Source organism: Pinus tabuliformis, chromosome 1_2 (genome assembly GCF_031772625.1).
Source record: "Pinus tabuliformis cultivar Carrire ecotype Pingquan chromosome 1_2, CPIR1, whole genome shotgun sequence".
In the NCBI taxonomy this organism is placed as follows: domain Eukaryota; kingdom Viridiplantae; phylum Streptophyta; class Pinopsida; order Pinales; family Pinaceae; genus Pinus; species Pinus tabuliformis.
In genome coordinates, this window is record NC_142298.1 from 182,386,365 (window position 1) to 182,458,453 (window position 72,089).

The following is a 72,089-nucleotide window of genomic DNA, read 5'->3' on the forward strand; positions in this document are numbered from 1 at the left end:
GTGTGTGCAGGTATCTATTCGCGGAGATCGCGGAGGATTGTGACCAGCCAGAGCGAAGGAGCGAAGGTGGCATCTCTTCATCAAACAACAGCGTTGGAATCCAAGTAGGTGTTCTTTGCCTACCTTTTAATTGCAATTAGGAACTTGCATAGTAGCATTGACTGATTGTTGCTAGACCCACTCTGGGCTAGTAGGGATCGCCTCTATCCGTAGAGGGGATTTGCCTCTCCAACAATTTGGCGACCATACTGGGGAGTTCAGCCTTTTGTCTCTTGTGTTCATTCTTGTGTTAAGTTTGATTGTTCTCTCTTTTCGAGTTTGGGGATTAGTTCTCTGTGTTCAGACTTCCTGGGTTAGTCTGGAAGGTGTATGAATTGTTTAAAGAGTTCTGGCCTTGGTTTGGGAGTTCTTGGCTTGTTTTTGCCTCTTTTTTAAACTCAGCGCGGTTTATATCAAAACAGTTGCGCTGACAGCGCTTAACTGTTTCTTTAAACCTGTTGTCATCGCGCTTGTACGTAAAACAGTCGCGACGGTTCTGAAATCGAACCAGCGCGCTTAATCCGTGTCCTTCCGCGCTGACAGTGCCAAGTTGCTACGCGTGACCTAGTTTCAGCGCACAGTTGCTGAAGGCTACCCGCGCTGATTCTGTAAAATTGAAATTGTCTCAGTTTTACCTCCTGGATCTGTTGGTTTGGCCATCTCCAGCTCTTTCCACTTGGTTTGTGACTTGATATTCATTGTTTGAACTGTTGCACACTTGCTTACAAAGCCTTGTCGAACGAATCTCATTTTTGCGCCCCGTGACCTAGTGCCATCATCCAGTTTTCACTGGACCAACCTTGTTTTGTTCGCTTGTTCACTTGTTCGCAAAAGTTCGTTGCTGCTTGCCTTTGCTGCTGCGTAAACCTTCCTTTTCGCTTTCTTTGCTTGGTTGTTTAGGTGATTGTCCTCGAACCAGTCCTTCGGTTGTTTCAGCTACTCTTCGCCACCCAGACATAGATTACAATTGCTTGGGTTCAACCAGCTTTTTTCACGCTTGTTGTGTGTTCCATTGAGTGATTTTTGTTTTCTTTACTCAGTGTTACTTGTCTCTCAAAATTCATTGTAAGTGCATTATGTCATTGAAAAGAAAATCGAACTAATATCTTTTGCATTCAATAGTTAATCAAAGGAAAGAGCATTTTTGTTGATTTGCATTATCAAAAGAAAAGTCTCATTTCTTTGTCATTAGCTGCATTAGATCGTTTGATTGATTGATTTCGTTTTGTTTGATTGAAAGCTCTTAACCTTCTCATAGTTAGAATTCATCGAACGAAATGATGTTATTTGGCATATAGCTTGCATCTAGGTAATTGTGAGAGATCATACGGTAGGACCTGAAATCGAAACTTAATTTCAAGATCAACCATAAAATAAACCGAACGAATCTAAAAACGCATTGGAACTAAACGCAAACATCTAGAGGTCTAGGTTAGAGACGTGTTCTGGCGTCTTTAAACATAGTCACTATTGTTTCACATTACGGTTGGGTGATTCCTCCTTCTATGACTCGATAGTGGTCTAACACGGACTGTGCTCCCACGTATCGTCGCGTATATAGGGAGACCCCACTAGGCTTTTATCCTTGATCCATAGGAAGCCGAGTCTGCCGCCTTGTGAACCGTAACGCACCGAACACAGCATTCGGGAAGATTGACTGCAGTACGGAAAGTCCTTGGCTCTCATACGAGTGCTAAGGTGTATAAGCAGTTTTACGGGTCGCTTGGTAAACCCTTTACCTAGAGTCTCCAGAGCAGTCACTTTTGATCCTTTTCGGACTCCCTAAATGAAAAGGTGCCTATGAGCGTCTTGTCACTTCGTGCTCATTAAACATTCGAAGGAGACTGGAGTCATCTTTTCGTCCTTTTCTCGACTCTTGAAACATGAAAAGGTCAAGTTTGGTTCCTGTGTCTTAAAAATTTATTCGGCCACGATAACATCACCTGGTTAGATCTTGTGTGCGTTAGCTTGAGTAGGGTCTTTATCGTTAGTTTTCTTTAGGTTTTCTAAGGGGTCTTGTCATCCTGGCTGACCCGTCAACTCCCGGTCCGAGTGATCAAGGTTCTCCATCTTCTGTTGCTCCAGAGGTACCAGTTGTAAGCGATACTCTTCCCATTATTCTGAGTATCCAGCCTATCAACGTACGTGCCCCGGGCGACGAAGATTACATAGAAGATTGGAATCCTATCTGGGAGCCTGACAGCGACTATACCCCTCGTACTCCTCTCGGTATGTCGTCTCCGATGTCTACTTCCCCCATGGATGAGACATCTTCCAACACAGGTGAGACACCCGTGGTGACAGACATTGAAACCCCGATCCCAGCTACCTCTCCACTCCCTCCACGATATCAGTCAGTGAGGGATAGGATAGCTGCTAGAGCTACTTCTACGACTATATGGGATCCTAGTCTTATTGCCACCATGGGGCCCTTTATTTCGCGACCTCTTAATACGCCTGTTACCTCAGTTCCTACCAATCAAACCGTTTGTGTAGCGCACTCGACTACGGTCGTTAGTGCTGTGACAGCATCCTCATCTACAAACCCTGGGGCTGGTCCCTCTTACAGTCAGGGCCAGCCAGGGGTTTCGTCTGGAGTCATCGATCCTACACAAAGTGCTCAGCCCTCTTCTGGTGGTGTTCCAGGAGCAGGGCCGTATGATGCCCATGGGCAGCCCATTGTGGATCCAGATTACCAAGGTCCACTCTTTTATTATGATGCTAACGGTCAATACCTCGAGAACGTTTCATCCCTGCCTCGTCAACCTTTCGTTGAAAACTCGGCACCGTTGGACATTACGTATGATCCCGTTACTCATACTTTCCGAGGGCACCGGAATCCTCCTGGACAGCCCCAAGGACCGCCAAATCAAGGCCAGCCACCTTATGTACAAACCCCTCAAGGGCAACCACTTTATGGCCCGCCTTACCCAGGACAATCTGGGGGCCCGCAGGGACAACCCTACCCGGGACAACCCTCGGCCGTTGGTGGTCCGGCATTTTCATATCAGAGTCAACCTTCTGGATATCCAGGGCAACCTGGTACCCAGCAAGGTTACCCAACTGGACAACCAGGGCAGCCTTACATTCAACAAGGCCAACCCGGTTTTCAGCAGGGGTATCCATCTGGACAAGCTGGGCAAGTTTACACTCCTCAAGGTCAACCAGTAGTCCAGCAGGGATATCCTCTTGGGCAGGGGGGGCAACCCTACTTACAACAGGGCCAACCTACTGCCCAGTCTGGTCATCTTTCTGGGCAAGGTGGACAACCCTACGTTCAGCAGGGTCAACCCACTGCTCAACCCATGCATCCCTCTGGGCAAGGGGGGCAGCCTGCTATACAGCAAGGCCAACCCACTGCTCAGCCTATGCACCAAGGGGGGCAGCCTGCTATACAACAAAGCCAGCCCTCTGCTTAGTCTGTGCACCCTGGGGGGCAGACGGGCCAACCTTCTATGCAGCAAGGTCAACCCGTTGTCCGGCCTAATCATCCATCTGGACAAGCTGGCCAACCGCAGGGTCAACCAGCTGTTCAGCCGGCTCAGTCATCTGTACCGCAAGGACAACCCTTGGTGGTCCACGGACAACCTGGCACCCAGCAAGTTCATCCTGCTGGCCAGCCAGGTCCATCCCAAATCCAACCAAGTCAACCTTCGGGCCAGATGATCCAAGCCCAACTCGTTCAAGGACATTATTCCGGGCCTCAAACTCAGATGGGTTATCAAATGCAAGGTGGGCCACAGCCTCAACCTTCTTACCAGATGGAGCCTCCTTATCAGGCTCAGTATGGGGCCCAGCAGTCATATGGCTACCAGCAACCCCAGGGGCAAACTCAGTTTGCTCCTTATCAAAATTATCAACAGCCACAGGTCACTCCTTACCAAAATTATCAGTATGCTGCACCTGTAGGGCAAGTTGCTAATACATGGGGAGCTGGGGGGCAGACACAGGGACAACTGTCCGCATATGGCCAGAATCCGTATGGACAGAACTCCTATGGGCAAGGTCCCTATGCGCCAGGCCCTTTCGGGCCGGGTCCATCTGGACAGAGCCCATGGGGGCAACCACCACCTGGTTGGAACCCTAATGTTGCCTCGAATCCGCAGCCACAAATGTCCTTTAACCCTCAGTTACCGTTCTTAGCAACGTTGGAACTGCCTGATGTGTCCAAGTTAACAAATGATCCTATTTTGCATAATCCATATTGGCCACCGGTTCCAACCAAAATACCAGGTGATTGTCCAAAGTTTGATGGCAAAGCTGGTGAATACCCTCAGGCCCATGTAATGACTTATCACCTTTGGTGTTCATCGAACTCATGGCTTGATGATTCTATCCGGCTCCGCCTCTTTCAGAGAACTCTCACTGGTTCAGCCGCTAAGTGGTACATCGAGCTGAATCGCGACATGTTTCAAGATTTCAACTCGTTGTCTATGGCCTTCTTGACTCATTTTCAGTTACCTATTTGGTACGAGACTGGGACACATCTCCTCACGTCTCTCAAACAGGATACGGCTACGCACATCTCTGATCATATACATGAATGGAGAAGGCGTCGTCGCCTGATCAAATTTTGGATTCCCGATCAACTCTTGACCGATTGGTTCACGACTTCCTTTGTCCCCAAGATTGCAAAAGACATCGCAATGGGAGCGTGTGTAACTGAAGAGCAAGCAATCGCGTGAGCTCAGTACCTCGACTTAGTGTACTCTCAGTCGGGTACTTTGTATGAGTATTTGCCAGATGCCCCGAGGCCTGGACAACCCAAGGCTCCACCAAAGCCTTCTGTTGATGGAGTCATTGGTTCTGTGAATTCGTCATCAAAGAAATCGGTCGCGAACCCTGGGAAGCAGAAACAGAGCACCTCTAACGAAAATGCTTCTCAGGGCCAATCAATTTCTGGAAGTACCTCCGAGGTAAACGCCGTTCAGTCCACCGCGGCGGACAAATCCTCAAAAGGGAAAAAGAAAGGGAAAGCTAAAGATTAATCTGGACAGCCCAAGCAGGATCCCCCTAAGCCTCCCTCCGAGGAAGGAGCTAAGCGAAAACCTAAGTATCCTTGTCTCATCTGCGATGAGGATCACTATACCAAGGATTGCCCAAGGCGGTCCGAAGTTAGTCGACTTTTGAAAGGTGCTCCGGGGCCTCCTGCTGTGCTTAAAGAGCCTTTCCCTTCCCAGCAGACCCAAATGGTGGCAGATCCCTCTCAATCCTCTTCCTCGTTCGGTTCTCAAGTGTTCATGGCTGGAACGATCCCCATCCATGTTTCAACTCGAGCGAAAGATTATCCATCTCAAGCCGGGAAAGAGCCGGAGGTTCCCTCCAGCGCTCCTCCGTCCAGTTCTGGTCCCCTTCACATCGAACGGCCCAGCACTGAGACGATCCCCCGACCCCCTCCCAAAGGTGTACTCAGGAAGTCATCTTATAACCCCAATGCTCGTGCTGCCCAGCACTATAGCATTGTCGAGGACTTAGCTCAGGCTCCGTCTGCTATGTCCGCGTTAGAAGTCCTCCAGAGCTGCCCCTCCCAGAGGAAGTCCTTGCTATCAGCCATTGGTGGCATCGACCCGGCAGATTCGGATTTAATTTCTTTTGATCTCGAGGGTTTCACACAGAGACTGCCTCACCAAGTGGCTTTCCTTATACAGGTCCTCATCAATGGCAAAACGATCCATCGTACAGTCATTGATGAGGGTGCCTCGACCTGCATCATGTCTGTTGCTTGCTGGAAGGCTATTGGTTCTCCTGCTTTGAGCCAGTCTCCTACGACCCTGGAAGCCTTCGATGGAAGAGAATCTCGTCCATATGGTATCCTCCCACGATTGCCTATCTCTTTAGAAGGGAAAACCGTAGAGGTAGAGGTTGAAGTTGTTGATGCTAATCTCACTTACAACCTCCTCCTTGGACGAAGCTGGACATACGCCATGCAAGCCGTGGCTTCCTCCTTGTTCCGTGTCGTTCGCTTCCCTCATCAAGGGAGAATCGTCACGGTGGACCAGCTGTCCTTTTTTGCTTCTTCTTCTGAAGGTAATGTGTCGTTCGTGGAGCATACCTCCAAGTCATTAGTGAGTGTGGGTGCCGGATTGTTCAAAGATCCCTCCTTAATGGGAGTCTTTCCCCTCCCACCTCCGAATCTCGCCCCTGTTAACATGATTTCAGTACGTTCTGATCCATGGGTTCTTCCTCCCTTGAATCAGGAAGACTCTTGGGGTGATATGATGCCGTTGAGTCCTGCCGAGCTCAACTACATCGAGATTGTCGCTGCATCGGCTCCCCCTCCTGAACCTGCTTTTCTAAGCAGTGTTCCCGATTCATATGATCATTTCCCTTGGCTCGGTGATGAGGCCACTTCGGATCCCCTGAAGGAAACATTTCCCTCCGATGAGGCCATCATAGAGACTATGTCTCTCGAAGAGCTCCCTTGGTCAGGTCACCACCATCGCTCTTCGTTTCTCCCTCCACATTCGGAAATGGTCGCATGTCTCGAGCGGTTTGCTTCATGTGTCCCATCTCCGCCCCTCCAAGCACCTGTTCAGCTATATCAAGTGTCTTCGGAGGGAAATATGGGTAACATCACGCAAACCCAGCCTATCGACATCTCTGTCAAACCAGGGATTGTCGAGAATATTTTCATTGGAGTCACATGCACTCCTGAGGAAGTTCAACTCTATACTGCCTTATTTCGTGAATTCCGTGATGTCTTCGCATGGTCTTACGAGGAAATGCCCGGCATTGACCCTAGTATTGTGGTGCACGAAATACCTACTTATCCAGATGCTAAGCCTGTTCGTCAGCGCTTACGCCCAGTGCACCCTCGAAAGGCTGCAGCCATCAAGGCCGAAGTCGAAAAACTTCTTCGAGTTGGTTTCATCTATGCCATTCCCCTCACGGAGTGGGTATCCAATATAGTCCCTGTGAATAAAAAGTAGGGCACTATCCGGGTCTATGTTGACTACCGCGATATCAATCGTGCATGTCCAAAAGATAACTTTCCTACGCCTTTCATTGATCAGCTTATTGATGACTGCGCGGGAAGTGAGATTTATTCGTTTATGGACGGCTTCTCTGGCTATAACCAGATCAACATAGCCCCTGCAGACCAGCATAAGACAGCTTTCATTTGTCCTTGGGGCACCTTCGCCTATAAGAAGCTTCCTTTCGGTCTCAAAAATGCCGGTGCCACTTTCCAGCGTGCGATGTCATATGCGTTTCATGATATTCGACACATCGTACAGCCTTACCTGGATGACCTCCCAGCTCATTCAGCTAAGCGTCAGGACCATCCATCTCATCTACGCGAAATTTTTCTCCGCTGTCGACACTACCGTATTCGACTCAATCCGCATAAGTGTGTCTTCTGCATAGAATCTGGCCGAGTACTCGGGTTCATCGTCTCCCGGGAAGGCATCCGTCTGGATCCCCTCAAAGTCGAAGCCATCTTGAATCTTCCTCCCCCTGCCTCTTTGCAGCAATTGCAGAGCTTGAAGGGTAAAGCCAATTTTCTTAGACGATTCATTCCGAATTATGCCGAGGTGGCTAAGGGTTTCACACGGTTATTAAAGCGAGATACACCCTTTCGTTGGGATGCTATCGCCCAGGAATCTTTCGAGCGCCTTAAATACCTTCTTGTCTCAGCTCCGCTCTTAAGACCGCCGAACTACCACCGTGATTACACTCTCTATCTAGCTGCCGCTGACACTACCATCGGCATGGTTCTAGTGCAGCATGATGATGCCGGCACCGAGCACGTTATCTATTATCTTAGTCGCAACCTTCTGGATACGGAAACTCGCTACGCACATGTCGAGAAGTTGGCATTGGCAGCTGTCTGCGTCGTCCAACGATTCCGGCATTATATCCTGTTGCGCACAACGACCGTGATCTCTGACTGCAACCCCATGACCTACATTTTGTCGCGTCAACTGCTAGGGGGCAAATACTCGAAGTGGATTGTAATCCTCCAAGAGTTCGACTTGGAATTCACTGCGGCCAAGTCTGAGAAATCTCTGGTCTTTGCTGAACTGCTCTGTTCCTTACCATCTCATTCTGCACCATCTCGTTTAGAGGAGCATATCCCGGATGAAACATTGTTTCTCATCAGCACCCTCGACCCGTGGTACGGGGACATTATCGTATATTTGCAGACGTCTTCCTTCCGTCCCAATGTATCGAAAGATGCTCGACGGCGAATTCATCACCAATCTCAACCCTATCGCATTTTGGGCGATACCCTGTACCGCCTCGGCATTGATTCTGTTCTCCGCCGATGTTTGACTCTCGAGGAGGCTGAGCGGGTGTTGAATGACTGCCACTCTGGTGCTTGTGGCGGTCACATGTCCGGATATGCTACCGCCCAGAAAATTCTCCGTGCTGGTTACTTTTGGCCTTCTATCTTCAAAGATTGCATTCTTGTCGTTCGCGCATGCCATGAATGCCAAGTATACCACCGGAAAATGTGTGCTCCTCCTGCACCACTGCACCCTGTTGTCACCGTAGGTCCATTTGCCAAATGGGGCATCGATTATACATCCTGTAACCCTCGTTCGGCCGGGGGGCATGGGTATATCATCGTTGTCGTGGATTATTTCACCAAGTGGGCCGAAGCGATGCCTACATTGAACGAAGACGGTTACACAGCGGCGTAGTTTTTATTTAATCATGTCATTACTCGTTTCGGAGTCCCTCAGGCTATCATCACGGAAAGCATTTCCGTAATCACATGATGACGGAACTAACGACCCAACTAGGCTTGCGTCAAGATAGTTCGACACCGTACTATCCACAATCCAACGGTCAGGTCGAGGCCGTGAACAAAGTTTTGATCACTATGCTTCAACGCACCGTCAATACGCATAAGTCTAATTGGCATCTGATGTTGTTCCCAACCTTGTGGGCCTACCGAACTTCTGTGAAGGACGCCACCGGTTTCACCCCGTTTCAGTTGGTTTACGGACTGGAGGCCACCCTTCCCGTTGAGTGTGAGATTCCTTCGCTGAAATTAGCTGTCGAGTTGCTTCCCAACACCACTCCGGTGGAGGAACGGCTTCTTTACCTAGAACGGTTAGACGAGACTCGTCGTTTAGCTTCTCTGGCTATCGAAGCGCAAAAGAAGAGAGTCAAGGCTCACTTTGACCAGAATATTCATCCTCGTTCCTTCGTTGAGGGAGATCTAGTACTGCTCTATGATCAAGCTAAAGATAAGCTGGGGGCAGGAAAACTCGAATCCATGTGGCTAGGTCCCTATATCGTGAAAAGAGTTTTACAAAAGGGCGCATATGAGTTGATTGATTACGAAGGAAATCCTCTTGACAAGCCCCGCAACGGGCTTTATTTGAAGAAATATTATGCATGACTTCGTGCACTCAGTTTGAACATACACGTGTTTAGTGTGTTTTGTGTGCATGATTTCGTGTTTCGCTTTGGTGTGAAGGCGTGTTTGCCTCTTATTGTGTTTTCTCTTTCTTGTGCAGATGTCTAGTGCACCTTATGTTGGTTTCGCTAATGGCGCCTGCCGTAGTACTTGCAATTTGTCCTCTGCGGCGTGGGCAATCTATGATCCTCACGGAGAGTTGCTAGATCTTCAAGGAGTCTGCCTCGGTCGTACCACTAATAATGTTGCCGAATACAGTGCCGTAATTGAGCTACTAGCCGAAGCAGTTGATCTCGGCATTCGCGCAATGATGGTAAACCTGGACTCCCAGCTTGTCATTCATCAACTCAATGGGCGATATTCCGTCAGAGACCAACGTATCCTAAGGTTGTATCTACGTGTCAGATTGTTAGAAAGGAATTTTGACTATATCACATATCAACATATCCCGAGACGATTAAACACGTTGACTGATGCATTGGCAAATCATGTGTTAGACAGACATTTGCGAAATAGATAAACATCATACAAGAAAACATAGAAAGCATAATAAGACCTTAGAGTAAAGCATATGTAAATAAGATATTTCCCAAGCATAGTTTGCATGCGTGCCGTGTGTGCTTTTAAGCTTGCATTTAAAACATTAAAATACATGGGTCATGTGTTGTGCAATTCATACATAAGATTACATTTGTACTGAACATTTGCATAGCATAAACAAAACATCATCATATGTAACAAGATCCATCCAAAAATCGGTATGTATATATATATATATATATATCGTGTGGCGCACTAAGGCGCTCAAAAATAAGTGTATATGACAAAAATAGAGTCACTGTCCTCAATACATCCGAGACATATGTCTCTCAAAACATCAGTGGAAGTAAACCTAGGCGACTACTGTGTTGGGTTATGCCCTCTGTAGCATACAGCTGCTCGTGCCACCCGCCTCAAAAGGCGGTGCATCCTGGGTGCCACCCCCACTGTGTGGATCTGATGCTCTATAGGGACCTCCTCGACCCCCTGGTAATCCGGCACTCCCTCCAGCAAACCCTCAAGGTTGCGAGCCACAGTCTCCAACGTATCCACTCCTGGAGGAACCAAGGCCAGGGCCCCAGCTCCTTGCCCCTCTCTCCGTGCAGTTGGGGCTAGGCCAATGGGTCTCACAGGTCCCACATCTGCATACAGTGACATTTATTAAGACATGTACATGAAAAATCAAAAAATATTAAAAAATATTGAAAAGAGATCAAGTATCATACCTCCGTCGTCCCAATGCTCTCCTACGGGCAGTGGCATGTCAGGATCGTTGCGGAAGTCCATGCCAGCATATGGCCAGTCCTCCACAATGACAACCTGGCGGTCCAGCCACTCTCTGAAATACACTCCCCAAGATACTGGGCGGCCTCCACCTCCACGTGGCATGACACGGGCCCATCAGCTGGCCCTCGTCTCTCGCGGACCTCTAGGTGGATCCACGGCCATGGTCTATAACTGTAAAGCTAGCACCCGCTCCAGCATGAGCGGAAGAAGAAGCGACCCGTACGCAAACTGCTTCGTCTCTCCGCGACGGCAGTTGTTTAGTTGCCTCTTCATGCTGTTAGTCACAGCTGTCGCCCAGTTGAAAATAGTGGGTTGTAGGCACTCCAAAGCTAACAATAGTTGGTTCTTCGAGGCCTCATGATTGGCCAAAGAACCCGCTGCTCATGTCACTAGGAAGAGTATAGTGCGAAGAGGCATGTCTCGCACTGTCGGGATACCAACCTTCCCGCTCCGTGTTTTCGCGGCTCCCGGGCATACTCGAGCCATCAGCTGGTCCAGTGTCTCACCGCTGGGTCGCTGCCCCTCCAGAATGGGCATCTGACCCCGGCGTGACAATCCAGTCAAAAAGTAAATGTCCGTGGAGTCAAACTCAATATCCTCACCACGGATTCTGAATTTCCCATCTATGGGGTTCCAAGCTCTGATTAGGAACTCCAGTAAGTCAGGTTGCGCCCTCAGGCGCGGAGTCAGGAAGAATTTCAGGAAACCGCATGCCCGCATTGCATTTCGGCATTCGGGAAGTGCATAAGCCGCTATATCCTCGTCATCATGGGATCTCTCTTGCCACACAAAAGACATTTTGCCCTGCAAGACCATGAAAAAACATTAGAGTGCTAATTGTGGAAGTTTGAACGTTCATTTTATTAAAAATCAAATTTTTCCGCGCCAGCGCGACTGTTTTTAAAACAGTCGCGCTGAAAATGGCGCCCCTTTGTTTTTTCCTTGGGTCAGCGCGGAAGCACACGTGTTTTCCGCGCTGACCCAAGAGGTGGTACGTGTAAAAATAAGTCGATCAGCGCGGTCCCGCGCGGGAAACCCGCGCTGACCGAGAGCGCACCAACGCTCAAAGAATTTGCCCAAATGGCCACATTCCACCATGGAATTGCTTAAAAAAATGCTCAAAATGAAACGCAGGGAGAGGAGAACCTACCTGGAAGAAGCTACCGGATGAATGGTGTCCGCACGGGCTGGAAATCGCTCCGTCAACTTTGCAGCTCCTCAACGTTCTTCACAATCCAAAATGGTAACAATGGTAAAAAATGACTTTTACCCCCCTATTTATGGTAAAAAATTCATAATTTGCTATAATTTCTTATCAATGTGGGTTTTGGTCGTATTTTTACCATGGATTTGGCTCTAATGTCGCTTAATTATGCCTTTATGCATGTTTTACTATGTTTTTATGCATATCGAACGGATTTATGCGGGTGGTGTTCTTGTGCAGGTTCAGGTAACCGGCATGGTCGTAGGCAGTCTTTCGTATACTTGGTCCCAAAAAATGTCGTCTTTGAGCTCTTTTCCGACATAAATCGAGAAAAGATTGCCGAGCTTCCTTTCGGCTCGTTAAAGGGAATGAGAGGCAGTCGTTTTAAGCTCTTTTTCCGACCGTGTAACTTAAAAATATTGTCGGGTGTTTGTCGTTTCGCACTCGTTATTGGCTCTAAAATGACGTGTTTCCGACCGCTTTTTTACTTTTTTGGGTCGAAGGCACTATTTACGAAAAGTACTCCTCGATCGTAATGGTCGGGCGGTTCTTTCGAGCATTGTTTTATACTTTTTCGGGCTCGAGAGACACAACTTTACGAAAAAGGACCCCCCTGGAGTTTCCTTTTCCGCTGTCTTTTCAGACTCTCTAAACAAGAAAAGGCACCAAGTTTTTCCTTTGTCAGGCTCGTTAAACACTTGATGACATCGGGCATCGTCGAAATGACACTCTTCAAGCACATGCTATCCCCGTCAAGCTTGTCATCCAAAAATAACCGGGGTACCTGCCAGAAATGGTGGGGAAAATGGAACTGTAATTGTCGTATCGGCAATATGTCGCTCTTGAACATGGCACTGGTCTGCATTTGTTTCGGGTGGGGATTCTCATTTTTGTTTCACAACTGACCTCCGTGGGTACGGGTTATCCTATTTGACCTCTCATTTGCTCATTGCCTCGTCATCATACCCTCTGTTCATTTGATGTCAAATACTGCCAAATCCACTGTCGTGCCGCCGATATGTTCAAGAGAAGTTGACCTCTGCAATAATACAACCTCGTCTGCTATCTCACACAAATCATTTTACCTCTGTCTCATGTCGATGATGTGGGAAACATTATGGCCCACCTTCGATCAAGGTCCCTTCCTGTCGACTTCAACTTATTATCCGGGAAGGTGACTTAGAGACTCCCTTCAGGTGCCTTAGAGCCTGCATGCCTCAATGGCAGGTTCTTCCTGTTCGACGCGAGGTTTTCATCATTGGCCTCCGATCGGATGATTCTGCGGGTGTTCGACACCAACTCATTGATTCACACACCTCAGATTGTACCTATAGTACCTTGAGGACCATTGTCATTACTGGTGGTACCTCTCGCGTCTGTTAACAGTTCCCATCATTGACTGGTAATCAGACGATGTCCATGCATGTTCGACTTCAGCTCATGTATTCACATGTTTGGACTTGTACCTTGTTCGGGTCGGGACGGAGCACAAGACCCTGGATCTCTGACTGCTATGGTCCGGGTTGCGATTTTGTGGATGATCTTTACATGACTCATTGATGGATGGCTGCGCCCATACCTGATTCTGCATGGATGGCTGCGACCATACCTTATCATTATTTTGGTCTCTTTAGCTGGGTGGCTGCGTCCATTCCACGGACCTTTTCGCACGTCTTTCGGATGGCTGCGCCCATGCCTAGACTGCATGTACTTGATTATCAGAGATATTCGGTCCTTCCTGGTGGTGTTCCAGTTCGGCAACGTTTTGTAAAGCATTTCACCCCTCCCACTCTCTCAGTATTCATGCTTTAGGGGGCATCTGTTACACAGTAATTTGTCACTGTCTCCCTGTCAGTCACCCTACTGTGTCAGGAGTTCACAATAATCAAGTTCATGCCTTCTGAACTGGCCAAAAAACCCACTTTTCCAAAGTTTTCCTCATCAGCGCGTCTGTTTCTAAAATACCCGCGCTGACTGGCGCTTCATAACAGACCGCGTGCGCTGCCAGCGCGGAAGCACACGACTTTCCCGCGCTGATCGAATTTCATGACCAGAGCAGCCTCTGTTTGTATTTACCCGCACTGACATGGCCCTTTCCATTATGTCTTTGCGACGTCAGCGCGCCAGACCAGTTATGCACCCGCGCTGATCCAGTTTGGGCGAATTTGTTCCAACAGCCAACCTTCCAGATAACTCCAGACCTGGTTGTTGGCTTTGTGAGTATCGCCTCCCTTCTTTGGCATGTCTGTTCGACCCTTTGCAACTACTTCCCTTGAAGATAAGCTCATCCTTCCACCATTCAAGGAGACTCCTTCTCCTATATAAACCTCTACCATTGCCATGAGCAGCTAGTTTGGAATAGCTTGGATTGTGTGGAGCTCATAGTGCTCAGATTGCTGCTACTATAGGTAGTTGGTGTGATAAGTGTGGAAGTGTTTGATTGCTTAGGGAAGGTTGTGTTGTGTTGCTTGTGTGAGAGAGAGAGTTTCTTGTCTTGGGAGAATCATTTCCAAAGGTGAATGCTTAAGAGACTTGCTGACTGGCCCCTCCTGAGAAGGATACCGACGTCAGAACATTTGGTTGTACTCTTCTCTGCTTGATTAATAATAGATGACTATTATTATTGTTCCATTCTCATTTGTCTATGCAATGGTTAATGTGAATTACATCCTTTCTGACTGATGTATAGTTGCTTTTATTAGATTTCACGCTTGTGTTTGTTTCCTCTTCGTGTGTGCAGGTATCTATTCGCGGAGATCGCAGAGGATTGTGACCAGCCAGAGCGAAGGAGCGAAGGTGGCATCTCTTCATCAAACAACAGCGCTGGAATCCAAGTAGGTGTTCTTTGCCTACCTTTTAATTGCAATTAGGAACTTGCATAGTAGCATTGACTGATTGTTGCTAGACCCACTCTGGGCTAGTAGGGATCGCCTCTATTCGTAGAGGGGATTTGCCTCTCCAACAGGAAGGTTGTTAGATGATTTGTAGATCCATATTTGTGTGAATGGTTTCTAGGGTTTGCTATATGTTGTAGTAAGGTATGTCATACCTTTGGAAGACATATTGAAACCCTAGATGGAATGAGTGTTGTTATGAAGTAGTCTAGGGTGTATGACAAAGTCCCTAGCAAGATGTTGAAGAGTATATGTCTCTTGTTTATAATTAAGTCTGGGTATTTGATATGAATAAAGTTGAAATGCTTCCATGTTTTTGATATGGCTAACATCATGCTTCTATAGTTTTGGTTGTACTTTCTATCTAAGTTATGCAGGTACACAATCTTCAACTTGGTGAAGATGCTCAATGTAACAAGCAAGTTGTGAGGCACACAATATTCAACTTGGTGAAGATGCTCGATGAGACAAGAAAGTTGTGCTGGCACACAATCTTCAACTTGGTGAAGATGTTTGATGTGACAAGCATGATGGGGTTGATGATAACTCTAATGAAATGGTTGGAAGCCACAAAAAGATTCTCCTATGTCGAAAAAGAAGAATTTGATCTCCCGGAGGAAGCATGAATGGAAGAGATCTCCCTAAGATTAAGAGGGAGTATATATAAAGAGGTGCTTCCTGGTTGAGAGGGAGTGTTAGATATGGCATGTTGCTTCATGTATCATGCACTAAACCAGGACTAACAGTCGTAAGCCTGAGTGAAGGCCATGAACAGGAAAAGGAAATTAGAGAATGCATTTTGAAGTGCTATAGAAAGAAGGAAAGCAGGATCTAACTGAAGAATATGTTATTTCATATGAAGTAGGAAGAAAAATGTATGATTGAGGAATCTTCTGTCAAAGATTCAGTTGATAGTCCTACTATGGAAAGTTAAGAAGCAACATCTATTGCTTGGAAGACCCCGGATTTTTGTATTTGGTTATGTACATGCAAAAGTATATTATTGATTGGGGTTGTGTTTGTACAGGTGAATCTCTTGAAGGAAAGCATGTTGGTTACCAATCAGTTTGATTAGGAGAGATTGGTCATTCTTGATATGTTGGATCAAGGGGTGTTGAGGCTTTTTTAGTGAAGCATTCCCTCGGAGGACATATGGTTGGCACATTGTGTTGATGTTTAGAAGTTGGAAAGATGGTGTTGATCATTGAGCTATGTTTTGGATACACACCTGGATTTTTGGGTTGATGGTTAGCAAATAAGCCTGATGGTACCTAGAGGAGCTGAAAACTTGAGTCCATCTTAATCCCACCTGGATAGATTGCCTTGGTCAAGAATCTAACCCATGGCATTGTGGCACCTAAACTATTGAGTGACTGGTTGGATAAATTGCCTCGGTTAAGAATCTTGTCCATGGTATTGCGGTGCCTAAAGTTCTTCATCGTTCATATAGTTTGAGATCTTCCATTGTATATGTACATTATGAATACCTCCCTAGTTAAAAGAGAGTGTTGGAAAAAGTAACTATGTTCAGTCTTCAATAATGTACTTGAGTCATTATGTAATATACTTGTCAAAAGAATAAAGAAAATAATTTTTATTATTGTTGTTGTGACTTATTAAAGCATGTTTTCATGCTTGGGTCACCATGTTTTAGGTCAAAGTCCCCATTAAGGACTTCTAGGATTTATTCTGATTCTATATAATTATTATACATTTAAAGAGACCCTTCTTGGGCTATTGAATCATGTTAAAAGGTTAAGTATTGAGTCAAATACGAATTATGTAACCTCCACACTATGCTGACCTAAGGACCCATTCGACCCCATAAGAAGCCTATAAAAGGAAGGACTTCGAATTCATTTATAGCATCACTTCTCATCTTCTCATCTACTAGGCAGATGTCCGAAAATCCTATTGTTGCGCAGAAGTGCGAAGTGAATAAATGGGAAAGTTTGTTGCCGAGAAGCCGAAGTGAATGCAAGTTTGGGGGAGTCTAAGGAGGAGAAAAATTGAAATTTTGGTGGTGGTCCTCTATTTCGTGCTCTGGATTGGGAGAACGAATTCTTCGAAGTTGGACTGCTACCGGAAGCTGTTGGTTGCTGCAAGTTGCTACATAGTCCAAGTTGCTGGGAAGAGGTCAATCTTTTGGACGTTGTCTTGGTGCGAAGGGAAGATTTGGTCAAGGTCTAGGGTCAAGAGTCTCAAAGAATATTATTGAAATGAAGAAATACTTTAACTAGGTTTTCCCCTCAATGGGGGTTTTTCCTTGGCATGTGCCTACATATTGTGTTCATTGTTTTATGTATTGTTGCTTTTGGTAATTGCTTGATGAACTAAAGAAAGGAGATATAAAGAATTGTAATAATAAGAAACATCACAAGTAATTATCAAGATCGATAAAATCTTTACCGCCTTTCTTATTTTCCAACATCCACAACCATAAACCTCCATGGGGAGAGTTGAAAAATCATATGTCAAGTAAAGGTATACACATAAATTGAGAAAGAGAAGACTTTTGCATGCAAACTAAGAGCTAGGTCATAAGCTAAGCCATGGTGTCAGATAAACCAATCAAAAATTTCTTGGTTCAAACCCTAAAATCCTATGGGAAACTTCCTAAGAGTGCTAGAACTTGGGACCAGAAACTAGGGCCACACTAGACCCATGGAAAACATTAAGCTAAGTTTCCCTATGGCACTATCAAGCAAAGAAAATGGGATTGCTCGTGTTGTGAAAAGCTAATAAAGTGGCACATAAACTTCATGGAATTCCCAATAAATAGCAAAGAACTTTTTATGAGGTTATCCCTTGAGGGATTTGCCATTTACCCATAATTTGCTATGAATTGTCTAAATTCACCCTTGTGGTTCCATGGTCTATGAAATAGTTAATTACAAAAAAGACAAGATGCAATTGTGCCTACAATTACATGAAAAAATTCTCCCAACTAATTAATGTGCTATGTATCTCTTCAAATAAATTATATATATATATATATAATCAAATGTAAGCTCTCAAGGGTGTGGCTTGTTGGCCAGCAAACACACTAGTAAGGCATTCGTGCCACTGTGCAAATCACAGGTTCAAACCTCAATTTAACCAGGTGTTGTGCTTGGGGGCAATTCCAGTGCACCTAGAGGTTATAATGGAAACCGTCAAGGATCAACCCCGTGTATGTGAGTACAAGAGTCGAGATGTTACCAATTCCGCGAGATAGTATATATATAATGTAACTTACAAATTAAAACATGTATAATAATAATAATAAATTGCAAGCTTTGTAACTAGTGTTGCATTCTATGCACCATGCCTCAACAATGCATGCACAATTGTCAAGGGGGAGGAGGCCATGGACCTCAAGGCAAAACTCAAGTCCATAGTCAAGCTCAAGAGGCTATAGTCATTTACCATTCAACCACCCCCCATTATTCAAGATGAGAATTACTACCTCGAAACTCTCACAACCAATGGCTATCAAGTTTTCTCAAACTTTGATATCCTTGAAAAAGTAATCCACTAGGTTCCTTACCTTGATCATACCAAGAGAAGACAAAAACAATACCTTAACTCCATTACCCTTCATTGAGAATTAAGTTTTGAAAGAAAAACAAAAACAATATGACATTTTCTCTACACCAAATAGCATTAAGAACACAAACAATAGCAACATGTCATACTTTGAAAATTTAGATGCAAAAATAACCCACTTGAAAAGTCATCTCAAATATGATATAAACTTCCCAACCCATCTCAATTCCAATACCTAGAATCCTAGTCATATGACTTATTAATTTCTTGATTTATATAAAATATAAATATTACAACATATGATCAAATTAAAATAATAACAATGTCTTTATATTATTAAATTACAATTCTCTATATCATATTTTGATATAATAAATAAACAATTGTAAACGACAACCAAAACCACTGTTAATTCCCAAATACATTAGAAAATTGCTATTGGTGAAATGGTCAAGGTTGCCTCCTTACAATCCCCAAGTAATTAATGAATGGTTATTAAATGAACTTTAAAAATAAAAAGATCCCAAGTTGAATTCACGTGGGCAATTCACTTGTACTAATAAACTACGTATTTATGAATTTATTTTATGACTTGGCTTGTATTTAATAGGTATACATATTAAATTCAATTACATTTGTATTTTCATAGGGTTTTATAATTTAGTAGGGGAGAAATGCCATCACATAACACTATATTTAAAATAGTAAAATAATAATTTAATTTAATAAATTAAAATTTATAATAATATTAACTATTATTTTAATATTTTAATTTTTACTTTAATTTTAAATAGATATAAAATAGTCCAAAGTGGTTTAAAAACCAAAACCAAAAAAAAAAATTAATAAAGAATAACATAATGTTTTCACTATTCAATATTGAAATGACAAAAAATAATATTATTGATATTACTTAATATGTAATTCATTATATGTTTAATTTATATATGATAGTTTAAAACAAAAATATTTTACTACCAACTATAATTAAAGTATTTCAATGTTAATATTAAATTTTTTAAAATATATATATATATATAAACACTTATATTTTTACTTTATATAATTTGTTAAGTAAGTCTAAACTATTATTCACAGTAAAAGAGTAAAATTACAACCAGTTGAGCATGGTGAACCAACTAGCCTGAGAGTAAGGCCATTTGAGCCAAACATTGTCCAAAACTGAGAAATTGGACGAGATTTCCCACGCAGGGGATCCAGAAGAACACAAACAACATACAGACACAACAGAAACTAGAAATTGATCTCGACATAGTGACAGAGACAGAATTTGACACATTGAGCCAAAAAACCTTTTTAACTGGGCCGCAAAAACCGGTTGAGCAACTGCAACACTGGATTACTCGTCAGGTGACTCCTCCACGATCCTGCACCAACCCCCTTCATTCAGGTCCTGAGCTTGGGCCGCTGCATTATCATGCATTTCTGGAGGAGCAGGAGCCATAGGATTAACATTGACAGCGCTGGCCGGCGGAACCATCCCGAGCTGCATATCGGCAGTTGGCCTTGGAGTATTGGGATCACCCACATCCTGTTCATCCTCTGTGAGTGGCATTGGAGCACTGGGATCGCCCTCATCTTGGGCTTCCTCTAGAAAGAGGACAGAGACATGAGCCGTGATCCGAGGGCGATTAAGGGAGCAATTGAAAGTAAAAATAGCAGAGCCAAAGGAGGGCGAATTCGAAGAGCCTGGAGAGCTTGGGTCGAGGAATTGACTGGGCCTCAGAATGCCCTCATTTCCACAACGAGGTCGAGGATCCTGACTCATGGCGACAGACCCCGAGGATGGGCGAGAAGGGTTGCCCCGTCCTGAGCCTCTGCGGCTGAGCATTCTCTGGCGAGGCCTCGGCATTGCAGAGGGAATACCACGAACAGCGGAGGGAATGCCACGAACAGCAGAGGGAATACCACGCGCAGAGAGCGCGCTGGTTTGCGTTTGTGAGCCCACCACCTCAGGTGCGGGCCGCTGATAAGAACCAGAGCTTGACCCCCATGAAACCCAAGCACCTGCAGAACCCGTAACCATCCAAAATAGCATGAAACACAACAGCATATAGCCATGGCTGAGGCCGGCTAATAAACAGTTCCCACTACCTCGATACTCTCCCGCCATAACTATGGCATTCATGGGAGCCGAAGACTGATATCCAACATCGCATGCGAATCGGGACGGCATATTAATGCTGGTTTCAGACATTCCTTTGCCCTTAATGACACCCACCTGCAGGCGCTTCTCCTCCCACATGGCCTTTTGTCCGATGATCATGTCTGGCGGGTGGCTTCGCTGCTTCGCCCACCCCAGTCCCATCACACTAATTGCAATTCGAATCACCCGCATCCGGGGCACTTTATATAATTAGAGACATGTGTAATTTATTTTATTTTTAATAGAGCTTATATATAAAAATTTAAAATTATTAATATCAAAAAAAATGATGTAAATTATATATAAAATAAAGAACTTAACATGAGACATACACAAATAGAAAGATTGAGAGAATTCTTATTACTTTATAATTCAATGTAGGATGAATATTTATAATTCTTTCAATGTTTAATATGTATTTGATTAAACAAAACAAAAAACAAACAACAAAAAACAAAAACATTAATAACAAAAACAATTAAATATACACATATAATAAAGAAGAAAAATGAAAAACATGTTTTAACATTTTGATATGGAAAACATGAATTAAAAATAAATTATTTCAACGTTAACTATCTATATATATATATATATATATATATAAAATACCAACCTAGATCTATATTTATTCAAAATCTATCAAACATTAAAAGGGATCAATTTCTTGTGACTCAAAAAAATGTTTGCATCTCAACAAATTTAATTTCTCATAAATCTAAAATCAAAATAGATCTAATCTAGTATATAATAAAACTTATATATTTATGAAAATACCTTATAAGATAAGCTATATTATAATTGTTTGGGTTCAATATTTACAAACTAAAATATTTAATATATAAATATGAGTCAATTGTATTTGATATATAATATTTTAATATATAATTTGTGAGAATTTAGCCCAAGTGTTAGTTCAATTAATTCAATTTCATAAAAAATGATATCCATGGTTAGGTCAATAATAAGTGATGGTTTTATGGACACTAAAAAATACGCTACTTTCATTGTTGTATATATATATATAATTTAAAAATATTTAATTTATATAAATCTTTAAAATTTAAGTGAAAATTATATTATAATGTTATTAAAATTCAAGATATCAAATGCAGATCATTTTCAAACTCTAAAAACTAAAATTTATTAAAAAAAAAAATTAAATAATTTAATAAAAAATTTGAATTTTAATTTCATAATTTAATTAATATTTCATAGCATAATTATGGCAAATTAAAATTTTATAAATTAAAAAGTTAGTAACTTTTAAATAATTTAATGCAAAAGAGATTTGAATTTTGATTTTATCATTTAATCCATACTTCATAACATGGTAAATAACTAAATTTATTTTTATTTTTTTTTCTTCTCTCTCTGAGCGCTGCGCGACTGGCCGCTGCGCCTCGTCCTTGCCTCTACGAGATCCGCATCCGACGGATCTTGGCCCCTGAGCCCGTGCCCGCCTCGGCTCCCCTCGACTCCTTGCAGCCAGACCCGATCCTGCGTCCCTCCGCCTCCTGCGAGCTGGACCGCAGTGTTTTTATTTCCCTAGGCTGCGGATTCTGAGACAATCGCCTGGTACCTGGCCGCAATCGGCTAGGTTTGGATCTGCTTCATGGAGGATCCGAACCCCCCTCATGGGCCTTCCTCCCCTCCCCCTCCATTTGCCGTCGAGGCTTTCAAAGCTTCGCTAGCTTCTCTGCCCAAGAAGAAAGCCGTGGAAGACGCCAAATTCGTGAAAAGACTGGAGGACATTCCCTAGATCGCTCTACCTCCTGAAGGGCCGATTCAAGTAGCCTTGTCGCTGGCAGATCGTGCACTGGTCGGGCAATTTACAGGACTCTGGCCCTCCCCAAAAACAACAGAGAGTTGGGTAGCTAGAAACTGGGCTCCCCTGATCAAGAATAAGGTAATGTCTTACTTCCTCGGAAGAGGATACTTCCTATTCGAGTTCTTAGATAAAGATGATAAGGATCTAATCTTCAGAAACGGCTCATACTTCATGGGACCTCAAGCGCTGTATCTGAATAAATGGACACCGGATTTCGATCCGGCGGTAGACGTGCCATCAGCAGTCCCGGCTTGGGTAAGGCTCCCCAACCTCCCGGTCCATCGCTGGAACTGGGATTCTCTGAAGCACATCGGAAACACCCTTGGGAAATTCATAGACAAGGCCAACAGCGAGGACCAGTGCGACTGCCCCAGAATCTGCGTGGAGGTTGATCTGGAGGTCGGACTACCAGAAGCCATCAAAATAATGGTTGGTCCCTGGATGCATGTACAAAAATTGGACTACGAGCAGTTGCCGTTCAAATGTCGGAGGTGTCAAGTATATGGACACTTCACTAGAGATTGCCCATCCAAAGGGGTAGAGGAAAAAGGGAAAGAAGAAGGATGGAATCAGGCTAAAAGATCCAAAACGGCGTACAGGAAAACTGCAAATACTAACCCCAGAGCCACTCAACCGGGCCCTGCTCAGCACACACCCTTAGAGAGCCAAGGAAATAAATTTGAGATCCTGGGATCTAAAACCATGACCACCCAGGAAACCGAAGTTGAGAAAGAAGTCTCCCCGCCCAAATCTAAAAGCGAACCAGAGAGATCTAAAGGGAAGGCATCGGAAGATGAGGAGGAAACCCAAGAGTCCGAGGACTCAGAGGAAGAAGGGGAAATAGGAGAGTCCCAGTCCACCCCCAGAAGGTCTACAAGAGGTCGAATGTCATCCAAAGAAAAAAGGGAGCAAGAAACATACAAGGAAAAGCTCCAGGGCAACCAGCCAACGCTAGAAAAACTTCTAGCTAAAACCCCGAAGACGAAGAAGAATCATACTCAGAGCTCCAAAGGAGTTCACCACAACAAAAGTAAATGATGAAGATAGTCTCCTGGAATTGTAGGGGAATGGGTTCCAAAGCTAAAGAAGAAGCAATGAATAGCCTAATAAGGTTGGAAGCCCCGGACATTCTTCTCATCCAGGAGACAAAGCTGGAGGATACAACCTTCCTCCAAGCAAGCAGAAAGTTTTGGAAAAAAGATGGAGCGCATGCAACCTCCGCCCGTGGAGCATCTGGAGGACTTGGATCGCTCTGGAATTCAAATAAGTTCTCCCTTATCTCTGAATCCCTAAATACTCATTGGATTCTTTTAAAGCTGCAACATCTAGAAACTAAGGAAATTATTAGTCTAGTCAATGTATATGCCCCTAACAATGCAGGTGAAAAGCAAACATGCTGGGACTCCATCAAAGGCCTGGCAGAGCAGGAAAATCTGGAAAACGTCATCATAGCCGGGGACCTCAACCTTACCCTCCTTTCGTCGGAAAAAAGAGGAGGCAGTATAATCAGAGATCCGGCAAGAGAAACAGTGGAAGACCTCATGCAAAACTGGGACCTGATAGATATCAAACCAACAATTGGCAAATACACATGGGCAAACAAGAGGGTTGGGTCGAGGCATATAGCAGCAAGATTGGACAAATTCCTAGTGCAAAGCTCCTTTCTTCTCCTTGGTCTAGAAGCCAGATCGCGTATCCTCCACAGCAGCATATCAGACCATAAACCCATCAGCCTTGAACTAATGACTACTAAGGATTTGGGACCTATACCCTTCAAATTCAGCTCCCTATGGATCAAAGAAAAAGACTTTATGGAAAAAATCAGAGAGTGCTGGAAGAAGCCAATCAATGGATCGTCGTTTTTTGTATGGGAGGAAAAACTCAAAAGAGTTAAAATCATGCTAAAAGCTTGGGCCAAAACCCTGCCTAATCCGGCAGAGGAAAGGAAAAAAATCCAAAATGAGCTAGAAATCCAGCATCTGCGCTTTGAAACAGCAGAAATTACTAAGGCTGATTTAGAAAAGGAGGCCAAGCTTCAGCAAAGTCTCCATAAAGCCTGTTTGGCAGAGGAAGAATTCTGGAGGCTCAAATCTAGGAGCCTCTGGCTCAAATCTGGAGATAGAAATTCCTCATTCTTCCATAAGCAAGCCCAAGCCAGGAAAGGCCGCAACTCCATCAACGAGATAAAGGAAGCCAATCAAGTACTGAAGGATTTTACCAGCATAAAAAAGGCAGCAACAGCCCACTTTGAGCAGCTGTACAAAGAAGATGTTGGTGCCAATGTCAACGCTGCCTGGTTAGATGTTGTCCCTCCCATGATCTCCTCCAAAATGAACAAGTCTTTAGAAGAAAAAATCACACTAAAGGAAGTTAAAGAAGCCCTGCTCTCAATGGACCCGAACAAAGCTCCAGGGCTTGATGGTTTCACGCCCCGGTTCTTCCAGGTTTGTTGGCAGATTGTAAAAAAAGACCTGTTTAAAATGATACAAAAATCTCAATATTGTCAAAAGATAGGTGGCAGTACAAACTCAACCTTTCTCGCTCTCATCCCCAAAGAAAAGGGAGCAAATACATTCAGCAAATTTCGCCCCATTTCTCTGTGTAATATTGGATATAAAGTCATAACTAAAGTGATAGCCAATAGGCTAAAAAAGATCCTCCCCAAAATCATCCCCGATAATCAAGGCAGTTTTATCCAAGGCAGGCAATTGGTGGACAACTTTGTGCTGGTCCAAGAGGCGATCCACTCCAATCTCCACCGCAAAGAGAAAGGCATGGTTATCAAACTCGATCTTGCAAATGCTTTTGACCGAGTTAGACACAGTGTTTTGTTTGATGTTATGCAAAAATTAGGGTTCGGCCCAAGCTTTACCAAATGGGTTAGAGCCTGCATATCGGAGCCATGGATTGTCCCCGTGGTAAATGGAAGGGCAGCTGACTTCTTCAAAGCCTCTAGAGGACTGAGACAGGGGTGCCCCCTGTCCCCTCTTCTTTTTGTACTTCAAGCCTCTGTTCTCAGCTTCTATCTTCAACGCAAACAACAGGATCATGAACTAGCTAGACTATGCATAGCTAGAGGGGCCAAAAACATCAATCATGCGCTTTTTGCGGATGACACCATTTTACTGGGGGCAGCAACAATGCATTCAACGTCCAAGTTCAAAGAAGTCCTAGATGAATACTGTAAGATTTCAGGCAGCGCTCTAAATGACTCCAAATGTCACATATACAGCTGGAACATTCCCGTCTCTACTGCAAGATATATTGCTCGCTGCTTGGGATTTGCAATCTCGATTTCATGGTCATCGTTCAAGTACTTGGGCTTGCCCATATTTCACTCAAGGGCATTGGGCAAGGACTGGCTGCCTCTGTTAGATAAATTTAAACAAAAATTTCAAGCTTGGGGGTCCTCCTGGCTAAATTTAGCAGGGAAAGCGGTTCTCATAAAATCCGTCCTCAACAGTTTACCTCTTTTCACTTTCTCAATCCTTTTAGCACCCGCAGGAATTATAAATAAGATGGAGGAGTTAATCAAAACATTTTTATGGAAGGGAGGGAAGCAAAACGAGAAAAGATTTTCACTAATAAATTGGGAGACTGTCTCCAGAGCATTCCAGGAGGGAGGTTTGAAATTAAAAGACATCAAAGCACAAAACATTGCCATGGGCGCCAAAGTAATTTGGAGGATCATTGCTCCAAATCCTGGCTGGGTCCAAATTACATTATGGAAAAAATATTACAGAGGACCAAGAATGCGGTGTTTAGACCAACCCAAGAATAAATTCAATACTCCATTCAGTAAATTCCTATTCAAGACCAGCTCTCTGATCCGCGACCACACCTTTTGAGTTCCAGGCAACAGAAAATGCATTCAAATATGGAACGACAACATCCTTAATAACCCTCCGTTGGCTAAAGTCCTACGCAAGCCTGAGCTACAGCATTGGATGACAGAATCAAATTTAATAACGTTGTGGGATCTGTCGACTTGGGAGGAGAACTCGTGGGCCGGTTGGAAGAAACCCATTGTTCCTATTCATCTCCGCCCAAACCTCAGCGCTATATACACGCACCTACATGGGCTAGCTCCTACTTTAAAAAACAATCACAATGTGCGAGGCTGGGGCGTTAAGCGTTCAAGTTACTCCATTTCTCAGGGCTATGTTAAATGCCTAAAGAAGCCTCATGTGCCACCTAATCCAGCTCCCTGGAATGGTATCTGGAAAACTCCTTCAATCCCAAAGGTGAACCACTTCTACTGACTCCTTTGCCACCAGAAAATATTGACTGAAGACAAGCTGCAAATAAAGGGCTTTCATGGGCCATCTAGATGCTCCTTATGCGAGGAAAATTCTGAAACTGCCCTCCATATCATGATTGATTGCAGATTCGTTTCCTCTGTCTAGCAAGAGCTCCTAGCCTCATGGAAATACAAGTTCAACTTCCCCTCTTCAATCCCTAAACTATTTGCAAATTGGACGAACAATTACCCCAGTCACCCTCCAAAAAATAAATCAATCAAATTTGCATGGAGCGCTTTGCCAAAATTTGTCAACTGGCAAGTATGGCTACAAAAGAACCAAAGGATCTTTAGAAATAAAGAGCAGGATTTCAAGTTGGTGGTCAATGCAGCAAAAGGACAACTTGTAGAGTGGCTGGAAGACAAAGGGGATGATGCCAATTTAAGCCAACAAGACATAGAACTTGGTTTGGCTCTTAACTTCAAATTCCCAAAAATAACCAGTTCTCCCCCTCCCCGCAAGAACTGGCAAATTAAGAAAAATGAACAAGAATTCCAATCCTAGCTGTCCAACCAAACTCTACCATCGCTCTTCTTTGACGAAGCTGCTAAAGGGAATCCAGGTATTGCGAGAGCCAAATGTATCATTTTAAATCCAAGGGGAACTGTTGTCCACCAATTTGGCTAGGGATTAGGCCACTCTACAAGCATCCAAGCAAAAGCGATGGCACTTTACCAAGGATCCAAATTCCTCAAAAAGTTGGGCTACAAAGAAGCAAATGTATTCAGAGACTCCCAGGTAATTATCCCAGCGATGGCAAACAATTCCATCTCAACGGATCTACAACTTGCAAGAATAATCTCAAGGATCAAAGGCTTGACAAAAACTATGAATCTGAATTTTTTTCATGTCTTGAGATCAAACAACAATGAAGCAAACAGCAAGACAAATAAGGCAGCCCTAACGGACATTGGCTCCCTCCTCAAAGATAATACAGTCCTTTGGGACCCAATACCCTAAAGTGAAATGTTTTTCCGTCTCCTTCACCAATTTGTATGTATCTTCCATCTGGAGAAATTAGCAGCAAAAGCACACTTTCCTAAGTGTAAAAAGAAGAATCTGATTAAAGTAGAAAGCAAGGTCTGCTGGCTGAAAAACCAAACAGAAAATACACCAACCTTTTGTAACCAATTTCATGGCTTCAGGTTGCCCAGTGAATGAAAGATCATCTCCGTTTTTGTTATAAAAAAAAAATTGGTAAATAACTAATTAAAACCCCAAATAAACTAATTAGGCCGATAGGCCTTCCTTTGAAACAGATTTTCGTCGTTCTTTTCATTCTCAGGTTGACACCTGGCGTCCATATTCCGCAAGCATCTGTCGTGCTTTCTGTTGCAACCCTCGCAGCACGCTTCAATGCGTCTTCGTTTGCTTTCAATCCTTTGCTCTGTGGCATGCCTCTCAACACCACTTGCCAACATCGTCATTATGAGCATCACCATCATCGGCATGGAAAGCGGGCTATACTGTTAATTGCCATAACTGTGGCATGCAGGGCACTATTTCTTGTCAACACCACAGCCTACCTGGTGACTTGTCTTGTGAAAATGGAGCGCAAGAATCTATAATATATACTTGTGACCGCTTCGGCTCAAGGGTTTCACCTCCCAAGCTTTTGACTCTAGGGTTTCATTTCGATGTCTTTGGCTTGCAATTCCACTGCCCACCATCTTTGCAGCCCAGTGGTACCCTTTGTAGATACATGCAAGTTGTATGCCATGAAAAATATATAAAAGTGCATGTGAATCTCCATAGGTACAAACACATGTCTAGACTACCGCTCCAAGATTTCGTTTGCAATTCTATCTACTCGTGAGCGCTTCGGCTGAAGGGTTTCACCTACCAAGATTTCGACTCTGGGGTTTAATCTGGCGAACCTTGGCATACAATTCTCCCGGCCATCATCTTAATAGCCGAGTTGTGCCCTACACAAGTAAATCTAGACTTTAAACGGTTGTTTTTTAAGCTTTCTATTTCATTTGCCCCAAGGTTTCATTTTCCTCCATAGCTTCAATAGATTTCAGCTATAGCATTTACATAGCTTGAATACCTAACGGGTATAACCATTACATAGCTTAAACAACGTTTGTGTAATAGCTAGCGGGTATAACCATTACATAGCTTAAACAACGTTTGTCTCTAGGGTTTCATGGTTTTTTAAAAAGTTTTATGTTTCCTAGCTTTCAGCTCTAGCATTTCATTTATTCGTCCTATTTGGACAACTAACTGCCCCCTTTCAACAAGGGAATCGTAATTTCATTTCACGGCTAATGTGAGAAAAATAAAACACTACATGAATGAGCACAACTCTCGCTTGATAAAAATAGAGTTTTAGTGCTATGCTGCATGTGAATCCCGATAGCCACAAGCACATGTCAAGACTTTTCTACCAAAAGTCATTTTCAACCTTTGTTGTATTAATATTTTGATCCTTTACATAAACATCCAATGCTGATTCTTTTCTTCTATATGGAGTATACGACTGCTATTTATTTTTTCTTATCACTGCGACTCATATATTCAAAATTATCATCGTTCTTGCTCAAACATTTTTTCACTGAATTCTATTTAAATTCGTTTATAATTGCTCATGCCTCTCTGCATCTGCACGAGTTATACCTATTCGCTTTCAGTGTCATGGCCTCTTAGGGTTTATTCTCAACTATCACCCTTCTTGCTGAAATATTTCTTTACCAATTTCTATTTAAATTCAATTATATCTGCTCTCTTTTAATTTTTTTTAGATTAGGGTTAACTTGTAATTTATGTTTCTCTATTTTTATTTGCAGCCTTTGTGAGTACTGAAGTTCTCTCCAGCCACTAAATCCATTGCTTTTCCTTAATCACAGGTAGAGTTGTTGATTCAATCGCAGTTAGTCCATCAATCCTCCAAAGTTTTCTGTAACTCCTAAATTTTGAAAACAGTTTTTTCTTCTAACCTCTTTCAATTTTTGTCTTCTGTTTTAAATTTTATGTAGAGGATTTAGTTTGAATGATTGAATTATTATAATATTTATTATTTTGAACCAAAATATAATTTTTTCAATTTAACATTTCTATCAGCCTCTCTTTGCACCTTTTGGGGCAATTGCTAGTTAAAACCCCAGTTTAACAAAAAAAAAAAAAAAAAGAGGGGGAAGAAAAAAAAAAAAAAAAAAAGAAGAAGAAGGAAGGAAGGAAGAGGAGGAAGAGTATTAAATCTTGGAGCAATCTTAATAGAATTCTATTTCATATACCATTTAAAAACAACCAAAACAACCGTTAGCCATTCTGTCAACTGCTGGACATACAAAGTTCCTTCCACGCTCTGTAAAAAGCACAATACCCTGATCAAGAATGTTAATGTTTTAAAACCATTGCAAATAAGCCTCAATATTAATTATGTTTTTGCTTTTCGCCAACAAATATGTCGTAATTTATCCACATAACCTGTCATTAGAACCACATCTCAGACAATTCCCACTGACTGTCCTAAGGTCATTGTGGCTGACCTCCATTTAATGTATCCAAGCAGACTGAAATAAAATCAAATTAATTATAATGTATCAAAGTGGCGCAACAGAAACGTGGTGAGCTCATAACTCACAGATCCCGATATCGAAACCTGGCCCTGTCAAAATACAGAACAATAACTCGGGTTTCTTCTCCGCATCTTCACAAGAAACGGGAAATCGAAGATTTTAAACACAATTTTCCAAAAATAGAAACAAGGGAGGGAGAACAAACTGTAAGGCACAGAAAATGGTGGTGTGAAAACACACCATTGGTATTGATACAAAGAAGTACTTTATTCATATGACTATGCCCTCTCTCCACGGATGCGACGAGCAAGCTGTATGTCTTTGGGCATGATGGTGACCCTCTTTGCGTGGATGGCACACAGATTGGTGTCCTCGAACAGCCCAACAAGATATGCCTCCGCCGCTTCTTGCAATGCTGACACTGCTGACGACTGGAACCTCAGATCCGTCTTGAAATCCTGGGCGATCTCTCTTACAAGCCTCTGGAAGGGCAGCTTCCTTATGAGAAGCTCGGTGCTCTTCTGGTACTTTCGAATTTCCCGGAGAGCAACAGTGCCGGGCCTGAATCTGTGGGGCTTCTTCACTCCGCCCGTCGCTGGTGCAGACTTCCTGGCCGCCTTCGTTGCCAGCTGCTTGCGAGGAGCCTTGCCACCAGTTGATTTACGGGCAGTCTGCTTTGTTCGGGCCATATCTTCAAACGCTCTCTTTTCTCGTCTGCAGATTGAAAAATCGGAAGCGCAATACTCACCCGAATGCAAATCCACGCTTTTACACCACCACCGTTCGCCCTTTTATTCAACCCACGGAACCGCCCACTGACAAAGATTTGTCGCTCAAAATTGAAGGATTCGCGCCAGGAATTTCATGCCATCTCCACCGTCCGCTCTTCACTCTAATCGACGGCTTCTCCACCCCACGACGCGGATCGTGAACCTCAAGCAAAAGAAACACACTTCACATTCTTAAATATTTTGAAACGTCTTGAGTCCAATCTTTGAAGTACAAATTGCCTATGTATTGATCATTTTATAACGTTCGCATTTCAATATACCTGCCTGCCTAATCAGAAGTTTTGATTTTGTCTACAAAGGGATGGCTGCCTTATCATGGTTCCTACGTCAACTAACTTTCCAAAGTATTCATTGTCTTCCAAGTCTGGAAGTGTTTAGTCGGACGGCTTTTCTCATGATTCTGCTCTTGTAATCTTCATTTGAATTTTGTAATGTAAACTAGCTGTTGTGGCTATGGATATTTCTAATTCACATGGTTTGATTTCCCTTTTATCCTCTGTCTTAATAATGCCTTGGCTTGTGAGTTTGATTAGGTAGAAATGCTGCTCTTCTTGTTTCACGTGCTTGAAAGCATGCTCTTCCAAGGCTACATCTACTCATTGCTTGTGAGTTTGATTAGGTAGAAATGCTGCTCTTCTTGTTTCACGTGCTTGAAAGCATGCTCGGTTAGCCTTTTGGGTGTCGAAGGCTACATCTACTCATTGGCTTGTGAGTTTGATTAGGTAGAAATGCTGCTCTTCTTGTTTCACGTGCTTGAAAGCATGCTCTTCCAGGTTAGCCTTTTGGGGTGTCGAAGGCTACATCTACTCATTGGCTTGTGAGTTTGATTAGGTAGAAATGCTGCTCTTCTTGTTTCACGTGCTTGAAAGCATGCTCTTCCAGGTTAGCCTTTTGGGGTGTCGAAGGCTACATCTACTCATTGCTTGTGAGTTTGATTAAAATGCTGCTCTTCTTGTTTCACGTGCTTGAAAGCATATTAGCCTAAGGCTACATCTACTCATTGTAATACTTTTTTTATTAATAAAAATCTTTTGGGTAGAGCCTTGTGTTGGTTTCCACCAACAAATTAAATCAAATATTTATGGATAATTTACCTTTCAATGGGATTAATAACTTAGTTTCGATCTATAATGTAATCTATGATAATAATTTATTTAATTCATCAAATCAAACCCTTTTAAATTATTTAACATTTCCAAAAACACAAGGAATAACCATAAAAATAATTTTTTAGTTGTTGTAAGATAATTAAATGAATCTTATACAAAAACTCAATAATTAAAATATATGATCATGTCGATTATCATTCATCAGTCAATTTTTGCAATACATTGTTATAAATCAATATATGATATATGTAATCATCATTCTTGTATTATATAATACAAAATTGCTCAATAATCATTTTGAGCACTCTTTCACAAAGTATCTTCAATTTAAGTATTGAAGTTATGTCATAAACTATTATCTTTTTAAAAAAATTGTTTATTGTCACATGTGTTTATATTTTCTTTTTGTTCTATATTATATGTATGTTTTAATGGTTATATAATCGGCAAGAGAGGATTATTTTTTATCGAACAAGGAGCACGAGAAACTTGGTGAGAACAAGTTGCCAACTACAACACTTTGCCTTAGATGTGTAGTTAAACTAAGTCAATGTTAAATATAATATAAATGCTAATGCTAAAAAGTGTAATGCGGTGGAGGTTGAAGGTGTTGCCCCTCAATCAATTGCAGCCCAAGGTCCTAAGTTCAAACAAGATGAATAGTGTTTTCAAAAGCTAAGAAAAATAGGATATGAAGGCAATTGGCAATGTTGAATTCAATGATATTGGATAAGAGCATCTATAAGAAAATCTGGAAACGCACTAACATCATTGCATTGTTAGCTAGTGTTGCTCAAGCATGTCAACCAAGGCTAAATCCATTGAAAGATGGGTTTCCTAAGAAATCATAGCAAGCGGTGTTCATGAAAAAACACTCGTAGATTCTATTTCAAACAATGGAGGGCCTAGAAACAGCTAGAGCTTTAAATTTACGACCCACAATTGTAACTAATTTCTATGACGATTTCTCAAATTCATATAATAAATATTCATGCAGCCCACAAAATATATAGAATGACAAGATTGGTATACAAGTTGGAGGGAATTGTGGCATATGGGTAATTACCAAGAGAAAATGCAGGGATGTGCCAAAAATGCTCTCTAAGAGATCAAAGTGGATCATAAGTATGTTATGTTATTTAAATACAATTAGTTAATCCTTTAGTGCTTGTTGAAGAGGATCAAATGATTGAAGAATCATGTCAAAGTGTGTATCATTTCATATCCCAAATGGATTACTAAAGAATTGTTTATGAATTAACTTTTTCAATCTATTGCTTCTATTATTAGCATTCTCACCTTCTAAAAAACAATTGTTGAACTTTAATGGTCATGGCAATCATGTAGCTTTATAAACCATGAAGGAGGAAAATAGGATAGACATGAACTTAGTGGCATTCCCTGCACACACTGCTCATAGATTGTAAACCCTAAATGTGAGTGTGTTTGGGCCTTTTGAGAATTACTTCAAGTCTAAGAGAGCATCATGGATGGGGAAGAACCTAAGGATAGAGGTGAAAGGGTTTGAATTATCAAAACTTGTTAGTAAAGCTTTTCAAAGGCCTCTTACAGTCAGTAATGTCAAGGTTTGATTTAGGCAAACCAAATATGCCCACTAAATTATGATGATCTTGCAAATAACATGCTTTGCAAAGATAGCCCTTAGGGTTAGCTCAATTCGTTGAGTTCTCGTCACTAAAGCACCTTGCTAATGGGAGGTCATGGGGTCAATTCTCCTAGACACCCTTGACGTTAGGCTCCGCTAATAAGCCAACGAGATGTGATCCCTTCGGGTAGATCTGCCCAGATATTTACTCAAAAAAAAAACAACAAAAACAAAAACAAAAACAAAAAACGAAAACACATAAACAAAAACAAAAACAAAAACAAAAACGAAACAAAAAACAAACAAACAAACATGATTTGCAAAGAAGCTTTAATATACATGGTAAGGAAGATGCAAAATATGTGGGTGTTGAGCCTCTCTCGATGACACTACCATTCATTAGGTGAGGATGATGAACATGTTATTGCTACTCAAGAAGATGATGGTCTTATTCAAGAGAATATGGAAGTTGATGCATCGCATAAACCACATACAAACTCTACAAATTCCAATTGAAACAATAAAATTTGATTGAATGTGATTTAAGATTCTTATATAATAGGAAGCAACAAAGAGCAATTCGCATTATGAAACTAAGTAACTTGGTCTAAGTGTTTAGAGGGTGTGATGAGGAATATGAATTTAAATATTATGACAATCACCAACGAAGAAAGTTGTAACACACCCAACCCCCTTGTTGTACCTTAAGAAACCAATTTCCTGGCTGTGTAGAAATTGTGCTTAAGACATTAATGTTTATAGTTATTGTCACTTGTTTGTCACTTAATTGTATGTTATGTTCTTAAATGAAAGACCTGGAAGACTTGGTTTTTAACCCTCAATACTTAAGTGACCAGAAAAATATCAGAATGCCATTTGATTGTTGAATATAAATGATGAATGAAGAAAGCTTGAATAAGTCAAAGACAATATGTTGTTTTACACAGGACCTACTATCTGTGACACTTGGAGAAGTTATAGATGATATGTTGCCTTACACAAAAACTACTATCTGTAACTTAGAAGAATTACATAGTTGTGAACTTCAAGTATAGGAGCGCTCTTTTAAGGGATTTTAACTTCATTTACATAAGCAAATAAAGACCTGCAGCTTCATTACCATACTTAAAGGAAGAAAATATAAGATGACACATAATAGAGAAGTCACAAAATCATACCCAACAATGTATGGAAAACTTCTGATTCTTTCATTAATCAACAGGTGTATCAAGAATTCAGTGGCCTAGTATCCAGGTTCTCCAAAATTCAAATCCTTTCTTTCTAAATTTTCGTCTTTTTATACTTTATGAAACAGTTGGTGGTCTCCAAAACTGTCAAACTACTTAACTATTTCCCTAACTATCTAAGTAAAAACTATTACAAAATATTACACAGAGGGTAAAAGACACCTCATTCTAAAGAACATAAAATAACAGGAAGTAACAGAAATTAAAAGATGATGGCCATTCTCTGTTCAAATTTGTATCTTGAGCCTTAACCAAGTAGTGGATGAAGGGTGGAAGGCTTTGGGAGCACCACGAGGGTTAAAGAGTGTGTGAGAGCATCAACGAGGTTGAACCCCCACAATGATTTCTGGCCACACATTCCGGTCAGCCGTGCTAACGTCACGGTCAACTGCGGAGGTAGAGCTCTGATTATCCTTCGTGCTCATTGCTTCCCCACAGCACACCTTAAAGTGCTTATCAAACTATCACTTGATCGCGCTTGTTGAATTTGTATGACATTTAAATGATGGCGGGCCCACGGAACTTAAAAAGAATTAACACTGGTTCATAGAACCTATCACGTTAGTCTTTTCAATGCACCTTAACTCCCTTACGGACCCGACAGGACATAAAACTGTATTTAATGGTTTATCGGGTCCGATATTTAAAGACTAGACCCAACAATTTGCCGACCCAATCTTCGGATTGGATAGGACATAAAAATGAAATTAATGATTTATTGGGTCTGATTAAAAGATGGAACTTGATTACTCTTCGACCCGATATAAGACCCGATATCTGTCAGATCCTGTTTCTTTCAATGGACGGCTGATATTGGCCCGGACTTCAGCAAATTTAAACTGTGTTTGATACACCGTCGCGTCCGATCTCCAAAATAAACCCATTCTAGTCAACTTATGCGATTACCATTGGATCTATGGCTTGTTGATCGGATGACCCAGATCTTCTCGCAGGTTTATCACTTTCAAAACCATTGAGAATATAAAATCAACCATTCTTTTCATATTTTTTTATTTTCCTTCCATTTTGTAATAAAAATGAAAATAAAACTTAAATAACAATGGATGCTACAACATCTGGCTCCACCTGGGGATAGTGATTTTGCCACAGAAGCACTAAGAACCGCAAATCAGTGCCTTCACCTCGAGCATGGAGTCATATATTGCTTACATAAATTTAAATTCTATGGCATTTGTACACTGATTTCATTCCAGTATCTATAATGATAAGATGCTTATGCTTCAGAACTGGAAGTAATTCTTGAGGTACTGCCCACTGACAAGCAGTTGTAGAGTTTCACCATCAAGATTATCAAGAAGGAAAGTGTTATTAGACCTTGCTTCAACAATTCTAAAAGGGTCATACTAGAGAGGATCAAACTTCCCATGCTTACCCTTATCTTCTCTTCTGGTATCCAATCTTAATACTAGGTCTGCAACTTTAAAGTCAATCTCCTTAGCTTTTCTGTCAAAAATACTTTTCATCTTTGATTGATACATAATCAAGTTGTCTCTTACCTTGTCCCTGTTCTCACTTAGCTCCACTACTTTATTCATTCTTCTTATCAAAGCATTGGGTTCTTCTTTCGCCTCATGAATCATTGCAATCACAGGTTTCACAAGTTGACTTGGGAACAGAGCCTAAGTTCCATATACTAGTTCAAAAGGTGATTTTCCTGTAGACCTTCTTATAGTCACTCTAGCAGCCCATAGAGCAAACTTTAACTTAGAATCCCAGTCTTTTTGGTTCTTTGCAATAATTTTCTTAAGGATCTTCATCAAAGTTTTGTTAGTAGATTCAGTTAATCCATTTCCCTGCAGATGATAAGTTGTTGAATGGGACAAAATAACATTATACTTTTAACAAAAAGCAATAAACTTACTTGGATTGAAGACTTGAGAATTGCCTGTTATGATTTTGATGGGGCATCCAGATCTGCTGAAAATATTCTCCTCTAAGAACTTCATCACTGTCTGATCATTTGCCCTCTTAGTAGGTAGCGCTTCTACCCACTTGGTGAAGTAATCAGTAGTTGTGAGAACCCACTTGTGTTGTCCACTTGAAGGTGGGTTAATCTCTCCAACAAAGTCTAATCCCCATTGTCTGAATGGTTCCTCTATGAAGACTAGAATCAAAGGCAAGGGAGCTAACCTCTTCTTCTCAGCAAAAAGTTGACACTTCTGACAGCTTCTGACAAACTTATATGTATCACCAAATAAAGTAGGCCAATAAAATCTTGTCCGAAGGATTTTATGTGCAGTAACTTTCCAATTGTAACGTCCTCCACATAACCCCTCATGATGATCTTTGATTTCCTCTGTAAACTCATCTTCTGTTAAACATAGCAACAAAATTCCTACATGATCCTTCCAGTACAATCTGCCTTCCACAATCACATATGGTTGTGCTTTGATCTTTAATGCTCTGTACATTGTTTTATCCATGGATTGGGGACAGGAAAGAAAAAACAAATAATGGATTATATGCTTGTACCATTCTGAACATAAAAATTTATACCTGATCTTCATACCTGGATCTGGCTTTTCTTCATTTTCTCCAGTTGTTCCTTCATCCACAGGTGTCAGCAAGTTAATTCCCAATGCCTGAAAGTTTGATTCTGTCAACATTTTTGCCAATCCTTGCCCTTTCACCAACTTTGTGGGTTTTATGTCCAAGTCATACTCTTGGATCTTGGCTATCCATTTTCCTCTTTTGCCTTCTACATCTCCCTGTACTAATACATCTTTTACTGCAACATTTGGCACATAAGCAATGATCTGTGACTACAACACATAATTTCTAAAGGCTTTTAGGGCTTTTACCAAAGCATACACCTGCTTTTCAAGAATATTATACTTTAGCTCAGCATCCCTGAGAATATTGTTAAAGAATGCAATAGGCTGCTCCTTCTCTTCATCATTCTTCTGCAGCAAGACAGTAGCTATTGAACTCAGAGATGCGAATGAAAAAACTTGGAAAGGCTTTTGATAATCAGGGCTGATTAGGACTAGAGCTGCCTGCAATGCTTCTTTAATCCTGGAAAATGATTCTCTAGCTTCCCTGGTCCAATGCACTTCATTCTCCTTCTTCAACATATTAGTAATTTCTTTTACAATTTCTGCATAATTGGACACAAATCTCCTTAAGAAGTTTATTTTTCCCATAAAATTTTGAATATCCTTTTTACTCCTAGGCAGTGGTATTTTTTGCACAGCTTGTACTCTCGTTGGATCTATCTTCACTCCATCTCTAGAAACAATGTGCCCCAATAGTTTTCCCTCTTCCAGAGCAAAAATGGATTTCTTGGGATTTAAGGAAAGCCCAAATCTTCTACATTTTTCAAAAGTCTTTTTCAGATGGTCCAAATGTTCTTCATCAGACTTTCAGAAAACAGTAATATCATATATTACTACAAACTTATCTCCCACAAAAGCAATATCCATAGCCCTCTGAAATGTAGCACCTGTGTTCATCAATCCAAAAGGCATTATGGCATACATAAAGGTTCCCCAGGGAGTTGTGAATGTTGTCTTCTTCTAATCTTCTCTATCCACAGCCACCTGGTTATACCCAGAGAATCCATCCAACATTGACATTCTAAAAGATCCTATTACCTTCTGCAGCACATGATCCATTTTAGGCAATAGATAATTATCTTTCAAGGAAGCCCTGTTGAGATTTCTGAAGTCCACACATAACCTTATCTCTCCATTTTTCTTTCTTACAGACACTAAATTAGCCACCCAATCGGAGTACCTAAGTGGAACTATTATTTTGGCATCAAGCAACTTTTTGACCTCTTTTTCAATTGATGGTAGAAGCAGAGGATTTATCTATCTAAGCTTCTGTTTAAAGGGTTTAACTCCCTCCTTCAAGGGGATCTTGTGCTAAATAATTTTTACATCGTATGTTTTGAGATCCTCATAGTACCATGCAAAGACATCAACATAATCCTTGAAAAGTTTAATATATGTCTCTTGATAATTAGCTGAAACTCCACTGAATAATTTTACTAACCTGGGTTCCTCCTGAGTTCCAATGTTATGATCCTGAATGTGTTCATCCTGTGAAATTTTCCCTGAGTCAACAGCCACATCATTGGGGTTAAAAAGCCTTTCAAGGGGGACAAGTCCCTTTGGCAGAATATTATCTTTCAATTGAAAAACTTTTTGATTAGCTATTGAATCTTTTAAACCACTAACTTCTACAACTTCTATTGTTTCATCTTCATCCTGATCAATTTTTGTGCCCTGAAACTCTTCAACCATAGTAAAAAATTCTTTAATCTGCTGATCATCTTCAAAAACTTGCCAATATTTAACATTATCAGGAACAGAAGGTTTGTGTCTCATTTCTACCTCATATCTTAGTCTTGGATTAATAGGAGGCTTGAAAGTACTAGCAGCCACAGCCAATGAATCTGCTAATCTGTTCTCATCCCTTGGAATAAATTGAATGTTAAAAGCTTCGAAAAAGTTCTCAACCAAATCCCATACTTCATTTCTATATGCCCTAAGCCTAGGGTGTTTTGTCTGGCAGTGATTTTTTATTTGTTTGATAATCAGCTCCGAATCTCCAAAAGAAAAAATTGACTTAACTCCCATCTGTTTAGCTGTTTGCAAAGCAATAATCAAGGACTCATATTCCGCCACATTGTTTGTTGCTTCGAACTCTAATTTAAAGGAAAAAGGGAACATATTACCTCCAGGTGCAATTAGAAGGAAACCAGCACCTGTTCCTTCCTTGGAATAAGCTCCATCAAAGAAGCATTTCCACACTCCTTCAGTTTGTAGCTCTGTAATTACATTGGCTTAAGCAAGATGCTTCTGATTATCTTTAACCAACTCTGCATTATCATGCAGCATGAAGCAAGCAAAGTCATCTTTCTTCTAGCTATATATAGGTGAATTACTTGCTCCATTTTTTGTAATTGTTTTTACAAATCTAGTTTCTCTGTACAATCTCCTCTCTTCCCCACCAAAAGTCGGTATAACAACATATGTAAAATCTAGTTTCAAAACACCACCCAATTTATCCCCCCATGACCTAGATAGTAGCATTCCAATTATAGCAAGGAAATCTGCTACTACTACATCCATGACCAAGTTTCTAGCTGGAATTTGCACTAGTGACACTACCAGATCCTTAATGACCCCCAAACACTTGACTTTGTTTGAATCAAAATAATACAGGTCTCTATAGGGTTTGGTAACTTGTATATTTAGTTGCTTCATCACTGACAATGGCATAAGATTGTGTGAGCTCCTTAATCAAACATACAATTATGCAGGAGGAAATCATGGATCAATAAGGAAATATAAAAAGGAGGTGTTGAAGGATCTACTTCCTCTACACGTGGACCAAAAACCACTACTGGTTTATCTTCCTGTAGATTTACAGTGTCATTTATATTCACATTCTCTTTTAAATTAATAAACTTAGCAATCTCCCTTTGATAAACTGGTGTTTTTGCTAATTCTGTAAGGGGAACTTGAATTCTAACCTTTTCCAACTCTTTAGTAAGACTAAACAAATGACCTTGTTTAGCAGTCCTTTGATTTTCATCTTCACCTTTCCTCATGACTGAAATTACTTGGGGAAATGAAACAAGTTTATCCAAAGGAATTTTTTCACTTTGGTCTTGAGAAGACTCACCTTGAAGTATTTGTGTCTTGCCATTTGCATTTTGTTGTTGCTTTCCTTTATTTACTTGTTTTGCAGGCTGAGATTCTTGTGGAATCGCCTTTGACAAGGAAGCTGGAACTTGTTGCTCACTTTCATTTTCCTGACTTCTTGATCTTTTCCTTGACCTCAAATCATATTTCTTATGTAGTTCTGCGTGCATAAAATCAGAGAATTGCTTCCAATATTCATCAATTTTGTTTTCATTATAAATGGTATCTGCTTCGACATATTCATACTCTTCTCCTTCAATACCAAGCTCATCTTCATCTATTGCATATAACGTAGAAATTTTATCTTCATGATCCCTAAGGTGCTCTAGTACTTCTCCAGGATCTGCCTCTATATACAATGGTGCTTGAATCTGATCTTGATCTTTTCTCTCTTTTTGCAAGATTTGCAAAGATTGTCTTCTGTATTGGGGATTAAAGTTCTTATTATATTGTGTTTGTCTTTGAGAATTCTTATTTTCCAATTCTAACTTAATCAATTTATTTGACAAAGTTTTGATTACTTTACTCATATCCTCTAATGTTTGACTTTCAAGGGATTCTATCTTTGCCTTTCCCTTGTCTTGGATAGGTTGTATCTCTGGTGCTTTGCCTGCAGCCACCATATTTTCTTCTATCTCTAATGCATCTGTTTGGATTTGATCAAGGGTTGGGGATCTTCTTTCCCTTAACGTGAATCTAAAATTTGACTCAAAATCCCCTGCAAAAGTTATTTTTGCACCAGCAGGTTTCCACTGGAAGACTATTATACAATTTATTAAATCTTCTGACAAATTCAACTACAGTGTCATCAGATTTCTTCTTTATATCATTAAACTCTGTTAGTGAATACCCATGGTCTCTTTTTTCTCCCCATATCTGGGTGAATAGGTGTTCCATCTTTTCCCAAGAAGGAATAGAGTTATTGGGAAACCCTTTAAACCATTTCCTTGCTTCTCCATCCAAGGATTGAATAATAAGTCTTAGAACAACATCTAGATGTTCAAATTTTAGGTTTTCTGCAAAATTACAAAATACTGATAGATGATTCCCTGTTGTTTGTTCATCTTCCCCTGTAAAACAAGGAAGAATCTTGAGGTATTCTTGTGGCATTTGATTCAACAGTTGTGGCAGTTGAAGAGGTGCATACCTATTTGTCAAGAATGCAGGAGCTGCCATGTTTTCTCCCAAATTTACTGAACCTTGATTACCAACAGATGTGGAACCTGATTGAGGGGTAAATGGAGTGTGCAGAGGTGGTAATGTAGTTATGGGTTCAGGTTGAAAAATTATAGCAGATAATGGAAAAGTAACAGACTCTAAAGACTGCTCTTGATAGTTAGGTTCTTGAAATGAAGATGATGAAAAAGGTGACTCTGGATCAGATGAATGTTTGGGTGAGTTGCTTCCTGATGCAGACAATGTAGGAATAGGTGTAAGTGGGGTTTTAGACCTTCCAACCTTCTTAGAAACTAGCCTTTCAGGATCTGAAAGGGCTTGAACCTTCTGTTGTGAGGTGTCTGATCTTGTATGGGGTATTCTTGGAGGCAGAGTTATTTATTTTATTCAAAACAGCCAAAAATTCTTCCTCATTGAACAACTAGAGGAAATTATTGAAAACCCAGGAAAAAGTGTTGTCTTCTCTCCCCAGCAATGACACCAATTAATGTTGTACCTTAAGAAACCAATTTCCTGGCTATGTAGAAATTGTGCTTAAGACATTAATGTTTATAGTTATTGTCACTTGTTTGTCACTTAATTGTATGTTATGTTCTTAAATGAAAGACCTGGAAGACTTGGTTTGTAACCCTCAATACTTAAGTGACCAGAAAATATCAGAATGCCATTTGATTGTTGAATATAAATGACGAATGAATAAAGCTTGAATAAGTCAAAGAAAATATGTTGTTTTACACAAGACCTGCTATCTGTGACAGTTGGAGAAGATATAGATGATATGTTGCCTTACATAGAAACTACTATCTGTAACTTAGAGGAATTGCAGAGGTGTGAACTTCAAGTATAGGAGTGCTCTTTTAAGGGATTTTAACTTCATTTACATAAGCAAATAAAGACCTGCAACTTCATTACCATACTTAAAGGAAGAAAACATAAGATGACACATAACAGAGAAGTCACAAAATCATACCCAACAATGTATGGAAAACTTCTGATTCTTTCATTAATCAACAGTTGTATCAGGAATTTAGTGGCCTAGTATCCAGGTTCTCCAAAATTCAAACCCTTTCTTTCTAAATTTTCCTCTTTTTATACATTATGAAACAGTTGGTGGTCTCCAAAACTGTCAAACTACTTAACTATTTCCCTAACTGTCTAAGTAAAAACTATTACAGAATATTACAAAGAGGGTAAAAGACACCTCATTCTAAAGAACATAAAATAATAGGAAGTAACAGAAATTAAAATATGATGGTCGTTCTTTATTTGAATCTATATCTTGAGCCTTAACCAAGCAGTGGATGAAGGGTGGAAGGCTTTGGGAGCACCGTGGGGGTTAAAGAGTGTGTGAGAGCATCAACGAGGTTGAACCCCCGCAATGATTTCTGGCCACACATTCCGGTCAGCCATGCTAATGTCACGGTCAACTGCAGAGGTAGAGCTCTGATTAACCTTCGTGCTCATTGCTTCCCCGCAGCACACCTCAAAGTGCTTATCAAACTATCGCTTGATCGCGCTTGTTGAATTTGTATGACATTTAAATGATGGCGGGCCCATGAAACTTAAAAAGAATTAACACTGGTTCATAGAACCTGTCACGTCCGTCTTTTCAACGCACCTTAACTCCCTTACGGACCCGACAGGACATAAAACTGTATTTAATGGTTTATCGGGTCCGATATTTAAAGATTGAACCCAACGATTTGCCGACCTGATCTTCGGACCCGATAGGACATAAAACTAAAATTAATGATTTATTGGGTCCGGTTAAAAGATGGAACTTGATTACTCTTCGACCCAATATCCGTCGGATCCTGTTTCTTTCAATGGACGGCTGAGATTTTCCCGGACTTCAGCAAATTTAAACTGTGTTTGATACACCGTCGCGTTTGATCTCCGAAATAAACCCATTCTAGTCAACTTATGCGATCACTGTTGGATCTATGGCTTGTTGATCGGACGGCCCAGATCGTCTCGCGAGTTTATTACTTTCAAAACCATTGAGAATATAAAATCAACCATTCTTTTCACACACACACACACACACATATATATATATTTATTTTTTATTTTTTATTTTATTTTCCTTCCATTTTGTAATAAAACTGAAAATAAAACTTAAATAACAATGGACAATGGATGCTACAACACCCCTCATGCCATATTAGGGTTGTGGGGCATAATTAGGCATGACCTTCAAGGTACATCATGAAGATGGGGCCATCAAAAATCCGTTTTCCTTCATCTCGTGAAACCATGACTTTGACACCACAATCAACTTCTTCTTGTCAAGATCTTTCCGACAATATACATTTCATCTCATTTTGAGCTCCAAGCACAAAGTTATGCCCATTTGAAGTTTTTCCCCAGGGCCACATCATCATCCATATATGTCCACATGGTTACCACGTGGTGGCCCTTTCCCATGTGTTTCCCTTTCACTTTTCCATGTCCTTGGCCCACATATCACACCAAGGCCTTGTCTATCAACAATTTCCATAGGGCCACACTTTTTGTCTCCTCCTAGATTTCGATATCCTGGTACACTAATGTCCTGGTATGACCGATATGTTGACATGGTTGATATGGCCATATGATTGTCGATGCTTCGATGTGGGAACAAATCCTTCATATTCACCAATATGTTGATATGGGCATGAACCCTCCAATATGCCAATATACCCAATATAATATTACTCTAACATAGAATAAAAAAAATTCGACAATTTTCTTTATAATTGGAAACCTCTGCAAAACATCAATAATTGATAAGTTGGTAGCCAGCTTGGCTTGCCACCTCAAAATTCTGAAATCCATTCATATCCCACCACGTGGTGAAAACTGGTGTTTCTGACATGTATTATAGTTGACGTGTGTATCAATATATTGGTGATTTCCAAGATACAGCCCTTCTGAACTCTTGATATGGTGATATGACAACTCGGCATGCCACTTTAATCACAGACAACCAACCACCACCTAACACATAACATGTGTTGATGTTTCCACTACCACATGGCACTGGTGACATGTGCCACCTTTCACTCATATTCATACGGTTGGCATGTTACAAGGGCCAATTCCCAGTGACATGTGGCATCACCATGTCATCCATGGTGACATTATCCATCAAATCTTCCAGGTGTTGGATACTCCAATTTATTCAAGGTTATGAGGTCTTGAAGTCCTTATCCCATTACTTAATATGCTTGGATAACAGAAATATTATCGTCAATTAACGACTCTTCGCCCAAGTCCACGCTATATTAGATGTTTGCCATAAGGGTGCTTTACTGAAAATTTTAGGGCCCAATACGTTGATCTTACAACGAACCATTTTGACTAACTCTTGGTCCTAGCTCTTGTCAAGCCATGTGACCAGGGCTAAGGTTGGGTTATCCAAACCCCATATTTGCAATAATTTTCCAAACAACAACGGAACTCCATCCTCAAATTTCCAAGGACTTTCATCCTAAGGGGCTCAATCCTCAAATTTTCTCCTTAGTCACTCAGGCTCTTCATATTTACACATCCACCAACTCAATATTTTTTTTGGTGAACTCTTCCATATTGAACATATATGTTCTAAGAATATTTTGTCCTCATGAATCTCCCCTTTCTCATTAAGGCTTGTACTCTTGCTTCTAGGTGTTGTCTAGGTAAATCCTCTCTACGGGCAGAGACGATCCCTCTAACCCAATGAGTGGGTCTAGCAACCGAAGTGACAATCTACTAGACACTTTCCTAAGTTACAATTGAAAGGAGAAACAAAGAAGATGGCCTACATTGTTCTGATGTTATTTCGATATCGTTTGTTGAAGACCTTGAATTGCTTGCGTCACAGGCTCATTCCTACTGCTCTGATCAGCGTTTATTCACCTGCATAAGAGATCAAGACACAACAAAGCATGCAAATACAAATATCGTATTCAAAAGCAACCTACTTAACTGATCAAGGAATGTTAAGCTAAATGATACATTAGCATACACATTTAGGGAAAATGAACCAGCAGTTGTATATTAATAGAAAATAAGGAGAAGCATACAACCAAGCCTTGATGTTGATAGGCTCTCCTTGAATCAATATCCAAGTCCAAGCTAAGCTCTTCAAGCACTCCTTCTCCAAGCCAAATGAGTAGCATATAGGCACAATCTTAGCATAAGGGTGCAAATAGACATAGACCAACCATTTGTGAATGGGAAAAGATGAGTATATAGGCAGGGAAAGGGTGTTAGTATCTCTCCAAATATAGGAGTAGGCCCTCATCTTAAGGAGGTATCTCATAGGGATAAGACCAAGAGACCAAGTTGGGAGAATTTGACATTATTCACGTCGAACAACGTCCATCTCGTCGCCCTGGAAGCTTCTAGATCACGAAGCTTCTCATCCTCTTTGGGAAAATTGCCTTTTTGGGGATCATCGCGAGTATACAAGTGAATAGAGCAATGCCTTCATGGGTCAAGTGTGATGCAACAGGCGACCATCGCGGTTTTTAACTTCATAAGAGTAATGAGTCTCAAAATTAGGGTTTTAAAGCTATTTCTTCAGGGAAGAGCTCAAGGCATTTTCCAATCAATGTTTTAGGGAGGATATGAGTTGCATATCTGAATGAGTACACTGCATGATGGTCATGTTTCGGGCACTTCAGGGTATGTCATGGGGAAGTGCAGGAGGTGTGACAAAATACTGTTTAACAGATACCCCCTTAAGCATGAATGTAGAACAGGGAGTGATGGATAAGGTGCTTTACGAGCTTTTGCAAGGACGAGGACAACCATTGTCAGGAGACCTGCAAATCAAGAATGCATATATACATATACATATATGATATCAAAAAATGATTCCATTGTATTTACGCAACCATCCAGATAATGAGGATCATCTGTAAATCTAAGATCCAAGGAATGGGTGCAACCATCCATAACGGAAGGATCATCATAAATGTAAAGTCTTGTAGTATGGTCACAGCCATCTGTATAACAGAAACATGTGTACAATCATGAACACCATATAACTCCACGCAGCCTGAGTCATATCAGATAAGACTCAGGGTCTTGCGCTCCATCCTGACCCGATCAAAGTACAAATTCTAACATGTGAATGAATGTGTTGAAGTCAATCATTCTAGAAAACCACCTGATTACCGGTCAATAAGGAGAACCGTTAACAAGCACAAGAGAAACCACCAATAAGGACAATGTCTCTCAAGGGACAACAGTACAATCTGTGAATTTGATAATGAAATTGAAGTCAAACACTCGTGGAATCATCCAATCGAAGGCCAATGAAGAAACCCTGTCGTCAGATGTGAAGAACTTGGCATTAAGGCTTGCAAGATCCAAGGTACTAAAAGGGAGTCTCTAAGTCGTCTTCCTGGATAATGAGCTGAAGTCGACAGGAAGTGACTCGTCGAAGGAGGGTCATAATGATTCCCTTATCATCGACATGAAACAAGGAATAAAGTGGAATAAGCGAGTATGATCCAGGACTGTGACAAAAAGGTCAGATAATGTATAGATAATAGACTGCAGATAGGACTTCTCTTGAACATATTAGTGACACGACTCTGGAGTGTGGCAACATTTGACTCAACACAAGACCAAGGGTCATAATGACGAAGTGGAATGAGAGGAAAAATGGATCACCCAAACCCAGAAGGACAAGTGAGTGAGTGAGGATATCCCAAACCCGACACGAGGAACTGATGAGTGTCATGTTCAAGAGCGACATGCTTCCTATACAAGAGATGTTTCACTTTCATTTTTCCCCACTATTGTTAGTGAGTACCTCTTTATTTTTACACAAGCTTGAAGAGGATACCATATGCTTGTCATGTAAGTTCATCCTTCGGATGAATCCATCCTAGTAAGTTTTACGAGCCCTAGGAAGGAGAAACTCGGCCTCATCATGATGACGAGTCTTTTGTCATAAAAAAATTTAACGAGTCCGACGAAAGAAAAATTCGGTATCTTTTTCATATTTAGAGAGTTTTAAAAAGAGATGAAAAATAAAACTCCATCAAGTCCATTTTCGTAATTTGTCTGTCGAATCTGAAAAGGTAGAAAACAACATTTGAGAGAACCTCTTTATCATGTCGACCAAGGTGTACCTTTTAATCAACCTTGACCTGAAAAAGGGGTAAAAGTGTACTGAGACTACGTCAATTCATTTAATTTAACGAGTTCAAAAGACAAGTACTCGGCAATATTTTCATATTTTTGGAGTCTAAAAAGAGCTGAAAGGGGACCCCACGTGGAGAAAAGAGTGGTATAAAAGGGTAGTTACTGGTTCCGGTGATGATGGAACTGCTCAAAACATGTAAAGGTCAAGAGGCTCGCTAATAATACCACTCATTGCAAATGTTCCTCAGGCAAGGGTAAAACAACCAAGTGAAAGCGACTGGTCGGCCAAAAAGATGGTGACGATGGAATGGACAAGCCAAGGCTCATTTGGAAAAAATCGGCTGATAAAAATGGCAATCACAAGATGTAAAGTGGTAATGGTTTTATTTTTACACAAGCTTAAAACATCGGGAACTATGCTTGAGTATACTTGAAGATGGTTTCATTTTTTCACAAGCTTGAAACATGAGAAAAAATATGCTTGGATTTGGTTTCATTTTTACACAAGCTTGAAACAAAGATAAACTATGCTTGAGATAAGTTTGCATGCCCCCAGCATAATGACTCAATTCGAGGTACATTCCCCCCAAGCTTCATTTCATTCACCTAAGTAGACTACTGGTTACTAACAAGTGGATGGAATGAAGGTTTACTTATGAGATCAAGTGAAAGACTCGACTGGGATTTTACGAGATCTAATCAAAGACTCGAATTGGAAGGGGATTTGTTTCATTTTTTAATGAGCTTGACACAAAAAAAGAACCATTCTCATGAGGCCTATTTCATTTTTTAATGAGGTTGACATAGTAAAAGAACTATCCTCATGACCCTTGTTTCATTTTTTAACGAGCTTCACACAAGACAAGGAACTTTGATCCATATCCTTTGTTTCATTTTGTAAGGAGCTTGACACGGGACAGAGAACTCTGCTCCATATCCTTTGTTTCATTTTTTAAGGAGCTTGACATAGGACAGGGAACTCTGCTCCATCCCTTTGGTCACATAACAAAAGAGGCTATGGCTTCCAAGAGGTTCTCATCATATGGGAGAATAGCACTCTGGAAGGGATACATGTCCAGGGATCCAAATGAAAAATCGGGCTCCAACGCCTCCAGTACATGGTGTACTACACACCTACTAGATCATCAGTAGATGCAGGCATGGAACAGGTGGTCACGTAATTAACCTGTGGCGAGGGTGATACTGCTTGCATATAAGAACCATTTATGGATGATGGTTGAGTGGGAGATGATTCAGGACGAATGAATGTAATTTGATCAATGACCACAATGCTTCTTTCATGCGAGAAACACATCACTCGAAAGAGGGAAGAGACAAGAGATCCCACAACATAAACATAGTCATGGCCAAGGAGTAGATTAAAATCTAAAGGGCCTTGGACAACCATCACATCTATATAGACAATCTTCCCTCCCAAAGTAATAGGAAACTTAGGAAGGATCCCTAATGGTTGACTGGTTCCTCTGTTAAAAGCTAACAGATTCTGGGTGACGGGGACAAGCTGAGGAGAACCTAAATTTTGCCAAGCTGTTGAGGACAGGATGCTAATAGATGTGCCCTCGTCTATTTGTGCTAGGTACGACCATATGGTAAGCGTGTATTGTAATCTAAAAAGGCACATAAGACGGAAGACGATATATCTTGCCAGTCGACTCCAATCAAAAGAAGTGACCAAACTAAATGAAGGGCGTGTCGTAGGAATGTGAGAACTGCCCTCTTGCTCTATGGGAACAGGAGAAATGCTCTCATGCACCTCGTGAACAAGAGTATTTACCTCCAGTTCATTCAAAACTAAAGAAACTAGAAGAACCTGAGCAGTATGAGGTTCAATCTCTACCAGAAAGGTACGGTTAACTAATGGTGGAGTCAAGTCTACCAGTTTCTCAACCAATGGTTGGTCGAGAATGGACTCATGAGACTCACTTTCAGAGAGATTGGGGTTGACCAAAGATGAATTTTGATCAAGCACTTGATCAACTAGTGAAGGATCAGGGGAAAGCTTTCGATACCCAATCGAAATATGAGGCTGGGAAGCAGTAAGGTTTTCCAACTCTTTGGAAGCATCATCCATTAAAGGAAAAAGGAGAATGGGATGATTACCTTCACAAAACTTACAAGGAAATTTGATTATTCCCTTTTTCCCATGAGTTTTATTGTTACTAGTTGAGGGTTTGTCACCAACTTGATCACCAGAGACTGATGACAAAGGTTGATGTGAACTTGTGGACCACACTTCTAAGACCTTGGGAATACCAGGACAATTCTGAAGAAGGTGGTCACCCTTACATAACATGCAAGGGAATTTTACTTTGCGGAGGTGATTGGAAGATTGTTCTTCATTAGTTGCACCGATAATAATGATTGCTTGGTTTCCCCCTTGCTTATTTTTCTTATTCTTCTTCAGCCTCTTATTACAGGTTTATTTGGGCACATCACTCCCAACATTCAGATTAGTACTTTTAGGGCTCATCAAACCCTAATTCAGTTGTTACATTCCTTAGACAAGTCATCACATTGAATGCTTCCTTCTATAAAAGTTTCCTAGCCTGAAGCCTTGTTAAAATGCCTCCTTGGGACACCAGCGCAACTTTGGTCAGGGGTAACCATATTGCAGTGCAGGCAGGCCCATTCAAGCCTGCACTACAGTGCACTTATGCCCTCTTTGACCTGTGCTGGGCGAGATTGAGCGAAATTTGCATAGGTTTTTGGGAATATTCCTTGATTCCAGATCATTCTAGAAGGATCCCATCTCTTATCTCCTCCTATGTGTTATAGACATATTTGGGCACTTCAACCCTAATCTTATATGTTGGTAAACTAGGGCTCTTTAACCCCTAAAAGAGTTGTTTCATACCCTAAAAGGACATGGTCATCTGATTACATCATTCCCCAAAATTTCCACCTGAAAAGCCATTCAGAATTGGCCTAAACTGGACCATACTGACTGCTCCACTATCAGGGTGCGATGCATACTGACTGCTCCACTATCAGGGTGCGATGCATACTGACTTCTACACTAGCCAGGTGCGATGCATACTGATGAGGCCTTCTATAGGGTGCGATGTGTGAGGATGGACAAATATCCAGGACAGTTTGCTAAGTGGATGCTCATAAAATCTTCTAGAAACTTCCCTTCTGACACTTGCCTCTCTGAATTCGCCCAAGGATGAGTAAGAGATCTAAACTTCAGTTATCTCCCCTCTTGTGGAACCAAATGTAACAAGTGGAATGACAGTAATCAAACCCCAGAGATGACTCACACCCTTGCACACATCTATAAATGGATCCCTCATCTAAGAGATCTAGAGGCTGGAATGTGGTGAATTGCAAGTAAGTGCTGATAGTTTGTAATTGAGGAAAGAGCATTATATTGTTGGTGTGATCTTGCTATTTCATGAGGTGAAGAGGGCTTCATGTTGGGAGGATGATGCTGGATCATACAACTGGGTTGTAATTCTCCCTTCTATATAATAAAGTTCTTCGAGTTTTCTTCAATATAATTGTGCAATTGTGAATGTTATTATTCGTGAATGCCATTATATGTTCATTATATTTTTGATTACGTAATGATTATGATATAATAGATCAAGATTCTTTGACGGTTCTTTGTTACTGTGTTCCTACAGGTACTCTCCAAGCGGGATAAGTACAGAGAGGAGTTGCAAGATCTGTCAAGGGGAAGAGAGATCAAGCAAGGAGTTAAACGGAAGATCCAGGTTGGTTCCTTTGTCTTTCTCTTATCTACTATACATAGAAGAAATCACGAAATGCTTTAAATTGTTGTTTCTAGGGTAGCTGCCAAACCTAGAGGGCTAGTTGATCAAAAAGACAGCAGTTTTCCCAGAAACAAATTGGCAACTCCGCTGGGGATCAAATAGATGTTTGTTTGTTGTGATTGTTTGTTTTATAAACTATAGACAGAGCCTGAAGTTAGCCAGGTAGCCTTCGAACTGCTGTTGCTTTGCAATTGCATAGTAGATGAATGCTGCTTCAGTCAATCTCTGGTTTAGTTTATGAATTAAACATTCGACTTACAAGCATTCTAGATGCCCTTTTGGTAGCTCAGTAACCTCTCAAGATCATTCCTTTGTACTTTTCTCTTTACTATCCATCATAGCTTAGCTTAACTCACTGAAATCAGCTGCAAATTTGAGCCAAAACCCACTTCAGTTGCGCTCCCTGGCCCATCACACTGTCTGTCACTGTAAACCAGTATGAATCGCACTTCCCGAGTGTAGCAAGTGCGATTCATCCCTATTTCTATGAAGCCCATGTGTGATGACTGACTGAACCTATTTCCATTCTTGAAATTTGGGGTTTTTGTCCTTGTTTTCAGTTTAGTTTAGTTGATTTGCTACTTATGAACAGTGCCTCCTTACTGAAGCCTGCTTGCATCACATAGATCAGCCTTCGTTGATTAGGATTAGTAAATTTTTTTATGTATTTGTCCATCATTTACAATCCTTTGTTGAAAAGTTGCTTAAATCGATCTGTCGTTTTGTGTAAAAAAGAGAAGTGTTGTTGAGTCCTCCTTCCCTGGATAGTTGATTAAACTTTTTGTCATGTACTTGATTTGATTTGTTGATATTTGAAGTGTCGAAATCATTTTCTATTCGAAATTGAAAAGTGTCATTTAGTCTTCCTTTCTCTTTTGAAGAAGAAATTGTCGAAAATGTCGCTTTGAAAGAAATATTTTAGATCTTTGTTGCATTTAGTTTTCTTTTTTGGCATTTTTCACATTAAAGAGAAAAAAAACAAATACATGCATTTTCATTTGCATTTAGTTTGTGTGTGAAATATGATTTAGGAAAATGCACTAGTGTGTGCTCTTTGCTCTTTGTTTGAAAGAAATTGTAATCTTCTTTCCCTAGTAGCTAGGATTTTCATTACTCAAAACAAACAACAATTGTTTATCATTGTAGATTGCATTTTTAGGAATTTCCAATCAACATCACACGGTGAACCATTGAAAGGCAAACTTTAAACAAGATCAACTCTAAAATAAATTTCAATGAACTTAACAACGCTTTGGAACTTAACGCAACACATCTAGAGGTCTAGGCTAGAGACGTGTTCCGGCGTCGTAAAATATAGTAACTATCGTTTTCATTGAAGGTTGGGTGATTCATCCTCCTTGATATGAAAAGTGCTAGCACGGACTTATGCTCCCCATACCGTCGAGTATATATTGGGAGAGCACAATAGGCTTATATCCTTTATCCATAGGAAGTCGTGCCTGCCGCCCTATCAATCGCAATGCACTGAACACAACATTCGGGAAGATTGACTGCCGTACATAAGTCCTTGGTAATTTCTTTTTAATTTATCACCAAGGTGTATTTTGCAGTTTTGCGATTGGTTTGGTAATCCCTCTGTCTAGATTTCCAGAGTAGTCACTTTCATTCCTTTTCGACTCTTTAAAAGAAAAGGTCCATCTAAGCACTTGTCACTTCAGGCTCATTAAAAATCGAAGGGGACTAGAGTCATCTTTAGCTTTTTCTCGACTGTTGTGTCAAAGCGTCATTAAAATTTATTAAATTCGGAATAACATCCCTGTTCCTTCATTGATCTTAGGTTGAGATAATGGAGTCCACCAATCAAGAAATCCCTTTTGAGGGGAATCCTAGTCCTTTTACTTCTTGGGAAATATTGGTGCTCCATATATGGCCATATTGTCCCTTCCGGGAATTACAATTGGCCCACCAGTATGGCTTTTCTCAACCTCTGTGGTTCAAAATACCATGATTCCTCCGTAATCGAATCAACATCCAGTTGATATTGGAGTTGACCCTTCACCTTCTTCTTCGTTTGTTTCTCCCTCCCCTTCGTCCTCTTCGCTTGGTGAAAATAGTGATGCTAGTAACCAGGTGGCTGAGAAGAAGAAGAAAGGGAAGGAGAAGAAGAAGAAGAAGCCGATTCAGCAAGGGGGCAACCATGAATCATTTGGTGAAAATCCGCACATTAAATATCCTAAACTCAGATTCCCTTGCATAATTTGTAAAGGAGACCATTTTAATCGAGACTGTCCTTGCCTTCCTCGGATCTTGAGAGAATGCTCTCCCCTTTCGCACTGTCAGGTGTCATCAAACTTTGGTGATCATGTTGACAGTACACCATCAACTAGTAATAATGAAATTCATGGACAGAAAGGAAAGGTCAAAGTTCCATGTAGGTTATGTGAAGGAGACCATACCCTTCTCCGTTGTCCTTTTTTGGATGAAGCCAATAGAGTCTTGGATAACCGTCCTGCTTCACCGCAACGACTCCCATTTGGATACATGAAAATCTCCCCAAGTCCTTTACTAGTTGAAAAACCGACTGACTTAACTCAACCATCAGTCGAAACACCTATCATTGAAAGTGAATCTTTTGAGTCCATACCCGACGAAAGTCAACATGTCAAGATGATAGTTGACCCAGTTTTACCCTCAGAATATCATACCCTTCCCGAAGAGAGTAAGAATGATACCGTTAAAATTCTTTTTATTACTTCAGAGTCAGAAGAACTTGGGGGCAATCCGCCCGTTCCTTCACAACAAGAGGAAAATCCCCCAGTTCCTGCTACTCAAGGGGATAATTCAACCGTTTATTCGGCACCTCCTCCAAGCAGTCTAGTCACTTCCTTTGATTGGAATTGACTAGCAAGATCTTGCCTTCCATCTTACGTGCCTTTCTGGATCATAGTACAAGTTTACAAAATGATCGTATCTGGCACTATCATAGATGAAGGGGCATCAATGAGTATTCTTTCCTCAACTGCTTGGAAAGCGCTTGGTTCGCCATCGCTTATGCCTGTTACACAGAATTTGTTAGGCTTTAACAAAGGAACTAGTCGACCGTTAGGGATCCTTCCTAAGTTACCGATAATTTTGGGAAGGAAAACCGTTCACCTGAACGTGATGGTAGTCCCAGGACCGTTAGATTACAATCTACTCCTTGTACATGACTATGTTTATAACATGGAGGCTATTGTTCAACACTCTTCTGAGTGATGTGTTTCTCGCATGAAGGAAAAATTGTCACTGTTGACCAGCTTTCATTTCCCGTTTCAAGCATAGCTCCAATTCGATCATCATCCCTAAATGGTCCTTGAATATCAACGGTGTCTCTTCAACCTTCATTCCATCCACCTAATTACCGCGAGTAGTTTGGTGAATGTAAGGAAGCTTAGGGGGCACACACCCTTGTTTATTTGGTGGACGAACCTAACTGAAAAGATAAGTTTCCCTATAGAGATAAGTTTCCCTGTAGGTTATGTGATTGGTCTGACACACCATTCACCTTTGTCTATCCTACGGACAAAGCCAAGGAAGTGTTTTGTCTACTTTGTGGACGAAACCATCCTGCATAACCACAGTAAGTTTCCATATAGCTACTGGAGACTCTCCTTTTCACCATGATGGGGGCATGCAAAATTTTCATTTCTTTTTTTTTTTCATTTTCTAGCTTTTTTAGCTTTGTTGTTTCTAGCTTTTTAGTTTTAATCTTGTGTAGAAATAGAAACTTAACAAAGCATATGTTTGTTCGTTTCAAGAATGTAAAAACAATGAAACCCACATCGAGCATAGTTCCCCCACGGTTCAAGCTCGTTAAAAAATGAACCCATTGTAAATAACCTTTGTGATTGCCATGCTATCAGCCTTTTGAGCCTTGGTTGTGTTCCTCTCACCACCTCCATTCTTTTGGCCGATCATACGCTTCCACTTGGTTGTTTACCACTTTGAGGAACAACTGTGATGAGTGGTCTTGTTAGCCAACCTCTTCCCAGAAATCACCATTTTTTAGAAGTTCCAGCTTACCCGGAACCAGTTGCTATCCTAGACACCATTCATTCCTCAAAAAACAAGCCTTCTTTAAACCCTTTTCAGACTCGTTAAATATGAAAAGATTGTCGAGCAATTGGCCTTTCCAGCTTGTTAAAGTGATTGGAAGTGCCATCCCTCTTGTATATTTTAATATTTTTCAGACTTGAGGGATTATCTCACGAAAAAGTTCGAGTGCTTGTCTTTTTTGGCTCGTTGAAGTGATCGAAAAGTCATCCTTTTTGTATTATTTTAATCTTTTTCAGACTTAAGGGATTATCCTACGAAAAATAACTGTTGGAGTTTCCTTTTCGTCCCTTTTCAAACTCTCTAAACATGAAAAGGACCGAGTTATCCTTGTCATTAAACTCGTTAAAACAATAGCGACAAACTTGTCCACCCAGACAAGAATGAGTTTCACTATCGCTAGACTCGTTAAAACATAGCGACAGGTTTGCCCGAAGGGAAAATTATAGAACAAGCATATGTTATACTCCTCAAGCTTGACAAAAATAGGGGGGTGTGTGGAGTACTAAAGAAGGTATGATTTTGGCAATTATTTCATCATCTTTTCATTAGAACTTACAAACCTTTTGCATCATGAACTAAGAAAATGATAAGGAATTATAATAAAACTTGTGAGATTAATGTGCAAAACGAAAACACTGACAATTGTCATTTTCTTATGCAGGAAGAAGGAAAAACGAAAAGCTGCCGTTCCAAAGGAAAGGACAAGGACGGGTTAAACGTTGTCCCTTTGACGGGGAACGATATGCAAACAAGGCAAAACAAATCAAAGCGAATCAGCCCTGGAAAGGAAGTGGAGATATCAGCTCAGCGCAAGAAAGAAAAGAGATAACTGAGGACTAACGGTTCGGCGAATCCCTCAGGATCCCTTGATCCTGAGGGATCGCTGCTTTAACTATTTTTTACAACTAGACATCTCTGCCTTCACCATTATAAAAGGGGCACCACTGTTAGCTCAAGCGGTCGGTCGAGCCTGTTATGTTTTATGTAATTTCTCTTAAGATTAAAACTTTGATCATCGAGTCTCGTTGAGAACTGATCTACTGTAATTCCTTCTTATGCATTAATATAAACTCGGTTGTTATTTCATCTCTGAGTCTAGAATAACTTCAAGCGGTGTACCCCTGGAGGCTAAGGGCCCGACCCTGGAGGACACTTGCTCCTGTACTATCACATTTGGTTTATGTGTGGTTTGCTTATCAACGTTATTTGGTAATCTGATGTGTTTTGTTAGTTTAATCACATGCTCTGTTATGTTTAATTTACTGAGGTTTCTAAAGACATAACTATTGCATTAACTCTGCAACGTATCACTGTTCTTTTAAGTGATTGATATAATATTGCCGGTCTTTACAGAATACTGTTGCTGTTTAATTACAGAGTATCTGTGTTGTACACTTATTTCATTGGTACTACTGAACTCGTCTTAGGGATTATGTTCTTTGCGATTGGATCTATAGACATTGTTGTTCCATTCTGAAATACAGTCGTAATCTTTATAACTGAGATTGATAATTGGTTTACCAAGATCAGGTTACTATTAAGGTGTGCCGTGTGCATATATGGTTTTCAAGCGCTGTTCTATAGTCTAGCATTAGTCAGTGTTGTTCCATTTTTGTGTGTTGTTCAATTCGTCCTTAAAAGTGAAGGATTGCCAATTGATTCCTGTAGGTCACGATTAGTGCATTTGATCTTGTAGATTAAGGTGTTCCTGCTTGTTAGACTTAATTTCTGTTACAGTTTCCAATTTGTTGTTCCATTTCAGGTTTGTTGTTCTATTTCTTATTTGTCGTTCCATTCCCTGTCATTTGTTATTTTGGTGTGAAGAGCGATCTAAGGCTGTAATGAGCATTGAAATTTACTGTCCGGCTCCCAGATCCACGATCTATTCTCTGATTTCCTTTAGTTCCATCATTTTACAAAGGGATGATTTACTGCTATTGAACCCTTGACTGAGAGATTGCTTAGTTTTCTGAATGTGTGGTTTAATCTTTTGAAGTAGTTTGTTGTAAACAAGCATGCGTTTACTCTTGTATTTTTGAGCACTGTACTACTAGAATTACTCTTGCAAATGATAGCCTCAAACTGAGACACTCTTTGAAATAACAAAACGTTCTTGGATTGACAAACTAATGTGAGGTAATTAGAGGTGAAAGAGACCCTTTTTATAGCTCGACATTTTGGTGCTGTTGCCGGGGAAAGAGTGTAGCCATTTGTTCTTTTTCAGAGTAGTGTAAGAACCTTCTAGGGAAGAATTGGGTTTTAAAAACAGAAGGTAAGAACCTACGTGTGGAGCATGTAACAGCCCTGCTCCTCTGCCTGCTTTCCTACAGATTTGCTGTTGTTTTGTTTGGATAGAATCTAGTTGTTGATTTGTGTGCATGACTAAGCAGAAAAAGCCAGAAAAGAATTCCAAACCTCTACCCAAGCCAGAAAAAGCTAAGGGGCTGGTGACCCTTGGCCGATCAACCTTCATAGACGAAATCTTCAAGAAAGAAGAATCTCAGCCTTCAGTAGGACCCAGAAAAGTTATTTCTAGACAGCCTACTAGTTCCCTTCAGGCCACAGGATCACCATCTGTAGCCTTTGCTGAGGTGCATAGTCAAACTGAAGAGTAGGACTTTCAAGAAATTGAAAATTCTACTCCAGAACTATTGCAAGAAGGGAATTTCAACAACCTTTGTGAAGGAGGAGGAGAGACAGGGGAAACTGAGGAACCGAGGTCTCCTCTTGGGACAACTCAGCCATTGAACAACCCAGACAAGGGAAGTGCTGCAAAAATCATTGTTGAAGAAACTCAATCTCCTCAGACATTAGGCACTCTCATTATCCCAGATAAAGGAAGCGCTATCAAAACCATTCCTGTTAAAGCCATTCCCTCTCAACCTAGGAATACCCTCCTAGATATCCCAGAAGGTTATTGGCATATATTCGACCAAATGGCTCAAAACCAGCCAAACACCCAAACCTCTACATTACAATACCCCATAGTGGATACTGCAGCAAATGCGCCTATGAAAGCAATCCCTCTTCAACATATCCCTACATTCCACGGTCTTACATCAGAAGATCCGGATGCATTTCTATTTGAGTTCGATGTGCTGTGTAGGGGATATGATTACACCACCGACCCCTAGAAACTGAAATTATTTCCCTCTACATTAAAAGGGGCCGCCTTAAGATGGTTTATGGGATTAGGTAGTGGGGTTATAAATAACTGGGATCAAATGAAAGAATCTTTTCTAAAAAAATATCAAGACTATTGCAGGTCTAGAGAACTGAAGGACGAAATATTCTAGATGATGATAGCTAGACCAAATGAAACATTAGAGGAGTATGTGGAACGTTTTCAGTATAATCTTCAAAGATCTCCTTATGCATCACTACCTTTACCTGATAATGTGTTAAAAACAGCATTAATTAGGGGCATGAAGGAAAAATCGATTGAAACATTAAACATTATGGGAAAAGGAGATATTTATCAGGAAGATTTTGCTGACATTCTTGATTTATGTATCAGGAGCTCGAGAGGCAGCACAAGATTAAACCCGGCAGAACATGATCGGTTTGTAAGAGATAATAAAATTTCGACAGAACGAGTAACGCATGCAGAAATTAGAAATTTATTGGAAAATTTTAAAACTGATATACTAGGGACGCTAACTACACAACTTGATGTTATGCAGGCCAAACAGAAGCAAATGGAGGCAGAACAGAATTTGGTAATCTTCTGTCCCCGATGCAGGAAGAAACATAGCCATAAGGAGTGTCCACTAGATGCAATCCAAACATGCGCCATTTGCAGAAAAGATCACCTTACAGAAAGCTGTCCCTCACTTCCCGGATTAAAAGCAATATATAAGGAAGCAGAAGAAGAGCCAGAATCGTTGTATCTGCTCAACCAGTGGCGTCAGTGGCAGCAGCGATAGTCTTGTATTTTTTCGGACCTAACTTCTTATTTTCAGTCCCCACAGTATAATGCTCAACAATATAATATGTGGCAAAATCAACCCCCGTTTCCAAATTGTTCACCATAGTCGTTTCCTTCATAAACCCTGTGGCCGAATCAGGCAAGCCAATATAGTTGGCCAAATTTTCCCTATGCCCCACCATATTGGCAAAATAACCTATACCCAGCACAATGGACTCCCCCTACTTCACAAAGTTCAGCCTGGCAGACAAACTGGCAAAGACCGATGCATCAGCCAGTAGGAACCATGCCGCTCCCTCAACCTACACTGCCAGCCTTACAACAAAACCCCCAGTCTAATCTGAGACCGCAACTCCCAGCCCAACCCAATCCCAAACCAAATAACAGACCCGTCCAATCTGTCCAAATAGTAGAAACATCAGAAATGGGAGTTGATCTGAGGGAGTGTAATGATCTCCAGCTAAGATCTAGGCGTATTATTGAAACTGAGGGAGATAAGACAGCCCATGCTGAAAATCAGTTACCCAGAGAACACCTGTCACAAGAAGAGGATGTGAACAAACAACAAACTCATAACCAAACAACCACATCCTCTCCCCCATTCCTAGAACGATTAATCATACCTCGACCTACACAATATCCTGATTTTGACATTCTGGGAGAATTACAAAATTTGTACATAAAAATTCCATTCCTCCAAGCCATTCAAGTCATCCCGATATATGCAAAGACTATCAAAGAATTGTGTGTAAAGAAACCAAGGAGGAATGCAGCAAACAATCCAAGAGTCCAAGTAGTTGGCACTCTATCTGACTTATTATCAGGAAAAGAAACACCCATTAAATACGAAGACCCAGGAAATCCAATAGTCACTATCCAAATTTATGGTCAAACCTTCCCTAATGCCTTAGTTGATCTAGGAGCTACAATCAACATCTTGACAACCACTACTTGCCAAAAGCTAGGCATTACATCTGTAGAACCCACTTCTACCTTACTAGAACTGGCTGACCGATCTGTGGTTAGGCCAGAGGGCACACTACATGATGTCATGGTATCTGTTGACTCCTGGGAATATCCGACTGATTTTCTGATAATAAATCCCAAAAGCCGACTTGATGGACACCCATTGATTTTAGGTAGACCTTGGCTTGCAACTGCCGATGCCTATATTGGCTGCCAACAAGGCAATATGACCATAACGAGGGGAGCCAATATGAAGAACTTAGCCTTATATCCTTTAGCACAGCCAAGTGTCACAATGATCAAAACTAATAAGCACCCTGTATCATACCTTACTGATAACATTAGATCTCCATTAACTATACAAGAGGCACTTGATTTTAAAGATCAGACAGAGGACGATGCCATTAATAAATTTATTAGTCAAATTGAATTCAGATCCCGCACACAGTGTCACATGATAGAGGCAGCATTCGATAGAGAATTAGAAGAAGATCCTCTTAAAGATACGCATGAACAAACAATACCTGTTACCTCTGTTGCAAATAGTAAAATTGTGGAAATCGAACCGGGAAAAACCTTAACATTAATGCCAACCTCATCTCCGAACAAGAAACAAAGCTCATCCATTAAATATAAAGAAGCATTTTCATGGGACTACCCTGATATGAAAGGAATTGACCCCCAATTATGTACACACCACATTTACATAGAAAAAGATGCGAGACCTGTTCACCAGCCTCAGAGGAGACTTAATCCTCATCTAAAAGATGTAGTAAAAGCTGAACTTCAAAAACTTTTAGATGTCAATTACATCTATCCTATCTTCGATAGTAAATGGGTCTCTCCGCTTGTGGTGGTACCAAAAAAGAATGGGAAATGGAGAATTTGTGTGGACTATAGAGAACTAAATAAAGCAACACAAAAAGACCACTTCCCTCTCCCATTCATCGACCAAGTATTAGACACTTTGGCAGGAAAGAAATTTTTCTTTCCTGGATGGCTTCAGTGGATACAATCAGATTCAGATTGCCCCTGAAGACCAAGACAAAACCACTTTTACTTGTCCTTGGGGAACATTTGTCTACAAAGTTCTACCTTTTGGCTTATGCAATGCTCCTACCACATTCCAAAGGGCTATCCTCACCATTTTTGCAGACTTAATAAATGAAGGACTTGAAGTATACATGGATGACTTTACACCGTATGGAGACGATTTCGATCCAGCATTGGATACATTAGAAAAAGTCCTACAACGCTGCATTGCTACCAGGCTTTGTTTAAGCCACGAAAAATGCTATATGATGATGACCGAAGGACTTATTCTAGGACACTATATTTCAGCAGCTGGCATTCAGGTAGACCTAGCCAAAATCCAAATAATTTTGCTTATTCCCACTCCTACCACTCAAACGGAGGTACACAGTTTTCTTGGATTTTCTGATTATTATAGGAGGTTTATAGAACATTTTTCGCATATTGTTGCACCTCTGTATGCACTAACTGGTAACGTTGATTTTCTTTGGACAGAAAAATGTGAACATGCTTTCCAGGATTTGAAGAAGCTTGTGTCCACAGCCCCAGTCCTTCAAGGACCAAATTGGGATTTGCCATTTCAGATATCATCTGATGCCTCAGATACAGCCATTGGAGCAGTCTTTGGGCAGGAAGAGGATAAAAAACCATATGCAATTTATTATATCAGCAAAAATTTATCCCCTGCTGAATTAAATTACACTGTTACTGAAAAAGAATTTCTAGCTGTAATACATGCTGTCAATAAGTTTAGACATTAAATTACTAGATATCCTGTTATCTTGTATACAGATCACTCTGCCATCAAATATTTAGCAAACAAGCCTATCACAAATGGAAGAATAACTAGATGGCTGATTTTATTGTAGGAATTTGATATTACAATCAAGGATCGACCTGGAAAAGAAAATCCTGTAGTCGATTTTCTCTCAAGAATGCCAAAGCCAATCGATGCAGTAGCAGTTGAAGATCAATTTCTAGATGAGCATCTGTTTGCTGTGGCTGTTCAAACACCCTGGTATGCTGATGTTGCCAATTACCTAGCAGTAGGTAAACTACTGAAACATCTAACCCCTAATGAGCGGAAACAGATAGTTCAGAGGAGTGCTCAATTCTTGTGGGTTGGAGGCTACCTGTTCCACACAGGGGCATATATGCATATCAGAAGATGCGTTCGAGAGGATGAAATCTTCGACATTTTAAAAGCCTGCCATGACGGACCATGTGGCGGACATTTCGCCGATCGCAGAATTGGACATAAGGTGCTCCAAACAGGGTATTATTGGCCTACAATTTTGAAAGATGGAAAGAAATTCGTCCATGCTTGTGACAGTTGCCAGAGAGCAGGACGCCCTGGTCAGTCCGATGAGATGCCCCTGAACCCACAGCTAGTCATTGAACCATTCGAACGATGGGCCCTTGATTTCGTTGGACCAATTAACCCACCCTCAAACCAGAAAATATATATTTTGGTGGCAACATAATATGTCACCAAATGGGTTGAAGCAGAGGCGTTACCGAGAGCTACAGAAGATTCTGTCATACAGTTCTTGTTCCACATATTTGTGTGTTATGGCCTTCCAAGAGATATAATTACAGACGGTGTACCACAGTTTGCTGGGAACAAAATAGCTGCAACACTCAAAAACTATCATGTCCAGCATAAAATCACTACTCCATACCACCAACAGGCAAATGGTCAGGTAGAAAGTAGCAATAAAATAATAGAAGCAATCCTAACGAAAACAATTGCGTCACATAGACGTGATTGGGCTGCCAGACTACCAGAAGCACTGTGGGCTTACAGAACTACCACTGGTTACTCACCTTATCAATTAGTGTTTGGCAAGCAACCCATTTTTCCCATAGAATTCGAAATCCAAACACTGCGAACAACATAGGAAGTTGACTTAGATTTAACTGAGGCACAGATTAATCGATTACAGCAGATCAATGAACTCGATGAAATCAGGCTCTCTGCACTCCAAAACATTGCACTTATCCAACAACAGCGAGCTAAATGGCATGATGCTCTCATTAAAAATAAAGTCTTCCACGAAGGAGACTGGGCACTTTTGTATGATTCCAAGTTTCAGGACTTTCCCGGGAAACTCCAGACTCGTTGGTTGGGACCATACGAAATCCAGAAGGTACATGACAATGGTACTCTTACTCTAATCACTATTGACGGTTCTGGATATGCCTTCAAGGCAAATGGCCACCGAGTTCGTCTTTATCGCAAACCACTCACTCGGGAGTCCTTCTGCCAGCAGCTACGCCAAGACTCTGATATGGAAATTTTGGGAGATGGAGAGAAGTATTCCTCACTTGTGGTTCATTAAGTAATTTATCTCTTTTCACAGTTTGTACATAATTTCTTTTGTTTTGTTGAATCATTTTTGTACATATTCTTGAATCAACGCTTTGCCGTTACTTTTCGAAGCAGCAACAATGTTATTATTTTTGCTGTTCCTTTTCTCAAAGGGACAACATTTTCGTTCTGCTGTTCCTTTTTCAAAAGAACAACACCTTTTGGATCAGCCGTCATTTTGCTTTAATTTTGTTCTTTTTCTTTATTTTTGCTTTCTGCTGTTCCTTTTCCAAAGGAACAACACTTTTTCTTTTCGCTGTTCCTTTTCCAAAGGAACGACATTTGGGTGTTTTGTTGTTCCTTTTCCAAAGGAACAACATTTTCTATTTTTGTTGTTCCTTTTCCAAAGGAATGACACTTGGGTGTTTTGCTGTTCCTTTTCCAAAGGAACAACATTTTCGATTTTTGCTGTTCCTTTTCCAAAGGAACGACATTTCTGCGTTCTGCTGTTCTTTTCCAGATGAACAACATTTTTCGATTTTTGCTGTTCCTTTTCCAAAGGAACGACATTTCTGTGTTTCACTGTTCCTTTGTTCCAAAGGAACAACATTTTCGATTTTTGTTGTTCCTTTTCCAAATGAACGACATTTGTGTGTTTTGTTGTTCCTTTTCCAAAGGAACGACATTTGTGTGTTTTGTTGTTCCTTTTCCAAAGGAACAACTTTTTCGATTTTTGCTGTTCCTTTTCCAAAGGAACGACGTTTGCGTGCTTTGCTGTTCCTTTTCCAAAGGACAGGATTTTCGATTTTTGCTGTTCCTTTTCCAAAGGAACGACATTTGTGTGTTGCTGTTCCTTTTCCAAAGGAACAACGTTTTCGATTTTTGTTGTTCCTTTTCCAAAGGAACGACATTTGTGTTTTCTGCTGTTCCTTTTTCCAAAAGGAACACACTTGTATTCTTTTGCTCTTCCTCTTTGAAACAACAACATCCTCATATTCCTTTTACTTATGCTTGCTCCCCTTGCTGTTTTAAATTAAGGATGCTTGTTGTTCATGTTCTTTCAAGTCTTTTGGAATATAGCTATGCACTTATGCAATGGATACAAAATCACAACATACTGAAATCAGGTGAATTATAAAATCGTTATTTTTATAAGAAATTGCTCTGAATTGGTAAAAGGACAGAGGGAAGGACACACTTACCCATTATCTTTTGCTGTCATTGTTCCACTAACTCTGCTCTGATTGGTTATCTTTATCATGTTGGTTCTTTTTAATCCTCTTTGATTATTATTCAGGAATAAGAGAAAAGGGTTTATATCTTCCTATTGAGATGTTAAGACTTCTTCCACCATTCCTACTCTTAAGGAGTGTTGAACCACCCTTTGTGTATAAATGGGAAAGTACTTTATGAGAAAGAAAAAAAGAGCAAACTGACTTGTTTATATAAAGTTGTCAAATGTAGGATAGGGGGTCTCATCAAGAGCCAGCCTACCATGATCATGAGGAAGAAAGTGAAGTGGCATTCCCACTATGGCCACCACACCAGGGATATGGTCCAAAAGGTATATCAAAGAAATAACCCTTGGAACAGGAGGTCTCATCACGAGCTGGCCTGCCCACCTTTCGCTCCTTCCTCGTGAATGGCATTATGGCTAACTAGTCACCAAGCCAACATAATGGCCTACATTTTGACATCACACAACACTTCCTAAGCATACACAAAGGATCATGGTTCCATGGGTGAAATAAACAACTCTGCCAAAGTTATGGACACTTGTCGGCAGTAGAGTACTGTTAATGGTATTGAAGTCACATTATTTACACCAATAGGTAGTTATCAACACCATTATGTTTCTTATACCTTAGTAATCAATCACATAAGACGAATGTATATTATTTTCCGAACCATACAACGCATGTAAATCTATTATCACCAATCATGACATAACAATTGACAATGACCGCATGAGACTCGGTATGTACAGCAGATGTCCTATCCTCCCAGCCTCGCATCATATCACAAGCAGTCTCTTACGTATTAAGCGATCCAACTTTACACCTTGATTTCGGTAATCTACTACTTTTGTAAACATGGCATATTGCCATACGCTGTTCCTTTATGACTCTGCTTTAGAACAAAACGGCACGCCGCTCCTTTATTTGACGGTCGGGACGACCTATCACATTGCGGGGGGAAGGTTAACCTCATCATTCCTTGGATTACGTGTCAGACCACTATTCGGGAAACTGCGTACTTGGGAATAGCACGGCTCAACGGTATACTATTTTTTATTTTTTGCATGACTTGCTGTTCCTAAGCCATTTCCATTGTATACTCTGCGGCATTAGATTTTGAGCGAGTCTTGTGTCTGTTAGCCTCTCTGTGTTTTAACAGTGTGAACAGCTGTCGTTCCATTGTCAAAATTCTGAGATTTTACAGTGAAACCATAAACATGGGAGGAAGATCAATTCGGAGAGAACCGCAGGTGTTAACAGTCTCTGATGCTGCCAAAGTAGGGTGGCTAACTTATCTCAATCGCTTACAGGAATCCAGCGAGACTATAGCAATTGAATTCTTGCAAAACTTGCAAGAGGATCACTCCACAGTGAGGGGGAGACACATAGCAGTCACCGATGAAATAATCGCAGAGGTCTCGGGACTACCAGCCGCTGGATCTGTATGGATGCTAAAGAAGGAGAGATTGCAGAAGATTATAGAAATCTTCCAGGAGGAAGGCCAGAGGCTGACAATTAGAGGAAAGGGGGTTCTGCCAGCAGCATTAGGAGAGCCGTGGGTGGAATTGGCAAAGACCATTCAAAGCTACATCACCTGTGAAGGCAGAAAAGATGTGGTAAGACCACGACACCTTAAACTCTTAGTTGTATTAAAGCAAAAATGCTTTGTAAATTTACCTGCATTTTTGAATTCATTACTTCATGATGTTGCATGGAGCATAAAAAAGGCAAAACATGTAGAATCAGTTGTTAGTCATCATGGGTTGATACGGTTAATAGTCAGCCATAGCCTTACCCAGTAGCAGAGCAGCTGGGAAGAGTTTATTGTCATGATAGATGGAGGATTGACCACACCATCCCCAAAACGTAAACATGCCACCAGTACACCTAAGCGTCCAGAAAAATGAAGGAAATCGGTCCGACTAGCACGGCTACGAGGGAGGCTGGAGAATCCCCAAGGTGATACCAGCCAACCGTTAGAGATAGAAGATACAGGGGATGAGCAACCACCAGAATTAGAAGGGGAAGACAATGAGAAAGGAATGCACGAAAATGAGGAAGAGATCGATCAATCTAAGCAGGAGGAGGAAACAGAACAGCAGGAAGGCAGCCCATTGCAGGATCCATTGAGAGAAGATGAATTGGCCAAAGTTTTGGCCAATATGGGCAAATATGGCCAATCTTCCAACCCATCAGATCTCCATGCTGAAGAAGAACCAAAAGAACACTCTGCTCAGGAGGGAAATGCACCTGAAGAATCACATGCAAAGGAGGTAGAAGAGGAGAGTCATCCTATTCATGATGAAAACATGACAAGAGATGCAGAATAGGAACAATCTGTTCCTAGGCAGACGACACTAGAAGAAACTCCGGAAGAAGGGGGGCAGAAAAGGAAGTCACCCAAGAAATAACAGAACCAGCTAGGGTTCTTGCCCCGAAGCAGCCAGAGCAGAGCAACAAAGAAGCACCCCAGAGAGAAAATCAGGAAATTAATCCAGGTCATAGTCCAGGCCGCAACGAACAGTCTGTTGTTCCTTCTAAGGAAATTGAGGAAATTAAGAAATTACGGAAAGAACAACAAAGGCTAATGAATGTAATAGTTCAGCTTCGACAGCAGATCGGGATTTTGAAAGCAAGGAAAAGGGTAAAAAGGACTTCGGGAAGGAAACATGCAACCACTCCAGCAAAACCCCTCAAGACAAAGGATCGGAGGACCAGAGTCCACCCTGCTGTTCAAAACCCTGTCGAAAGGCAGGCTGCTGTTCCAAATGTTATTGAGGAGTAGACTGCTGTTCAAATTCAAAAGGAACAACATTTGACTGTTACCCATGTTGAAATACAATTGGATGATATATTGACCTACAATAAAGAAATTCAGACAGAGGCACCATCCTCGGGAGTGATACGGGCCATGAACGCAAGACAACGCAATAGGAAAATTCAGGTAAAACTCCCGGTCTCCACCGCCGCATGGGAGAGAGATCCGAGAACGGTAACCCTATGAGAGGGTTTGACGCAAGCTCAACAAGCAGCAGAAAATCTCATAGAGCAAATGGTTCCCCGAGAAAGGTATGAAGAGCTACAACAACAGCTTAGGAACGTCAATCTATCCGAAAGCCAGGCCTTTGAAGGGTGGCGAAGGGAAGAAGAAGAAGTCACGAAGGTAACTCGTAGGTTAGATATAGTTATCAAGTAAATGGATACCTTATGCTCTTTGTACAATGACGTCCTAGCATGTAGAGCACCTGCTAAGAATTATGCATTGTTTTTAATGGAACGATATTTGCAATTGAAAATAAAGGCTGTTAAAGCAGGTGCTCCCATACAAATTAATACCATCGATGATTTTATAAACTGTTGTAAGCACTACGGAGTAAAAGGTCAAAGAATACTGTGTGAGTTTTATTTACATAACCTTGTATTAGACCAGGAGACTGAGCTGAACCCTGGCCCTTTTGTTGGGGATATCCAATTGCAGGCATTTATTTCATTTGGGGTTAATCAAATTAAATGGCTTAAAGCCTATAATGCTTTCCAAAGGCAAGAAAACGGATTAGATTTGTGGGTAAGAGCTGAGCCTAGGGATCCAGTACAGTTGTGGAGAGAACATAGGAACCTCATGAAGACTCCAGGTGTAATTGAAGCATTAGGACCCATTCACACAGCAATCAATCAGCAGGGAATAGAATACTTTTTCACTATTAAAGACCTTGCCATTGATGCGGCTAAATTTCGATATCAGATCTCTAATCCGAATATCCAACTCAGGGAACCATTTAAGTATGAAAATTTTAAGTTAGCCGCCAACCGCTTGCACCTCTATGGCGAAGTCATTTTGAGGGCAGGGCCATCCTGGTTAGGATATAGGTTCCGGAGTCCAATTATTTGGCACCCTGCACTTGGATACCAACCCCTGTATGAGATGCCTGAGGGTTAGACAGGCCATTTCTTTGAACACCTAGTGATGCATCATCGTTGTAGACCTCCACATGAGATTCCATCTCCAACCTACTCTCTCACTGCCTTGCATGTCAACTACAATGTTTTCATGAGGGCATGAAAAAGGGTAAGGAGGGGGGTGTGTGGAGTACTAAAGAAGGTATGTTTTTGGCAATTATTTCAGCATATTTTCATTAGAACTTACAAACCTTTTGCATCATGAGCTAAGAAAATGATAAGGAATTGTAATAAAACTTGTGAGATTAATGTGCAAAACGAAAACACTGACAATTGTCATTTTCTTATGCAGGAAGAAGGAAAAACGAAAAGCTGCCATTCCCAAGGAAAGGATAAGGATGGGTTAACCGCTGTCCCTTTGACGGGGAACTGTATGCAAACAAGGCAAAACAAATCAAAGCGAATCAGCCCTAGAAAGGAAGTGGAGATATCGGCTCGGCGCAAGAAAGAAAAGAGATAACTGCGGACTAACGGTTCGGTGAATCCCTCAGGATCCCTTGATCCCAAGGGATCACTACTTTAACTATTTTTTGCACCTAGACATCTCCACCTTCACCATTATAAAAGGGGCAGTACCGTTAGCTCGAGCGATCGGTCGAGCCTGTTATGTTTTATGTAATTTCTCTTAAGATTAAAACTTTGATCATCGAGTCTCGTTGAGAATTGATCTACTGTAATTCCTTCTTATGCATTAATATAAACTCGGTTGCTATTTCATCTCTGAGTCTGGAATAAATTCAAGCGGTGTACCCCTGGAGGCTAAGGGCCCGACCCTGGAGGACACTTGCTCCTGTACTATCACGTTTGGTTTATGCGTGGTTTGCTTATCAACGTTATTTGGTAATCTGATATGTTTTTTTAGTTTACATAACATGCTCTGTTATGTTTAATTTACTGAGGTTTATAAAGATAGAACTATTGCATTAACTCTGAAACGTATCACTGTTCTTTTAAGTGATTGATATAATACTGTCAGTCTTTACAAAATAATTTTTTTGTTTAATTACAGAGTATCTGTGTTGTACACTTATTTCATTGGTACTACTGAACTCGTCTTAGGGATTATGTTCTTTGCGATTGTTGGATCTATAGACATTGTTGTTCCATTCTGAAATACAGTCGTAATCTTTACAATTGAGATTGATAATTGGTTTACCAAGATCAGGTTACTATTAAGGTGTTCCGTGTGCATATATGGTTTTCAAGCGTTGTTCTATAGTCTAGCATTAATCAGTGCTGTTCCATTTTTGTGTGTTGTTCAATTCGTCCTTAAAAGTGGAGGATTGCCAATTGATTCCTGTAGGTCACGATTAGTGCATTTGATCTTGTAGATTAAGGTGTTCCTGCTTGTTAGACTTAATTGTTGTTCCATTTCAGGTTTGTTGTTCTATTTCTTATTTGCTGTTCCATTCCATGTCATTTGTTATTTTGGTGTGAAGAACGATCTAAGGCTGTAGTGAGCATTGACATTTACTGTCCGGCTCCCAGATCCACGATCTGTTCTCTGATTTCCTTTAGTTCCATCAATTTACAAAGGGATGAGTTACTGCTACTAAACCCTTGATTGAGAGATTTCTTTGTTTTCTGAATGTGTGGTTTAATCTTTTGAAGTAGTTTGCTGTAAACAAGCATCCGTTTACTCTTGTCTTTTTGAGCACTGTACTACTAGCATTACTCTGGAAAATGATAGCCCCAGACTAAGACACTCTTTGAAATATCAAAAATTTCTTGGATTGACAAACTAATGTGAGGTAATTAGAGGTGAAAGAGACCCTTTTTATAGCTCGACACCTTCCAGTTCAAAACATCGGATCCTCATGTTAAGGCATTTCACCTGACATCAAATATTTACGACTTCATGCTTTAGGGGGCAACTGTTATAGACATATTTGGGAACTTCAAACCCAATCTTATATGTCGATAAACTAGTGATCTTTAACCCCTAAAAGAGTTGTTTCATACCCTAAAAGAACATGGTCATCCGATTACATCATTCCCCAAAAGTTCCACTTGAAAAACCATCCAGAATTGGCCTAAACTAGACCATACTGACTGCTTCACTGTCAGGGTGCGATGCATACTGACTTCTACACTAGCCAAGTGTGATGCATATTGATGAGGCCTTCTATAGGGTGCGATGAGTGAGGATGGAAAAATGTTCGGGACAGTTTGCTAAGTGGATGCTCATAGAATCTTCTAGAAACTTCCCTTTTGACACTTGCCCCTCTGAATTCGCCCAAGGATGAGTAAGAGATCTAAACTTCAGTTATCTCCCCTCTTGTGGAACCAAATGTAACAAGTGGAATGACACTAATCAAACCCCAAAGATGACTCACACCCTTGCACACATCTATAAATTTTTCCCTCATCTAAGAGATCCAGAGGCTGGAATGTGGTGACTTGCAAGTAAGTGCTGATAGTTTGTAATTGAGGAAAGAGCATTGTATTGTTGGTGTGATCTTGCTATTTCATGAGGTGAAGAGGGCTTCATGCTAGGAGGATGATGCTGGATCAGACAACTGGATTGTAATTCTCCCTTTTATATAATAAAGTTCTTCGAGTTTTCTTCCATATAAATGTGCAATTGTGAATGTTATTATTTGTGAATGCCATTGTATGTTCATTATATTTCTGATTTTGTAATGATTATGATATAAAAAATCAAGATGATTTGACGGTTCTTTGTTACTGTGTTCCTACAAGTACTCTCCAAGCGGGATAAGTACGGAGAGCAGTTGCAAGCTCTGTCAAGGGGGAGAGAGATCAAGCAAGGAGTTAAGCGGAAGATCCAGGCTGGTTCCTTTGTCTTTCTCTTATCTATTATACATAGAAGCAATTCTTGATTTCTTCTATGTATAATAGATAAGAGAAAGACAAAGGAACCAACCTGGATCTT

The 72,089-nt window shown here is 40.9% G+C and overlaps 1 protein-coding gene across 1 annotated transcript; it reads right to left on the reverse strand.

The window, feature by feature from the left end:
* Positions 1–30,176: 30,176 nt before the first annotated feature.
* Positions 30,177–30,975, reverse strand: LOC149205098 (histone H3.2). Its single transcript, XM_089393420.1, has one exon. The coding sequence runs from the start codon at positions 30,868–30,870 to the stop codon at positions 30,460–30,462; it is 411 nt and encodes a 136-aa protein (XP_089249546.1). The 5' UTR covers positions 30,871–30,975; the 3' UTR covers positions 30,177–30,459.
* Between the last annotated feature and the right edge of the window lie 41,114 nt (positions 30,976–72,089).

Excerpts from the sequence above, each read along its gene's own strand:
- LOC149205098 (XM_089393420.1), bottom strand. The coding sequence starts at position 30,870 with ATGGCCCGAACAAAGCAGACTGCCCGTAAATCAACTGGTGGCAAGGCT.